At 43.0% G+C, this 58,368-nt stretch overlaps 1 protein-coding gene and 1 long non-coding RNA gene across 2 annotated transcripts; one reads left to right on the top strand and one right to left on the bottom strand.

Moving 5' to 3' along the window:
* Nucleotides 1-9,876: 9,876 nt before the first annotated feature.
* On the bottom strand, nucleotides 9,877-24,067 carry LOC115480844 (urease accessory protein UreE-like). Its single transcript, XM_030219780.1, has 4 exons — nucleotides 23,960-24,067; nucleotides 16,612-16,781; nucleotides 15,435-15,500; nucleotides 9,877-11,310 (listed from the first exon to the last, which is right to left on the bottom strand). Exons 1-4 carry the CDS (start codon nucleotides 23,979-23,981, stop codon nucleotides 11,212-11,214), a joined length of 357 nt encoding a protein of 118 aa, XP_030075640.1. The 5' UTR covers nucleotides 23,982-24,067; the 3' UTR covers nucleotides 9,877-11,211.
* Nucleotides 24,068-35,160: 11,093 nt separating this feature from the next.
* Nucleotides 35,161-55,112, top strand: LOC115479845. The gene is made up of 4 exons (XR_003943761.1): nucleotides 35,161-35,296; nucleotides 36,169-36,396; nucleotides 45,966-46,010; nucleotides 54,300-55,112. It is a non-coding gene; the product is annotated as an uncharacterized LOC115479845 (long non-coding RNA).
* Nucleotides 55,113-58,368: the final 3,256 nt, after the last annotated feature.

Below are 58,368 nucleotides of genomic sequence, written 5' to 3'. Positions count from 1 at the left end.
ATGCCCTTCTTTATAAATTTTTCATATACAAATCCATTTATCAGTAGTTTTTGTGGGGAATATGGTGCCGACACGTTTCACCTATGTTGTTTCAAGACAACCCCTACAAAACAAGAACTAAAATTACTTCCCAGAATAACTTTAATTTAAATTAACCATTAATTATCTATTTCAAACATACCTTCATTTGAAACGCGGTGAACTTGCCGTCCTGCTTAACTTAATCAAAATGGCTGCAGCGTGTTTCATGATCTTAAAGTAACACCCCCGGTCATCTGACAATTCTAATCCACCAATCCCAGACTCGAAATCAGACTAGTGTCATTCGCTCAGTTTCTCTATTTAATGTGGTCGGCTCTAGTGATCTTAATTTGTAAATCCACTGTTGCTCTTTATAATTCAATCTATATTCAGGATCGCCACCCTCCCACCCGCTATTTACCATGTCTATTATTCTCCATCTAATATAAGATATGACCATGATCCCACCAGTGTTGAACTAAAGGGGCATCTGCCAATTTAGTAACAATTTTAGATTTGTGTTCTGTCAATCTAGTTTTAATTTACCTTGAACTTCATCCAACGTATACCTTATCACATGGACATATTATGATATAAACTATATTCCTAGACGGACATGAAGTGTTTTCCCCAGAGTAATTATAATCTTTGGCCTAGAATCAGTCCATTGTTCACCTTCAAATGTACTTTCACACACCACTGGCATTCATTACATGGACCATGTTTTGCAATTTTGTATATGCATAGAAGCTGTGTCATTTTTTTTTCAACAGTTCTCCAATATTGTGACCACATTTGTATGCCACAATAAGATGTTCCTGAAAGCATGATTGTAACTGTAAAACATGCCAATGTTTATGAATCAATTGTGTAAATTGATACGATATTTGTGAGTATGGTCCACTATCAACTTTAAATTCTAAAAGTCACAGAAAAATTTGGAAATGTATGTTTTAATTGACTGATGATAATTAATTGGCCATTTGAGTACTTATGGATTTACAAAATACCATTTTCCTGATGAAAAACTTACATATAGCCAAAGCAGATGCAAATCCACTGTAAGTTAACTTTCCATAGTGTCCCTCTAGGCCAGGGGTTCTCAACTCAGGCCTTGGGACACACCTAGCCAGTTAGGTTTTCAGGATTCTCATAATATGCTTGAGAGAAATTTGCATACAATGAAGGCAGTGTATACAAATTTATCTGATGCATATTCATTGTGGGCTTCCTGGAAATCTGACTGGCTAGGTGTGAAATGATGACTAGGTTGAGAAACTCCCCTGCTGTATTCTGACGCACTACTACCAGCAGATGGAGACAGAGAACTACTGAGTTTTAAGTAAAGCCTATAAGTGCGTTGTGCAGTCCCCTGAAAGTCACTCTTCTCAGTCTAAGCAAATGGTAGTGGTAAACCTGTGCAGTCCTGGTTTGATTTTTCTCTGGGGGAATTTGCTATTTTTTTGTTCGGGGGGGGGGGGGGGGGGGGAGATCTTAAAAAAGGAGTGTTTACAACCTGTTAGGAGAAAAGAAAACCCTCTTTGTGATTTGTCTTGTTTCTGAACTGGGGTTGAGGCTTGTGGGGGGGTCTTTTACATCCTGGGGGTGTCACACCTGGGAAGCTAAGTCCCCCCTCCCCACTTTACCCTTTTTTTGGGGGGGGGGTTCCTTTGTGGCTGGTGCTTCGGCTAGCCTGTCTAGTGGCAGACAGGCAGCCTTGAGAGCCTGAGGGGTCTTCCAGAAGGATGAAAGGCTTTTTCTAGTCCACCCCCCCCCCCCCCCAAATATGGTTACCTTCAGCTTTAAGCTACCTACTTATCCTGGTGGTTTCTCTGATGCAGGGTTTCTTGGGTGGTTCTCCTTTGGTGTTTTGTAGGCTTTGCGGGCAGTGCAGGAGGTGTGATGAGTTCTTAGTGCTAGCACAGGAGTCTGGATTTGGTGGGGCACTGGTTCCTTCTGTGCCAGCCAGGAAGATGCTGGAACGGGGAGTTCTGTGCTGGGATCTGTGCCTAAGCCAGGCTCTTTGGTGGGGACCTGGTGGTGGTTGGGAGGCCTGAGTTAATGGCAGTGGCACCGGTTTTGTTGAGAACTGCTGTCGTCTTCCAAGCTGTATTGGACTCGGAGCAGATGCCATGATTATAGCTCATGCCTTCCTCTGGACCTCTGTAGAGTGCTCCAATGCTCCCTGACCCCACTGGTGTGGATTCCCTCCTCCTCCGACTTTTGTGCTGGTCATGTTTAGGTCCTAGATGCAGTAACAGCAGGAGATTTCGCAGGAGGTCCTTCCCCTACCCCTCCTTTCAAAAGGCAGTGTGGGGGAAGATGCTTGGATGGAGGAGTTGCCTCTGGGGCAAGGAATCTGTACTTTTGTATTTTTCATCAGGAGGAGCTGCAGGAGCTAATCTCTCAGGTATTGTCTGCTGAAGTTTGTCGATGCTCCTAAGGAGGCTTTGCAGATGGCAGATCCACTTTTGAAGGACATCAGGAAGTCCTCCAGGTACTTCCCTATGCATCAGAACATTCAGGATGTGATACAGACCCAAGGGAATTCTCCAGATGTTCCTTTCTGGATTGCCTGGTATGTGATCCGCTTTTACCCAATCCCAGACCAAAATAGAGATCTGTGATGGATGCCATAGTCTCTGCAGTGACCAACAATACCCTTCTGGTGGATGGCAGTAGAGCTCTGAAGGATCTTTGGGACTGTCACATGGAAGCTTTTCTGAAGCAGAGTTTTGACATGGCAGCCCTGGTGGTGCAAGCAGCTATTTGCGGGGGCTTGGTAGCCAGGGCCTGTTTTTGTTGGGCAGAGCGTATCTTGGCCAGGGAGTTGGATGATTGGTCCCTTGTGGATTAGAAGGCAGCCAAACTTGATATAGGGTCCTCCTTCCTATCATATGCCCTTTAAAATCTTCTCTGTACTTTAAGTCCATGGCACTCAGTGTGGCAGCTAGATGATTGCTGAAGCTAAGAACCTGGTCAGTGGGCGTGGCTTCTATAAGCTTAGCAAATTTCTTATTTGGGGAGGAGTTGGATAAGCTGGTTTAGGAGAGATGGTTGGTTGAAGGGAGTGGCCAAGATGGCAGCTGAACGTGTAGCAGTGTTGTAATGCTCTTACCTACTGATGGGATTTTCTTCAATTTACTATTCTTTTTTCCAACGCCTCATACAAAGAAGGGTTTGGTCTGGGCCGTTCTGCTACCAGTTGCGGTATCTTCCCTGATTTCAGCAAACCCTCCAGCAAATGTTAGTGTCATGCTGATTGCTGTCAGCAAGAAGACTGGGGTGAGGGCCCTACGTTGAGGCCAGGCGGAAGAGAACTGGTCTCTATGGGGCATGACGTTTCGTTGTGTACCCCCACGGATACCGAATGCCCACCTTGTCCAGCAGTTACCAGGGTTGAGTCCACAACAGCTGTTGCAGAAGGCATTTCTCAGCTGTGTGGGGACGGTGGAACTTGCTCCTTTGAAACTCCATCTGAGTTTGAATTCGCTGGGGCAGCTAATGGGTGGATTTCCCCTGAGGTGGTGATGCTGAGACAATCTGGAAGGCCATCAAGAAATTGGATGAGACAGTAGGAAAGACTGCATAGGATACAACAGCTCTTGTAAGTAAAGTGGATGTTTTGTCACAATCCTTACAGACAGTGTGACAAGAAAGCTCTGAACAAATACATCAGGTCAAATCAGAAGTGAAAGTTCTTAAAAAAAAAAAATGTTTTCCACAGTGATTTCATGAACAGGAAAATTGAGCAATAGGAATATTTTACTAGGAAACTGAACTAGAAAATTTTAAATTTTCCCAAAGTGTTGGGCATGGCCCCAGTAGATATGTTTTAAGAAGTTTCTTGTTGAAAATTTCTTCAGACACTATTCCCCCTTTGAATAAAATGTATTTGCCAATAATACCTAAGAAAATGGTGACAGGGGATCAGCCCTTGGAAGACTGCACTTTGGTAGATCCTCTTCTATCAGGAACTCCAGTTCAGCCTCAATTGGAAGTGAACGATTTAAATAATATTGCTGCTATTTTGGAAAATTCGCTCTCTGAAGTTCATGAAAGAGCAGTTTTGATAGTGAACTTTGTTTTTGAATAGGACTTAAATTCTATAATGCACTTATATGTTAGAAATTCCAGTTCTCAATTTTGTGGTCAACAGATCTGGTTATTTCCAGATGTAACCAAAGTTACTCAGGAGAGATGGACACTGTTTTTAGCTATGAGAGAAGAGAGAAAATTAGGCACTACATTCCTGCTTGCATATCCATGTAAATGTGTTAAGTATTTGGGTTTGAAATATATCTTCTATGTACCTGATCATCTAAGATCTTTTTTTGGATCTAAAGAAGTTATCCGGCTCTGATCTATTCAGATTTGGATTTTTGGATAATTTTGGTTGCTTGGTGTTAGCTTTAGTTAGGTCTTTCTTTAAATGTTGCTTTATTTTTTTATCTCCTTACACTCCTCCTCTTAATGATGATCTGAGGAAGTGGTTAACTTCTTTTTCTTATTATTTTCTTTAGTTTAAATAATTGAACAATTGACTTGTTTTATTACTTTTACTTGATATTGTTTCCTTAAGAAGCTTTCACTGTTCTTCTTGTGCAAGTGATCTTCTTGTAATGATTGTTTATATTTTTAATATTTATAAATTTTAAAGTGGCTAGGAAAGACCAAGGTTCTGTGTCTTCTCGAAGACAAATCTAGAGTGGCTGGTAGAAGTTCCTCTGGGAAAGATAGGTAGTGGTCCTCAACGTAATCGGCTCTTTCAAAGGGCACAGTCCTTTCAAGGGGGTCGCCAAGAAGGTTGGGATGCTGGTCTCAGCTTCCACCCCTAGTCAGGCTTCCCATTTAAGAGGTCAGGGTCTAGCCTCCGATCCTAGTGGGTGCAAGGTTGTGTGACGTCTATTGGAGGTGGATCCAGATTACCTCAGACCAGTGGATTCTCAAGGTTGCTTGTGACAGGTATGCCTTGGAGTTTGCCCGTCCCTTGTCAGACACCTTTTTGACCCCCCCCCCCCTTATTGAGCACAGTGGAAGGTACAAGCTGTCCGGGATGCTTTTCAAAGGCTAGTCGGTCCGGGGGCCATGGTTCTGGTCCTGAACGAGAAGAGGCATGGGCTGCTTAGTTTACTTTGTGATCCCTTAGAGAGTGGTCCTTGCGACCCATCCTGGATTTGAAAGGGTAAATTGTGTTCTTTGGGTGCCCTCGTCACATAGAGACCTTAATCGGTCATTGCGGTAGTCCAACCCGGAGCCTTTCTGACATCGCTGGATCTGATGGAGGCCTCTCTGTATGTCCCTATTTGCCAGGCTCACCAGAGAATCCTTCATGTTGCTGTTTTGGGACAGCAGTATCAGTGTAATCCCTTTTGGGCTAGTTACTGCTCCTCACAGGTTTTCTAAGGTAGGGGTGGGGGTGGAGGCAGCGACCCTTTGGAAGGAAGGCATCTTGGTTCACCCATATCTGGATGATTGGCTCATTTGGAGAGTATCTGTCACAGCCAGAGGTGTGCATGCACTGCAGTCGTTGGGCTTAGTAGTCAACCTGGCCAAGAGTCATCTGGGGTTATCACAGACCTTGGAATATCTGGGGGCATGTTCCAATACCCATATTGACAGGGTGTTCTGCTAGTGGCAAGAATTCAGAAACTGTAGGCCCAAGTTATATCTCTTCTATGTTCACAGACTCCTCTGACCAGGGATTATCTGCAAGTTCTGGGATCCATTGCAGTGTCTGGAGGTGTACATTAGGCCAGGGCTCACATGAGACCACTTTAAGCAACTCTGCTTTCCACGTGGCCCCTCAGATGTAGGATTTAGAGGCCAGTCTACCTCTTGGTGCCTAGCGAGGCAACTCTACATTGGTGGCTGGTGAGGCATCATTTGTTGGGGAAGCGAGGCTCAAACCCCCTCAGTGGACTGTGGTGATGAGATGCCAGTTTCTCGATCTGGGGGGGCCCATTGTCCAGGTCGTTTCAAAGCCTCTGGTCAGATGAGGCAGCCCACTGGTCAATCAGTGTGTTGGAAACCAGGGTGAATTGCCTGGTATTGCTCTTGGTCCAGGAAGGCTGAACAGGTTTTGTCAAACAATGCAATGCCAGTGGCCTATGTCGATTATCAGAGGGACATGAGGAGTTAGCTGGTGGCAGAAAAGGCAGCCCTCCATGTCCTGGGCTGAGCTTCAGCTGTCGGTTATGTCAGCCATGCATGTAGTGGGTGTGAACCAACATACAGATGGATTACCTAAGCCCCCTCCTGGATCTGGGAGAGTGGAGCTTGAGTCCGGTGAGGTCTTCCCATCATGGACAATGTGACCTCGCACAATGCCAAGGTTCCTCAGCTCTTCAGCAGAAGACAGCTTCGTAGAAGGGCAGGATGCTCTAGTGTAGTTTTGGCCCTTGTTAGATCTTGCCTGTTTCCCCTTTGGCCTCTGGTAGGGGGGAGTCATTCAGAGGATCAAGTGCCATGGAGGCCCAGTAGTTCTGGAGTCTCTGGATTGGCCTCAGAAGCTGTGGTACAATGATCTTGTTCATCTTGTAGTGGAGGAGCCACTCTGTCTGCCCCTCGCAGAGGCCTTGCTGTCTCGGGGTCTGGTGCCACTAGTGGATCCAGCTCAGTTCTCTTATGGCTTGGTTCTTGGTGAATTTAAGGAAGAAAGGGTATTCCTGTCAAGTCATTGCAACACTCTTGTGCTCAAGGAAGCAGTCTACCTCTTGTGTGTGTGGTGTATTTTTGAGGATTGGTGTGACAACTGTCAGATTGCTCCCTTCAAAGCTTCATTCCCCTAGCTCTTAGATTTTTTGCAGCCCAGTCTGGACAAATGTCTGGCCTTGTCATTGCTGAAGGTGCAGCTGGTGTGTTTTGGGGGCTTAGGGGTAAGTACCTGGTGGATCATCAGGATGGGTGGTTTTCTCTTTCGGGGTGTGCGGCTTTGGCTGCCGGTACACCTATCTGTCCTGCCTTGGGACCTTTAGTCAGTCTTTGGGTCCGAGCCCTTGTCCAGCTATATGCTAAAGGATCTGATGTTGGAGGCTGTAGTTCTGGTGGTCCTAACTTTGGCTTGCAGAATTGCCAAGTTGCAGGGCCTTTCAGAGGTCTTCTGGTGTTCTTTAAGCATAAAGTGGAGCTCAAGTTGATTCCCTCCTTCCTTCTCAAGGTGCTGTTGGCATTTCATGTTAATTAGTCAGTTTCCTTGTGGCTACTGGGAGAGTGTGCCTGGTTGGAGAATGATGTTTGCTTGGCTGTAGGGTCCTTTTTAGTATCTGCATGTTACTCAGGCGTTTTGGCAGTTGGATCATCTGTGCTAATAGGTAGTCATCAGAAGGGAGAGGCAGCATCCAAAGCCACGATTTCCAGGTGGATTAAGGAGGCTGTGCCATTTATTTACTCGAGGGGAAGATGGTTCTGTCATTCTTGAGAGCTCATTTGACTAAGGTTCAGGCAGCTTTGTGTGCAGAGCACTTCTGCTTTTGCCTCTTGATATCTGTGATGCAGGCATTTGCTCTCTGCTGCATTCTTTTGCCTGTCAAGATGCTGTGTTTGGGGTGAGAGTTTTGCAAGCAGGGCTTCTGGGGGTTCCCCCTTGATGATTTACTGCTTTGGTATTTACATCTGGTCCAGTCTCGAGGGATACTATGTAAGGATAAATTAGTTTTACCTACTAGTTTACTTTCCTTTAGAGTAGCACAGAACCTGCCCTGACCTCCTTGGCCTGCTGCATTTCATGTTCCATCTTCTTAGGGGGTAGTTGCAGATGGTTCACTTGCAGGTATATTCCGGGGACCATGAGGGCTTCGTTGTTCAGAATTGTTTTGGGTTTGTATCTCTCATAAAATAAGAGACAAGGGCATGAAAGATGTTTTTAGCCTTGGATAGGTTGACCATTGATAGTAGCAGTAGGCATTTTTGGCTATGGGTGTTTACCTCAACCCAACTTGATTGAATCTTATCTTACCGTGTTTCCCCGAAAGTAAGACACTGTCTTATATTAATTTTTGCCTCCAAAAATGCACTAGGTCTTATTTTCAGGGGCTGTCTTATTTTTCGGGGACACATCGAGGTTGGCCCACCCGCCCTCCATCGCTCCCGGAACTAACCTTAAATGCCTCCTTTCACCTTTGCAGCAAGCAGCAGCAGGGCAGGCCACTCCTTCCTTCCGTGTCCCGCCCTCGCCTGACGTAACGTCCGCGAGGGTGGGGCACGGAAGGAAGCAGAGGTCTGCCCTGCTGCTGCTTGCTGCGAAGGTGAAAGGAGGCGTTTAAGGTTAGTTCTGGGAGCGATGGAGGGGGGGCCCGGTGACCTCGGGTGGGGGGGGGGGGTGGCCTTGCTTTCAAACAAAAATTTGCTAGGTCTTACTTTCGGGGGAGGCCTTATATCTACCAATTCAGGAAAACCTCTACTAGGTCTTATTTTGGGGGGATGTCTTACTTTCGGGGAAACAGGGTACCTATCCCAATACAACATTTTGTACTAATCCCGTACCGGAATTGGCAAATGCCTTCACGGTATTATGTAAGCCTGCAAATATGTGGGAAACATGTAACAAATAAATAATGTGTTTTCCTTTCTCTCAGGCGATCTGCTCATTTAGTTGTGGAGTGACCTTTTAAGGGCCTGCACAACTCATTTATCAGCTTACATGAAGCTCAGCAGTTCTCAATCTAGTGACTGGCAGGAGTACTTAACTCATCTGTGCTGGTCTAGTGATGGCAAAAAACTCCTACAACGGTGGTTCCCAAACCTGATCCTTGAGGTACCCCCAACCAAGGAAGCAGTGCATGCAAATCTCTCATATGAATATTCATTGTGGATATCTTGAAAACTTGACTGGCTAGAGTACCTCCAGGACCAGGTGTGAGAACCACTGTCCTCGAGGTTGACTTTTATTTATAGTTGTAAAGTCTGTAGCTCAAACTTTAGCAGATGCCTTGGGTGAGGTATGTAACCTATGTCAGTGGAACCCTAGCTACACAGGTATGCAGCTATAAGCCTACCTTTATTCTATTCTACATGTGACGCTACTGTTGGCTTCTGCTGCTTGGGAAGCCCATAGGGTGGCATTGTAGCTGCTTAGTTACAGGGGTGAGGAGGAGAGAGGGAAGGCTGCTGTGTCAAGTAGAGTGGGGCTCTTACACCACAACCAATCGCAGCAGCTTACCTCTTATCTGAAAGGTACAGGGTCTGGTGGATAGCTTCATAGAGGGTACCACCAAGAAAAATGAACGAGGGAGAGAACCTGTTCAAATCTGGTACCCCTCTTCCCAATCAAACCTCCCTTAGGGACCTTTTTGTACAGGCTTTGTACTGCTGCTAGCCTTAATCCTAGCCCAGTGAATGAAGGCAGGTTTCAGCTTGGACCCCACTCTTAACTCTAGTTCTGAACAGGAACAAGAGACTACTGCTTGGCTTTAAATGTTCTCCTTAAAACAGATACAGCAGCTGTATTCCATCCTCTCCCCCCCCCCCCCCTCATTAAAAAAAAAAAAAGATTCTGTAGAGTAGGGACTGGCATCTGAAACTTTATTGCTCTGTTATCACAGTACAGGCCCACCAGTATAATTAAACATTTAAATCAGTGTTAGACATACATATCTAGAAATAGGTAATTGTTTGTTTACAGGGCTAGGGCTTGGTGAAAGGGCATTTGGAACTTATCACATGCGGAGGCAGCTCAGAGCTGTGTGAAAGGGCATTTGAAACATCATCCGATGAGGCAGCTCAGCTTTTTTTTTTCTAAGAGGAAAAAAAAGCATAAAGAAAGATGAAAGGTGACATCTTTGCATTTTGGCTGTTGTCGGTGACAGGGTGCTGGGCTCCATGGACCCATTGTCTGTCTCAGCATGGTGATGCTTATGTACATCCACAAAAAAACAAAACAGAGCAGCTGTAGTGGAGACTAAAGTAATCCTGAAACCATCCTACTTCCTCTTGCTCCAGTTCTGCATCCCTACCTCTCCTTCCATTGACATTTCTGGGGGTAGATAGCAATTTACACACACTTAATTGTCTGTATAATATAACTACTATACTTTGTACTCTGTAACACCTAGACTTTGAGTTACATTTAGCAGAGGAGCCCCTAGCGTGTTTAAGGCAGGAGTGTAATGTCCCGTCTATATGCTTTTTCCACAGAAAAGCTATCTGCACTAAAACCCAGATGTAAGTAAGAGTTTTAAAATGAAATGTATAAATGCTTTCTCTTTGAAATCTAAAGACCCTCTGTAAACAAAATTTAAAAATTCCCAAGGAGTCTTAAAAATTGCACCAGCAAGGGTGTCAGATATGACGTGGGGAGTAGTAACTTCCCAATCTAGATTGTCAGAAGCCATGTTTCAAAATTTCACATGGGGAAGTCTCAGGCATTATGCAGCCAGTGCTGCCTGGTGGCTTACAGTTGTATGGTTCCAGAAGGTATCTTGAACAGGTCCTCCCCTCCCCAAAGACCTGATTAAAGTAAAGTTGGAGGGGGGGAATATAAAATAAGAGAAAAATCCACAGGTAGGTACAAATGAAAGTTGTGGCAGATGAGCTCAGGCCTAGCTCTTACAAGAATGGAGAGATATAAATTAGCAAACCAGCATTTCACAACCCAATCTCCAGGGCACACCCAGCCAGTCAGGTTTTCAGGATCACAATGAATTGACATGAGCTAAATTTGCATACACTGGAGGCAGTGCATATAGATTTGTCTCATGCATATTCATTTTGAATATCTTAAAAGCAGTGTGGTTAGGTGTGTCCTGAAGACTGGATTGAGACCTGCTGCTTTAAGGTCAGCACAAGCAAAATCTTAAAGACGTACATTTTGAAAGACCAGCGAGGTAACCAGGTTAAGTGTGTAGGAGCAAAAATGCGATAGAGGCAATTGGGTAATTTACAGACTCCCTGATTTATTGAGGAATGAATGTTACCAGACCAGAGACCACTTTATCATAAAGTGGACTTGATCTCAAAAGTTTGTGTCCTAATAAGTTTGGGAGTTTATAAGGTGGCACCAGCCTCTATCTTGTTTTGTACAGTTTAAAAGGAATTTATTACAGACACCTTCAGCCAGAAAAGGGACTGGTGAAGAAACATACCAAGGGCACTCCTATTAACCCCTGGAATCTAAATTGCAGAAAGAGGAGGAGGTTGGCTCTGGGCAAGTATGCTCAGGGGAAAACCAGGTTGCTACCCAGCCTTTCCTCCCTAGTGCTTTTTGTCTTTCTTCTCCTTCTTGGGCTTTTTCTCTTTGTGCAGTTTCTTCTCTTTCTTCTTCTTGTGCTCATGGCCCTCTCCATGCTGGTGCTGCCACAGGAAAACAAGAACAGCCACAAAATAATTTTAGAATGAAGGAAGACTGAACGCAGTAGGCTCTGCAGGTTGCAGAGTAAATGTTAGAACAGGCGTATGCTGCAAGTATCAGCCCTCATGTAGCCCCTACCTTTTACTTATGGCAACTTTGTAACCAGGGGCTAGCAAAGCCATAAAAGACATGATCTTTATGCTACATTAGGTACTAGTTTTTTTTTTTTTTATTGTTACATTTGTACCCCGTGCTTTCCCACTCATGGCAGGCTCAATGCGGCTTACATGGGGCAATGGAGGGTTAAGTGACTTGCCAAGAGTCACAAGGAGCTGCCTGTGCCTGCAGTGGGAATCGTCCTCAGTTCCCCGGGACCAAAGTCCACCACCCTAACCACTAGGCCACTCCTCCTCTGTTGCTACTATTTGAGATTCTACATGGAATGTTGCTATTCCACTAGCAACATTCCATGTAGAAGCCTGCCCTTGCAGATCACCAATGTGGCCGCGCAGGCTTCTGCTTCTGTGAGTCTGACGTCCTGCACGTCAGACTCACAGAAACAGAAGCCTGCGCAGCCTCCTACATAGAATGTTGCTAGTGGAATAGCAACATTCCATGTAGAATCTCCAATAGTAGCAACATTCCATGTAGAATCTCAAATAGTAGCAACAGAACCTCAAATAGCAACATTCCATGTAGAATCTCCAATAGTAGCAACATTCCATGTAGAATCTCCAATAGCATCTATTTTATTTTTGTTACATTTGTACCCTGCGCTTTCCCACTCATGGCAGGCTCAATGCGGCTTACATGGGGCAATGGAGGGTTAAGTGACTTGCCCAGAGTCACAAGGAGCTGCCTGTGCCTGAAGTGGGAATCGAACTCAGTTCCCCAGGACCAAAGTCCACCACCCTAACCACTAGGCCACTCCTCCTCTGTTGCTACTATTTGAGATTCTACATGGAATGTTGCTATTCCACTAGCAACATTCCATGTAGAAGCCTGCCCTTGCAGATCACCAATGTGGCCGCGCAGGCTTCTGCTTCTGTGAGTCTGACGTCCTGCACGTCAAACTCACAGAAACAGAAGCCTGCGCAGCCTTCTACATGGAATGTTGCTAGTGGAATAGCAACATTCCATGTAGAATCTCCAATAGTAGCAGCATTCCATGTAGAATCTCCAATAGTATCTATTTTATTTTTGTTACATTTGTACCCTGCGCTTTCCCACTCATGGCAGGCTCAATGCAGCTTACATAGGGCAATGGAGGGTTAAGTGACTTGCCCAGAGTCACAAGGAGCTGTCTGTGCCTTAAGTGGGAATCGAACTCAGTTCCTCAGTTCCCCAGGACCAAAGTCCACCACCCTAACCACTAGGCCACTCCTCCACTGTCTCTCTTCTACCCCACCTCCATTCTAAACTTCTTGCTCATATTGTACAATAATTAAATACACAGAAAACTTGCACGCAAGGGCTATGCCAACAGTGGCCTAAGCATAGCATTTGTATCACTCCCTATAACCTTCATTTCTGGTGTACTAGTATTTGCCGACATGTCTAATGGGGGTGGAAACAGCTTGATGGTGGTTCTATAGAGATGGTAGGATCTAATCAAAATAGGGGATGATATCCCTTGAGGCTAGTACCACATTGCGGCTGGTTAATATACAACCTGCCCAAGACAATAGCAGCCCTTGAAGGGTTGCAAACTGGTTTGGTGGTTCAGGATAGCAGCTGGAGTTTATCTGTTTGGTCTGTGAAGCAGATCTGTTTGCATTTTCTGGGCATTGTGAAAACTGCCTGTTTTCTAACTTTGAAGGGCTAGCTTATCTATTCCCTCACCCTAGCTGGTCTATGTAAAATATAAACATCAACAAGTGAAGAATCCAGTGTAAATGTTTAATCAACACCATGTATTAAAATTCCAAATATTCCTTTATTCTCAAATATCTTCTTTTATATATAAAAAGTAGTTAGCATTTAGCTATGTCATGCATATTCATTGTGGATATCTTGAAAACCAGACTGGCTTAATGAGTACCGGGGACTGGGTTGAGAAACCCTGCTCTAACTTCATGTAGTAGAATCCCTAACTTGGGCCCTTATCTTGAAAGCTAGAAAAATATAGCTTAGATTAAAAGGCCTAGACTTAGAGTGATGTGTATCATTGGTGGCGGGTGTCCGAATACCCAATGTATTGGCCTTTTGACTTTTGGAAGACAGAGTGAGATTGGGGATGGAGGGGCAGTCAGGAGAGTTGTGCTGTGTGCACAAAGTGGGAAGCTGCTGACAGTTCTTACACATGTGCCTCAGGAGCTCTTTATGGGTTAGTGGACATGAATTGGAGCTGGAACCAGTTAATTTTCAACAAAACTAACAACCTACGTCAACTTTCTGGTAGGCAACATAGGCCACCAAGTTTAGAAGGAACTTAATACCTAGACTCCTTTTTTTGACTACTTCAAAGGAACAACACTGTGGCAGTATGACCTTCCTCTGCTCCTCTTCCTACTCTCCAACCTTTGGGAGATCTGCCATCCCCTCCCCCACACAATTTGCTGTCTGATTTTGCCTATGGGTACCAAAATCGTATGGCAATGCCTGGAATAATGGACATTTCTGGATAATTGCCCTTCATTTTATCTTAAGGAAATACCATCTGAAATCCTTTGTTGTCTTACTACTGTTGTTAATGTTATATCAAAGGAAGGATCTTATCCAACAGAAATAGCTAAAACTGCTTTAACTCCAGTTCCTGGTTACCTCCAATTTCGAAGAACATAGGAGAAGACTTTGACAATAGTTGATAATTAAAGGTAGAGAATGACACGGGGACGGCGAACCGCAGGAATGGGGACGGGAACAGATCCCACAGGGACGGGATGGGGACAAACTTTGTCCCCATGTCATTTTCTACTTTGAATCCTGTTAATGAACTGGACTCTTATTTATGTTTAAGTGATGCCTACAAAGATATTTTGATTTTTTTGGAAAAACAAGCAGACATACTGGTCACAACTAGCAACATTTGCATGGGGAATCCTATACATCCTGCTACCGGCACATCTTCTAAGAAGACAACTAGTCCAGGAAGGACTGTGGAAGACAGGAGAGCTAGATTGAATCCTGAGATTGTTGATGACTTCTTATTTATCCACAGATTTAAAAAAAAAAAAAAAAAAAAAACCATAACAGTGCTTCATAGGACATATTTTCCCCTCTAGGGCATATAGAATGGGTTGTATTTTATACCCCTGGACATTTTAACAGTGTGAATTAGGATTCCTTGGTGTAGTAGAAATCACCTATTGTTGGGGTTGGAAGGGTAGAGGGTGGTGGTGGAAGAAAGGGTTATTATAGCTGCTCATTGTTATTATTGTTCTCTATTTGTAATTTATATACAACAGTTGCACAGCATATTCCTTTTTATACTTTAATAAAAAGATTTAAATATAAAATCATAAGTGTTCAAGGCTTCTGCAGATGACAGAGCTGACGGGGACAGAACCTGCGGGGATGGAGACAGAACCCATGGGGGCAAGGACGGGGACAACTGTCATTCTCTAATTACAGGCCTGTAGCTGGCATCCCCTAGATTGCTAAGCTTTTGGAATGAATAGTAAAATTTACAATTTTCAGGATTATCTTCAGTCATCTGTCTGTCTATATAAATCTCAATATGGGTTTCATCCGTCCTGTAGTATGGAAACCTTATTACTCTAGTGACAGAGGTAAGGAAATCATTAGCTGCAGGAAGGAGTGTCGTTTTATTACAATTTGACATTCCAATGGTGTTTGATACCATGGACCATTCTGTGGTGCTATACTGGTTAAGTGGGTATTGCAGGCAAGGTTTTTAACTGGTTTGCTTTTTTTCGGATATAGAGGCAGGCAGAGGTCTTTTTTGAAGTCTTACAACTTATTAGCTAATTTGCATCTTTGGTTGTTGCCCTGACTGAACTAGGCTTTGTTCCACATTTTAAACTTTATCCAGAATAAAGCATGCACATGGGAAATTATGTTGGTGTGTTAAGTCTTTGAAGTGGTCCTAGAAAAGCATGGCTACATGTGTCTATGCAAACACATGGATGTACGTGTCCATATATAGGGTAGAGTTAGGGTTTACCTTTCCTTCACAGTCACTTCCACTGGAGCTGGAGCTGCTGGAGTCACTGGAATGTGCACATCCCTCCTGAAAAGAGAACACAGTGAGCCAGGGCAAGCAAAGGAATAGGCCGAGAACTGGGGAAGCCAAAGCTCAAACCCCACTAATGCTCCTTTTTAACCTTGGGCAAGACACTTAAACCTTCTGTTTCAAGTACAAATTATAAGCCCTCTGGGGATAGAATAATATCTATTATAGCTGAATATAGCTTGCCTTGACCTACTACTGAAAAGGTGTGAGCTAAATCCAACTAAACAATTTTATTCTTTTGCTGCTTCTGTACAGGGGGAAGTGGGAAGGGTCCAGCAAGAGGGCTGTCAGGTGCTGCAGCTTCCTGCTTGGGACAGAAAGTTGTATTCTACTACCCTCCAGTGGCGTAGCTATGGGGTGCCTGGGCCCCCCCCCCCAAATTGGCTCTGGAGCCCCTGGTTTGGCTGCTGGGGGGTCCCGAACCCCCGCCAGCTAAAGCGTTTGTCCTGCGCTGGTCTCACATTGCCTGGTGCCCTGTCCTGTTTTCAGTCACACATGCTCAGTTTCATTAAAACGAGGTGCACAGCAACTGAAAAAAGAACAGGGTGCCAGGCAATGTGAGACCAGCGCGGGACAAGCGCTTTAGCTGGCGGGGATTGGGGACCCCCACCAGCCAAGGTACCTTCGCAGTGGCGGGGGGCAGCGGGAAGGGAGTAGCGGCCACGGGAGGGTGGCGGTGGGAAGGAGGGCCAAAGTGCCCCCCCCCCACCCTCCTGTTGAGGTTTGGCTACACTTCTGCTACCCTCAACTCAAAACTGTATGATGGCACCTAGATTATGAGCTTTTAGGATGGGGAACCATGAGTAACTGCTCAATGTTGCTCAAGGCTGGGTATTCTGACAGTGCTGAAAGACAGCAAGCAGAAATGGCTCATGCGATGGAACAACTATCTTTAGCTGCCGACCCTTTCTGTGTTTTTAAATATTCCTATCAGGGCAAGAAGCACATGAGGTCTCCAAACGTAAAGATCATTAGCCCATAACAGCTTAAAGCTAGAAGAGCTATCATTCCCTCCCTGCTCTCTCTGAGTATATGTGGCATCTCTCTCCGTTTGCTAGGTTGAAGTTTTCATTAGCTAACCGCAGAAAACATTCATATCTCTGACTACCTTGTGGCCCTTGCAGTGCTCACTCCCCTGTCCGTGGTGTCCTTTCTTGTGTCCGTGGTGCCCTTTCCCGTGCCCATGGTGCTCAAGCTTCAGGTCATGCTTCGGATCTCCGCCCTTGTTCTCCACCTTCACGGCTTTCTGTCCTGCCACCTTCTGATCAGATCCCACTGCTAAAGAGACAAGAAATAGCAGTTTGAAGCTTTTTGTTTGTCCATTGAGCTCAACAGAAAAGTTGCTGGTGACACCTTAGTGCTGGATTTACTGGAGTCCCCTCTCCTGGAGGGGGACCTTAGTAAATCCGTCCCTTAATTCATTTATGACTAGCTTGAGGGAAAATTATATATATAAATATATATATATATATTGAACAGTTTGGATCCTAGTTTAAGGGGTTCCTATGGTTTTGTTGTGTTTTTTTTTTACTTAAATTTCAAAGCTATGTGGGGTAGAGCGGACAGATGTGAAGCGTTTGTTTACGCTTTCTAACAATAATAGAACTAGGGGACACAAGATGAAATTAGAATGTGGTAGGTTTAAAACAAATTGGAGAAAGTTTTTTTTTACTCAGCGTGTGGTTAGACTCTGGAACTCATTGCCGGAGAAGGTAGTGACGGCAGCTGGCCTTGCTGAGTTCAAAGGGGGTCTGGACAGATTCCTGAAGGAAAAGTCCATTGATTGTTATTAAATTTTCGTTTTTTTTGCCAGGTTCTTGGGGCCTGGATTGGCCGCTGTCGGAGACAGAGTGCTGGGCTTGATGGACCTTTGGTCTTTTCCCAGCGTGGCAGTGCTTATGTACTTATGTATTTGTTCATGACCTCCTTCCCCAGTGTCTCCCCTTTTCTACCATCCCTTCCTTTTCCCTCCTAGCATCTCTGGACTCCTCTTCTTCCCCTTAGCATATCCCTGTTTCACCATGGACAGTGTAATCGTCTAGCCACACAGCTGAAGTGAAGTCTTGGTGACATTACTGGCCTGGCCTTCCAACAGCACAGAACTTTAAACGCTGTGTGCTCACACCCAGCAGACACAGTTCCCTGTTCCTTCCTCCTCAGCAGCAACTCTGGCTTTCCTCCCCATCAGCAACATGCTTGCTTGATCCTGACCAAGCGTCTGTGCATTTGCACACGGCACTCATACATTTACTGCATGTTCCTTCCTCCTCAGCAGCAACTCTGGCTTTCCTCCCCATCAGCAACATGCTTGCTTGATCCTGACCAAGCGTCTGTGCATTTGCACACGGCACTCGTACATTTACTGCATGTACAGTTCAGAACCCAGATCACGTACATCTTGTCCCACACATTTCTGCCAGTCTGGACCCAGCTCCTGTACAGGCTGCTCCCATACGTTTTTGCCATAGGCATAGTGTGGGGTAGACACTGGGGAGGGGGGAGTGTTGCCCCCCCCCCAAAAAAAAATGTGCAGGTGCTAATGCAGAATTTGTCTTCATCTCCCAAATGTCCATATGACTTCTTGCCACCCAAGAGTAAGCAGGCAAACTATATCTATGATTTTTGCTATTTCTAGGGCTCAGGCCCAGCTCCTGTGTGCACGCATGCTGCTCCTACTCCACTACATTCCTGCCTGGATGATCTGTACCCACTTCCTGTGCATTCTGTTTCCCAGACCCAGCTCCCATGTGTGTCCCACTGTCATTCTGCTGAGGGGAAGAGATACTGGGAAGCACTATACACTTGCAGCTAGGCTTTCAAAATTATGGTGAACAAAAAATCATTTTAAATTGGTTTTACCTTTGCAAAAAATCCAGGAAGTTGTTTGTTTTTATAAAATTTATATACCACCTATAACTAGGTGGTTTCCATAAAAACATTCATATTCAACCTCAAACACAAAAACATTACTCAGCATCAAATAGCAAACTCATGTATACTTACCAAAACATAGAAACAAAACCATTTTGTTTTCAAAGTTTTTTAAACTGCTTAAGGTCAGAGCATTGCCGAAGCTGGACAGATTGTTTATTCCACAAGGAAATTCTAGCAGACACAAAAGCCGAAGCTCTTGTATCAGCATATTGCAATTGCATTACTGCATCAACAGAAATACGCATAGTCGATTCTGATCTTAACATATGCCTGGCATGGTACACCTGCAGTGCTTGCTTCAGGTAAGACAGGGCAAGCAATGCCTGATGAACTATTGTCGAATAGGAGAGAAACCACACGAAGGTGGAAGTGCACTCAGTCCCCACGAGGAAACAGTCCAATGTGAAGCAAAGAAGGAGTAGGGAGGGTAGGCTCTTTCCAATCTTTGAGGGAGACGTATGAATGGTAAAACAGTTTATTGGGTAAGCTCATTTTGTTTCCGAGTCTGACGTCCTGCACGTACAACGTGCAGCGACGTCAGACTCAGAAGAAACTTTCGGCGCCAGCTTTAGAAATGAAAGGACCTCGGCTTGGCTGGCGGGGGTTGGGGGTCCCCCACCAGCTGACGGAATTCCTTTACAGGCAGCCGGCAGCGGCAGGAGGACGCGGACCTCAGCTGGCGGGGGTTGGGGTCCCCCGCCAGCGAAGGTAGGCAACAGCAACGGCGGGGGGGGATCGGCAATGGCAGCGGCTGGGGAGAGGGGGATCGGCAATGGCGGCGGCAGGGGGGCTATAATGTGCCCCCTCACTCTGGCCCTGGCCCCCCCTACCGCCGCAGTTCAGATACGCCCCTGATATACACAAAGCTGAATATAGCACAGTGGGACTATGGCCCACAATCGGAGTAAAAACATTTCTGCAGACAGTCACTGAGACCGTTTTGACTGTCCGCAGAAGTTTATTTACTCCGATTGTGGGCCATAGTCCCACTGTGCTATATTCAGCTTTGTGTGTATATATATATATATATATATGTTTATTTATTTTATTTTAGTTACACTTGTACCCCGCGCTTTCCCACTCATGGCAGGCTCAATGCGGCTTACATATACAGGTACTTATTTGTACCTGGGGCAATGGAGGGTTAAGTGACTTGCCCATTTGGTACTAAACATCACTTCCTATCATAAGACTCCTGAGGAAGGCGCCGAAACACAGGTGTAGAGTCATTTTTGATGTTACCCAATAAACTGTATTACCATTCTTATGTCTCTCTCACTGATTGGAAAGAGCCTACCCTCCCTGATGAACTATTGTCAGCACCTTAAAATTAATCCTTTGTGCCACTGGAAGCCCGTGTAGTTGCTCAAGAGCAGGTGTCACATGTGAAAATCTAGATCAACCCACAATTGTTCTCATAGCAGCATTCTGGACTGCCTGCAATGCCTTGACATCTGAAACAGCCATACCAACACACAAGGCATTGCAGTAGTCCAGTCACATCAAAATCATGCTTTGAACCACACAATGGTAATCATACAAAGTAAACATAGATTTTAATCTAAAAATCATATATAATTGTCTAAAGGCTGTCTGAACAACATTAGCAACCTAGGATTTCATTATAAGCTTTTGATCCATCGTCACCCCCAACAATATCATTCTTAACCAAAACACTTATATCTCCCAAACAAACAGTCTCAGGCCACTATTTCAATTCTTTCCATCTCCCAATCATTACCTCTGGTTTAGTTTTAAATATGGTGAAAAAAACCACTCTCTTCCATCCACCGTTTCACTCCTACCACATATCTACTCAACTGCTAATTTAAACTTTCTCCCCACTTCAATATCGGAAAGAAAAATTGCACATCATCTGCATACATTCAATAGTTAACCCCCAGTGACTGAAACATTTTACATAAAGGTGCTAAGTATATATTGAATAACAGTGCTGACAGGGACAGGATGAATGTAGAATTCCACATTCAACCTGTACAGATGTTGAAACCTGCAATCCACTCCTCATATCATTGACCTTCCCATCAAATAAGAAGCAAACCAATGCAATACTCGTCCCGCAACTCCTAAACCTTGTAACTTGTCAAGCATCAATTTCAAATTAAGAGGATCGAACACACTAGAAACATCCAGGGATACTAGACAATAATACATATTATTATCTATGTTTTGCTTTAAGTCAGTGGCGTACCAAGGGGGGGCGGTGGGCCCCGGGTGCACTGGGGGGTGTGCCTCGTGCCTGTTGGCTGAGTCCGCTTGTTCCCTCCCTGCTGCTCCCTCTACGCAGAACAGGTTATTTCCTGTTCTGGGGCAGAGGGAGCAGCAGGGAACAAGTGGACTCGGAGCCGACAGGCGCGCGGCACCCCCCCCAGCAGGTAAAAATGCACCCTGGGGGGGGTTGTAATTTTGCCTGGGGGGGCCGCGCTGCACCCAGGGGGGGGCGCATCGGCGATCTGCCCCGGGTGTCAGCTAGCCTAGGAACGCCACTGCTTTAAGTAATCTACAGTGGAAATCAACAATGTCTATGAGCTCGCCTATATCCATATGGAAAAAGATCTAGTCCACCAACTCTCTCCACAAAATCATCCAATTGTTTGAAAACTATTTTCTCCAAAATTTTTCCCAGAAATGGAATAGTTGAAATTGGTCAATAATTAGATAATTCTGCAGAATCAAGCCCTGTTTGTTTCAAAAATGGCTTTATGGTAGCTTGCTTATAAAACTGTGGAAAAACACCATCAGATAATTTATTTACAATCTGGCAAATAGACGGTGCAACCTCCTGGGACTGCACACGCAGCACTCCAGTCTAACAAGGATCACGCACACAAGCACTGTGTTGGAGTAATCGAGTGAATTATTATTTCAATCTCCTTATAATACACCAATTCAAATTCATTCCATATATCAACCCCATCATCAACAAGGTGGCCACATTCACTTTTATGCTGTCTAACTTAGCAATGAGAAAATGTATAAATAAATCTGATTCTGGCCCCACAGCTGTTTCCTTGATCTTATAACCATGCATCAAGAAATGTACAGTTTGATATAGCTCTTTAGGTCTATGCAATGCTCCTACTATCTTCTGTAGAAAATACTGATTTTGTACATCCTCACACAAATGCATACATTCACAGAACCGAATATGATAACCATCATAATCGTCAACATCTTGAGCTTTCCACCACTTATGCTCTGCCTGCCGCAACTCATGCCTCGCCTGCAAAACCCCTGATGTTTTCCATGGACATGGATTATAATCGGATTATAATCAGTTCTCACTTGTACCTCTCTACTCGGGGCAACAGCATCTAATGCTTGCTCCAATGTATGCACCCAAGTCCCTACCATATCTTCCAAAGAATCAGAATCCAAAAATTGCAGACTTGAGGACCAAACTGCCCAAAGATCCGCCACCTCAAAATGGATGATAAAGGACTCTAAATATAATAAATTTGCGTTAACTCGATGAAGGCCTCAGTGTTTTCTCTAAAGTCAGTCACAAATGTACTTGACCAATAAAAGTAACACTTGTTGGTCAACCTTTATTTTTACACCTTTAAATGGACCGACAAACCACAGCACTTTGGACTCCTTTTACAAAGTGGGCATTACCGCTTAGTGGTGTGCTGAATGCAAAGAAGCTTATTCAATTCCCATGGGCTTGTTCGCATTCAGCGCATGCTAATCTGTACTGCTGCTTTGTAAAAGGAGCCCTATAAAACCACACCTTGATTAAAGTCATGACCTAGAGGTGCTGCGATGTCATGGTGAGTCAACAAATTGCTGAGCCCACCTCTATAGTTCCATTTATGGAACTGACACACAATTTACTTTAATAAATTAGGGTAAGGCAGAACTTTCCTCCTCACCTCACAGCCAGTTAGTTTTTCAGGATAGGCACAATATGCATGGATTAAATGGGTCTTCAACAAATGCAAATCTTTCTCAGACATAGCGACTGTTCACTCAGCATTAAGCTCCAGCTGATTAAGGGTCCTGTTTACTAAGCCGTGTTCACATTTTTAACGCACATTAACTGTGTATGCGCCTACAATATCCCTTTAGGCGCCTACACAGGTAGTGCATGCGCTAATTGCAAGCACGTTAAAAATGTTAATGCGCCTTAGTAAACAGGGCCCTAAGAGTCAAGCGGAAAGGACCAACCCTCTCCAACCTTAGGCTTTATCTACCAGGCAGTGAGGCTGTTATGGGTCAGAGAGTGACCCGCTACGGAGGAATATCAAGCTGGAGATATCATTTTTGCTCTACTCTTTCCTGGTATCAAAAAAGGCTAGTAGAAATAATTTCATCCTCGCCCACATTTTGAGGATCTGGTGTACCTTGGGAAAATTGTGTCCATGCCTTTGGATGAGCTTCTGCTCCTCAAGCCAACAACTGGATCCTATTCCCCTGACTTGCAACTCTAATGGGAAAGGGGTCTTTGATTTATATTGCAACTTGGGGAGAGAGCAAATTGTTTCCTTTCAAAGGTATCAAGAATGAGTGTTTCTTGCTGGACATCTCCTCACCTGCCCATACACTCAGTCTGGGTGTACTCATGTTGTACCAGGAGTCAAGCCCTCTAAACAGAGCTAAATGCAGTTGGTACTATACTTAACAGGTCTGTCTCTCATATAGAAAGGCCTTCTGGAAGTGGGGTGTGGAAATAGGATAGTAGCAGGTCCGATCAGAACCTGGAATGGCTTGGATGCACAGGACTGGCCTAAATTATGAAAATCTAATATTTAGAATACTCACTTGCTTGGGTCCATAAGATATCTACATGGAAAGCTCTGGAACAATACTTAGGAAACAGAGAATGAATATTCCATCATTGGGTTTCTGTCATCGTTATCATTTTATCCTTCACTGTTGTTTTTTTTCTTCTCCCCCCCCCCATTTGGTTATTATTCATGCTCACTGTTCATTACATATGTTATTATTGAAATTACACGGTTAATTGTTATTTCCAGGATGATAATTATTGTTATTGTTCTGATTGTAGTTGCTAATTCAGCCACTGTTCTTTTTATTTGAAAAATCAATAATCATTTAAACAAATAAATACGGAGGATTCCGTTCAGAGGCGGGAAACGTTGGACTGAGAGCTGCAAGTCTGGTTGTCAAATTTCCCCAATGAATATGTACAGATCTAGTTGCGTGCAACCCCCTTCCTTTCCTTCCCTCCCCTCCCCTCTCCAACGATCACGATCAGCCGGATCGTCTAGGCATCGAATTCGATTTGAATTAGTCCGATGAGATTCTGCCTCAGATACTGCCCCCAACCTCCCCTCGTGCCCCTTCACTTCATTCTAACCCAAATCAGCATTATCCCAATCTAAAAACAGAAAGCTATAACACAAGGAGCCGCCGATTCCTTTTCTGAAATTGCGGGTGGTCTAATAACACTGTACTGGGAAGACCTCTCGATTAATGTTAATTCTGCTTAATAAGTAGAACTGAGAAAATCAGGCTGGAATTAAAAAAAATCTTACCTGCCGATAAATCGAAATCCATGGTGTAGTACTGCGTGCGAGACAGATCTGGGTACAGGAAGAGAGAAACCACCTCCCTTGTGGTGTGGGTGTGGACCAAGGAGGTCTATTAAACCTCCTTGGTGTGGACGGTACCTTCGCCCTTAAAGCACCAGCACCTCTAATGCTAGGCTCCGCTCGATATACGCATGTTCCAATCCAATTTTCCTAATGCGATGCAAGGAACGTTTAAAAGGAGGCAACTATGTAACCAATAAGAAGAAGTCTGCTGGAAATTGTTTGAGAGCTTGTTCAGAATACAAACTTACAGTAATTTTGTAGATATCGAGCTAAGGACCTGCTTAAGGGTTTTACTACTGTACTGTTCCATCACAGGTTAGAAAAATGATTCATAACAGTCCAGATTTACTTATGCCTTTATACAACTCTTGTTTTCAATTATTCTTTCAAATTATCAGTTAAAAAATCCAAAACTGACAAGGAGAAGAATTGAAGACAAGAGTTGTGTGACGAGGACTATCTTCACAACTTTCTCAGCCCCGGCGGGGGGGGGGGGGGGGGGGGGGGGGGGCAGAATTCTGACCACGGAACCCAGGTCAGCTCTTCTAAAGGGCAGACCTTATCACCCAACCGCTAGGTGGGCCTCAAAATTAATTTTTACTCCCCACCCCACCCCTTTTTTAAAAAGATGTGACAAAGACAAACGAAATTTCCTTTCCAGCAGTCACTAAATATGGTCTTCATACAAGCTCTCCTCCATATCTGTGAGACAAAATTCCAGTGCATGGTACAAGAACAGGGGGAAAAGATAGTAGAAAAGATGTTTCCATGGAAGGACAAAGCTGTCAAGGTGAGTGTTTTGTCTAGTCAAACCACAGTCTAATTGGGCTCACATGACCTGCAATGAGAGCCATACTATCCCATGTAGATGTGGCATGGGATAACCCCGGGACCAATGCAGTAAAGTGTGTTAGGCAAGGTTGGCTCCACTTTGCACATCATTTTTTTGGACAGTCTATGTAGAAAAAATTATATGGGAAAAATTTTTGGATTTAGCTCACATTTGTTTTTAGCTGTAGCTCAAGGTGAGTTACTATATTTAGGTACAATAGGTGTTTTCCTGCCTCCAATCTGTTTGTACCTGAGGCAATGGAGAGTTAAATGATGCTCAAGATCACAAGGGTCTGGAGGTGGACTGGGTGGGCACAGGCCTCGCATTTCCTCTCCACCCGCTACCCCCTCCCCCCCCCCCCCCCCCCCCCCGCGACAGCCCCCTGCACATGGTCAGTTCTGGCCATTTTTACTGACCTGAAGCGCCGTTCTCCCTCCAGCACCGGCGAGTCCCATAGCCAGTCTTCTGCCAGCTCGCATCATCGGGGCCTCTTCTCAGGGGCATCCCGCCTACTCTGCAACTTCCTGTTTTCTGCAAAGGTGGGACACAGGAAGTTGCAGAGTAGGTGGGACGTGCCTGAGAAGAGGCCCCGACAACGCGCGCTGGCAGAAGTCTGGCTATGGGAATCACCGGTGCTGGAGGGAGAACGGCGCTTCAGGGCAGTAAAAGTGAGCAGACCACATGGACGGGGAGAGCAGGCAGAAGAGGCTGGGCGGGCCTGGAGCAAAAGTGGCTGGGCTTGTCCAGGCCCACCCATGGCTATGCCCCTGGAGAGTGAAATATAAAAACCTAGCTTGACTGAGTCCACTGCTGCTCTATGAGGATACTCCTCCACTCTTTAGCCAACTCATTCAAATCCCATCTATTCAGCGCAGAAGCAGAGAAGCACAGAGGGGACTAGATAGCTTAGTACAGGGTTTTCCTGTGCTGAGATTTTAATCAGTCTGAGGAGGAGTAAAAGGTTAGCTTGTTTTTCTGCAGTCAGTACTAGTGAGGATTTTATGCCTATTTCTTCTCTTTAGCATATGAGATCTGCAACCTCAAATCACTTCACTGGCTCCCGATCAGATACCGTATACAGTTCAAGCTTCTCCTACTAACCTACAAATGCACTCAATCTGCAGCCCCTCATTACCTCTCTACCCTCATCTCCCCGTACGTCCCTCCCCTCAACCTCCGCTCACAGGACAAATCCCTCCTATCAGTACCCTTCTCCACCACCACCAACTCCAGACTCCGCCCCTTCTGCCTCGCCTCACCCTATGCTTGGAATAAACTTCCCGAGCCCATACGCCATGCGCCCTCCCTGCCCATCTTCAAATCCTTACTCAAAGCCCACCTCTTCACTGTAGCTTTCGGCACATAACCACTTACCTCTATTCAGGAAACCTACACTGCCCCATTTGATTGACTGCATACGTGTCCTTTAGATTGTAAGCTCTTTTGAGCAGGGACTGTCCTTCCTCGTTTAAAATTGTACAGTGCTGCGTAACCCTGGTAGCGCTTTAGAAATGTTAAGTAGTAGTAGTCTCATTGAAAAAGAGAGCTGGGGAAGGGGGCTGGAACAAAAAAAAAAACATCATGGGACTATGGTATTTGGAAAAATGATGTATTGGCACCTGGAGCTGCATACACTCATGACAGAATGCCACTCAGTGCATGAACAGTAGTATTGCAAAAACAGTATGTGCAGAATACCATTCCAGCACATGCATCGATGCACACATATACATCTCAGTTGGAGTTGTATTAGTTTGCAGTGATCGCCAGTTACTACTATCTCTATCTCTGATTTTGACTTTGTGTTATTTTCAGTGCTCCAGTAGTATCATATGCTCAATAGAACATCAGCCTGATGAAGGCTTTATAGCCAAAACACGGACCGTGTAGGGTCCTAATAAAGTGGAGTGGAGGAGTGGCCTAGTGGTTAGGGTGGTGGACCTTGGTTCTGAGGAACTGAGTTCAATTCCCACTTCAGGCACAGGCAGCTCCTTGTGACTCTGGGCAAGTCACTTAACCCTCCATTGCCCCATGTAAGCTGCATTGAGCCTGCCATGAGTGGGAAAGCGCAGGGTACAAATGTAATTAAAAAAAAAAAGTCTATTTGGAGTTCTCATTCTGTGAGTTCTGACTGGTTTCTTGGATTGGATTTTCTTCCACTCTGCATTTGTTTTCCAGGTTAGGAAAACCCTGCACTCAGCTTTAGCACATTGTCTTAACCCATGGCTTTCTTTATTGGCCTCTCTGACTACAGGAAGTGAGGACTTTTTAAAGACTGGAGGGAATTATGGGGAGAGAAGATAGACCTTATAGGCCTGCACTTCCCAAACCTGCCCTGCGGACTCCTTAGCCAGTTGGGTTTTCAGAATATCCATAATGAATATGCATGAGATAAATGTGCATATACTACCTGTACTGTATGCATATCTATCTCATGTGTGTTCATTGTGGATATCCTGAAAACTAGCTTGGCTGTTTATCCCAAGATCTGGGTTGAGAATCTATTGGAATGGTCAGCTCCAGTGCTTAAGGACCTCAGACAATTCTGAATTTCAGAATAACCATGACATGTTATTTAATGCATAGGAGAAAGAGATGAGAGCAGGGGTGTAGCCAGATAGCCAATTTTGGGTGGGCCTGAGCCCAAGGTGGGTGGGCAGGCATGAAATCCCCCCCCCCCCCAGCCCCTCCAGTTTGCTCTTCTCTCCACCCCTCCCTGCCCACAAATATTAAATACTTGAGCTGGTGGGGTCCCTAAACTCTGCCAGCTGAAGATTTCCTCCTACTAATCGAGCAGCCAGCACTCTTCCAAATGGCAGCCGGCAGCACTTGCCTCAAACTGTTGCTGCTGCTGGCAGGCTATGCATGCTCAGTGCTTTTGCATGTGTGAAAACTGAGCATGTGTAGAAGGGCCGGTCTTAGTGACAGCTCAAGGCAAGTGCTGCTGGCTGGCATTTGGAAGAGCGCTAGCTGCCCAAGGACAGAAAATCTTCAGCTGGCAAGGTTTGGGAATACCCACCAGCCATAGCAAGAGTGTCACAATTTTGGGTGGGCCTGAGTCCAAAGTGCACCCAGGCCCACCTGTGGCTACGCCACTGGATGAGAGAAATGAGTGGTTTAGGGGCGAGTGTTGTGCATTGTTATGTGCAGAGATCCTGGATTAGTTCCTGGACTGAGATTCTGCATCCTGAGTCACCTGAGGCTGGAAACGAATGCTATGGAAGTAGTATTCAGTTTCTTGTAGGGTGGTGGGGGGAGGGGAAGGAGGTTGCCTTTGTCACAAGTGGAACCACCTACTGACTGTATCCTGTAATTACAGGGTTCCAGGAGAAATTTGCTTGTGGACTAGAGAACTGCACGGGAATGGGGTTAGCAGGAATCCTGTAGTTCCTCCAGGTCCATGGGACTCCTGTGCGGTTTCTACAGGGATGGACACATGTCCTGCAGGGTTTCTGTGGAAGTGTAGTGCCAGGCCAGCCTACCTATCCTTTCCTTGTGCTTCTAAGCTAGCTTAGCAATTATAATAGCACTAAAAAAATTAATTGATATGGTTGATAGAATTGAAATCCTCATAAGCACTGGGAGAGGAAGTTATCAACATGGGCTACTTTTAAGTTGGCTTATTTTACCACAAGATGTGTTGAGATTACTTGTATAAACAGGCGGGGGGGGGGGGGGGGGGATGGGGGACGAAGGAGATTCCAGTGGGGACGGGTGAAATTTCTGTCCTCGTGCAAGTCTCTTTTGGACCACCACTAAATGATCATATGTTGGAGGGGGAGATGGTGGAGATAAAATAGAGGAAAGTTCCTTGGTAGTCGTGAATGAAGACTTATAGTGCCAGGATCTAAGCACTGGTTCCAGCTAAGCTGAAAGTTCAAGCAAGCTGAAGGAAACTGCTGAATTTCCCAATCTTATTATATTGGCTTTCTCATTATTAGTCACTTTGGACCATAAGGGTTTTGATTGGAATATACGTGAGAACAGAATGAAAAATAAAATGAACACCAGAACTAGACATCACCCTGGATGATAAACAGGTTTAATAATTCATCAGATTGCCTGTATGTACTCCTACTCTGGGTCATAAAATGCCTATCAGCAGCACTGGGTGGGGAGAGTTAGGTTGTCAAACATTAACTGAATAATGCTTTAGGGACTGAAGTTCAGCACACAGTATGAAAAGAAGACAATAAACACTGGGATTGGTCCTTTTAGGGCAGATCTGCCTAAGCATTAGGAATATCCTGAAAATTAAAATAAGGGATTGAAAATGAATACCATTAAAATACAGAATGGATCTCGACCATCTGTAGGCAGGGGAGAATGATGTTACAATATCAGGCCCTGTGGCTAGAGTGAGTTTCTGGGTTAGTATCGGGACAAATGCAGTGACTATATGTGTGATCCTGGAGCCCTGCTATGACATCCTAGTTTGGGGGTGTGTAAAGGAGGGATGGTATCCTGTGTTCTGGGTATGCATATGAAGGATTCTGTGAGAACCTGGGTTCCCGGGGTGTATATGGTTCTGACCATATGGGATCCTAGATTCTGTACCTGTATAGGGAGGTGTATAGGGCTCTATGGAATCCTAATAATTAAGGTATATATGAATTAAGGTGTATAAGAACAAGGCACAGGGATCCCAGGACTCCATGGGAACCAAGCAGGATCGGTCGGATCCTGTGCAATCCACCTTAAAACGCGATCTGTTTTGTTTTCACTCTCTCGGCAAACGTAAGTAGGAAGATTCTACGTTCCAAATCAAGGAGGTTTAATAGACAGGAGATGAAGTGACGTCAAAATGCTGAAACTAATTAGATTTGTCTGAGTTTTCCCTTACCCGCGGTGCTGTCATCTCTGTATACTCAAAACAAAGCAAGCAAACATATGAGCTGCTGCATCTATGTTGTTGTTCTTTATTGTTGGCAGTATTTTTATTTAATCTCACTTATATTTTCAAACATGCCAGCTTGTGCAGCATATAGATGTACACAGAGGAAGCAAAAAAAAAAAACGGGATAACTTTTCATAGGTAGAGTAGTAATTTGTTATAAATCTTAATCAGTAGTCAGTTGAAGGGCTGGTCACAGGGACACCCTAGCATGTGTTATATTTGTGCAGAGATGTTTTTCTCCTGGTAATGGGCCACTAAAACAGACATCATGTTATGAGAATCAGGTGCTTAACATTCAGAGTTTCTATCTATTTATTTATTTATGACAATCATATCCCACATTTAACATGTATTAGGTTGAAAGCTTGTTTTTACCTGTGCCTAGATGGTTTGTGGGAACTTGCTCCTTCTATTTTGAAGAATGCAGTAGTATATTATAAAAATGCACTTAATATTGTTTATTACTATTATTTACTAAAGGTTGATATACAGCAGAAGTTAACCAAGTCAACTTCATGCTTTGTTATATAATTTTTAATAGTATTTTTCTTGGTCATTACCCAAATACAAATAAAATTATACTGTTAATTATATGACCATGTCTGCCTCTTATGGTAGCTTTTGTTAATTAAAGCCGTGTCAGAAAAATATTTGCAAGTGCGATTTTATTATGCAGGCAAACAAAACACCGCCAAAATACAAAATAGCAAGCAGCACAGTATTAGTCGCCAAGTTTATACAAAAATGATTATTTTCAGTGGGAAATAAATCTGTTGGCTGCCTGCTATGTGAACATTCTATCACTGTTTAATTATTGCTACCAAGTATTACATATTTAGGGGCATATGCCTTAAACATAGATTTTTTACATTTGTTTATCTAGACCTTACATGCACATGGTATTGCTTTTTAAACCTGAAGGCAAAACCAAAGTGTGGTTAAACAATTTGGTATAAACTGTGTTGTTTATGGCTTTACTTGTTATGAAATGCTTTGAGTCCTACTGATCTGTACACTTGTGTTATTTTGGCGGATGGAAACAGTCAGGTGGGCTTATAGGGAGGGAGGGGAAGGGTTCTTGGGGTAAAAGTAAAAGTTTTTATTGTGCCATGTTGAATGGTTTACTGTTTTTTTCTTGATCTGTATGAAGCTTATCAACAACATGTTTTGCTTTTAATAAAGATGATTATCAATAGAAATTAAACAAAATAAAACATGGAAAAGAAAATAAGATGATACCTTTTTTATTGGACATAACTTAATACATTTCTTGATTAGCTTTCCAAGGTTGCCCTTCTTCGTCAGATCGGAAATAAGCAAATGTGCTAGCTGACAGTGTATATAAGTGAAAACATTCAAGCATTACTATGACAGTCTGACAGGGTGGGAGGATGGGGGTGGGTAGGAGGTATGCATGGGGACATCAAAGCATATCATTGATATTCTAACAGGATAGGTGTGGATAGGTGAGGGAAGGGTGATCAACAGAGAAATACAGCTTTATGGTTTATAATGGGCTAGGAACCCCAGATCCTTGTTAAGTCCTTTCTGTTGGGTGTTAAAATATTCAATCATTCTGACTTCAAAGGTCTTACGTTCTTGTATGGTTTTAAAGTTACCTTTCAGGATTCTCACTGTGGTCACTGGTACAGTGTCCTGGTCCTTTAAAATGCTGACCAACAGGTGTGGGAACCCTACTGGCACCAGTATTGTTCATGTGATGTCTATGTAAATTGAATCTTGTCTTAAGCATCTGGCCTGTTTCTCCAATATAGCATCCTTCGTTACATTTTTTACACTGAATGATATATACCACATTGGAAGATGAGCAAGTGAAAGATCCCTTTATGTTGAATATCTTTCCTTTGTGGATGACTTTGGGGTCCTGTGAAATATTTTGGCATAGTTTGCAACTGGATAAATTACAGGGAAGTGTGCCCTTCTGTTCCTTTTCAGTCTGTGATGGAAGTTTACTTCTGATTAGCTTGTGTTTTAAGTTGGGTGGCTGTCGGAAGGCCAGTACTGGTGGGGATGGGAATATCTCTTTCAGTAATTCATCCTCCTGGAGTATAGGTTGTAGATCTCTTATGATTTTCCTCAGTTTTTCCAGCTCTGGATTGTATGTCACTACAAGCGGGATTCTGTCTGTGGATTTTTTCTCCTTGTACTGTAGCAGATTCTCCCTGGGTGTTTTGAGGGAGGAGGCAATATTCTTGGAGATTATTTTGGGGTTGTAGCCTTTCTGTTTGAAGGATGCAGTCAGGCTTTTAAGGTGTCTGTCTCTGTCCCCTGGGTCAGAGCAGATACGGTGGTATCTTGTGGCTTGGCTGTAAATGATGGATCTTTTTCTATGTGAAGGATGGAAGCTGGAGTTGTGGAGGTAGCTGCATCTGTCTGTGGGTTTCTTGTATATAGATGTTTGTATACAGCCATCACTGATTGAGACCGTGGTGTCCAAAAAATTGACTTTTCCTGGGGAGTAGTCAATTTTGAATCTGATTGTAGGATGGTATGTATTGAAGGCAGAATAAAATTGTTTCAGAGTTTCTTCACCCTCCGTCCAAATCATAAAAATGTCATCGATGTACCGGTAGTATTTTAGAGGTTTGGTCTGGTGTGTATTCAGAAATGTCTCTTCCAGCTCAGCCATAAAAAGGTTGGCATATTGGGGTGCTGTCCTGGTGCCCATCGCAGTGCCCATTATTTGTAGATAGGTATCATTGTTAAAGCGGAAGTAGTTGTGAGTTAAAATGAATTTGATTAATTTTGTAATAGTTTCTGGTGAGTATTGATGGTCCAGTGTGGATTTTTTTAGGAGTCTTCCACATGCAGCTATGCCATCCGCATGTGGAATGTTGCTGTATAGTGATTCTACATCCATCGTGGGTGTTAGGTGGTAGTTGCTTGATATTTTTCAATTTATTCAGAAAGTCTGTGGTGTCTTGTATGAAGCTGTTAGTTTTGTGTACGAGAGGTTTCAGAATTCCCTCTATGAATCCAGATATTTCTTCCGTGAGTGTGCCAATACCTGATATGATTGGTCTGCCAGGGTTTCCCGGTTTGTGGATCTTGGGTAGCATGTAGAATGTGCCCACAGCAGACTGGTTTGGTATGAGTTTCTTCAGGTGAGGTTGCGCTTGTGTAGGAAATGTTTTGATAAGGTCTTTCAGCTGTTTTGTGTAATCCTGTGTGGGGTCCTCAGTTAGTTTCCTGTAGTATTTATTGTCTGAGAGCTGTCTGTATTTTTGTATGTCCATAATTACCACTGCGCCTCCTTTGTCTGCGGGTTTGATGATAATGCGTTCGTTAATTTGTAGGGTTCTTATGGCCGCTCTTTCTGGTGGGGTAAGATTGTACAGGATTCTCTTTTGTTTGTTGGAAAGTTGGGATTTCACCCTATGTCTGAAACTTTCTATGTAATTATCCAGCTTGTAGTTTTGTCCCTCCTGTGGGGTGAAATAAGTGTTCTTTTGTTTAAGACTGTATTCCGGTCTGTTTGGTGTCCCTTTATTATACTTAATAAAGATGATTAAAACATAAAAAATACGTTTTTGATGTTACTGAATTCTATTATTCTGTCTCACTGTATTTCCAGTATTGGCATAGTATGAGCCACCACAAGAACAAAATATAAGAAAACCAATGGGCTGCATTAGGGGCTTATAGCCCATTTAGTTATGTTTCAACAAATGAGAGAGATGTTTGACAGAAAATATTTTTATTATTTTGACTTATAAACCACTTGTCCATGAAACACGCTCAAACAACAGAATAATCCATTTGTGTATCTAAGGTTCAACAAAACAGATGAAGATGTGATTACATGTGCCCCAATGAAAGGAGAGTTTAATTCTACTGCCATTTAATTTCAATATATTCCATCATCTTTATAACACCAGGCTTCCCAAGGCAGATTACAACATTTAAGATGAACCCATCAGGAAACAGGATATCTTCACTGAAATTTGGCCATCTGTATTGTATAGTGTATTTATTTAGTTTTTTTTTTTTTTTAGCAAATATTTTATTGATAATATAGCAAATTACAGACATAACGAAATAACATCAGATATCATCAACCAATATCTATTTTATGGTCCCACTCCCCCCTCCCTCCCTCAGTCAGTGGCGTTGATTCCGGCTCTTGAGATTGTTCATATGCTGACCAGATGTTCGTGAAAGTTCTCATGGTGCCTTTCCTCTTGGCAGTCAATTTCGACATCTGGTATAGAAAGTCTACTTTGTGAGTTATCAGTTGCAATGCTGGTGTTTCTGCTTGTTTCCAGGCTCGGGCTAAGGCTATCTTGGCCGCTACAAAATATTGAGTAGCCAATCTATGTTGTCCACTGGGAAATGAGCGGGGCCGGAAATGGAGGAGGCTTTGGATATGGTTGAGGCAACACTGTATTTACCAACTTCACTACTGCCTCCCAGAACTATTTATTTAGTTTTTAGTGTATAAAAATGAGTACAAAATACAGAGTTTAAAATTGGTTTCTAGCAGCTATAATAAATTTTAAGCTGTTTTAGTGATATTAAATTGTTATTTCATGATATTTATATCTACATATGGGAAGCTTTCAAATAAATTAAAAAGCTGTCCAATAAGTAAAAAAACAACTTTTGTCCAACAACTTTTAAGGACTGCCTATCCAATTGAAACTGTTACAGATGATGAACCAAGAATAAAGCAGCAGCTCATAGATTTGATTGCTTTGTTTTGGGTAAACGGGGATGACAGCAGCACTGGGAAGGGGAAAGTCAGACTGTCCTAATTGGCTTCATTGCTTACAGGTACAATGGACTGGATAGGCTCTTACTTCCACTTCTTTTTATTAAACTTCCTTGTTCCAAATCAATTAAGAAACTCAGCCAGTGAAAACGAGGCAGTCAAAACAAGGTCGCTACCAAATGAAGGAGCTGTAGCTGTGCAATGAAAACAAGATAGTTGGAAACCAAGGCAGTCAAAACTTAAAGCAGTTACAGGCCCCACCAAATGTCAGTTTAAGGGGGTCTGTAGGAGCCGGTTTTACCTATTTAATAGAGGGTTACCATATGGCTCCAGTAAAAAGAGGATAGATTGAGACAGTCTGCATTTTATTTCTCTCTCCCAAAATCCAAGCGTTCTGCCGGTTTATATGGAAGTCTGAGGCTCTGTGTCATAGATACGGAGGATGTTGGCTTCTTGTAAGATGCTTGGACTCTGTCTGGATGAATATGTGTGGAGGGCATTGGAACCCCCGGGGTTTACCGAGGGGCGCTGGGAATCTGGGATCACTAGAAAGCATAGGTTTAACAAGACAAATCTTGGGCTTTAGTTGTGTTCCCCACACGCGGGGCTTATACGGTGGGTGTGGGTGGGTGGGCGCTGGGACCTCACGGGCGCCGCGTGATGACGTCACGACGTAGGCCTCGGCTTTGGGCTGGTTGGCGTCTGGCTGGCTGGAGTTGTTGAAGTCTAGTTCCTGCAGAGAGAGCAGCTGATCTCCGAGTCCTCCGAGGGATGGAGTGAGGTCGCTGCTCGCAGCGCTCAGGCCGCTGGAGGAGGGTTAGTATACGGTTGGGTCGCTTAGGCGCGTGGGTACTTCTTTTGAGGGAGTTGGGGAGACCCGCACTTGTCTTTACCTGGAGACTCCCTGGTCAGGGACAGAGTCAAACATGCACATTCAGATTCTGATAACTTTATTGGCATGACAAGTTTTACATGTTTCCTTATACACACAAATGCTACCCTGGGGGTTGGGGCATTTGGGACTCAGGGGTAAGATTTATACATATAGCAGCTGGGCGGTGGATTTGGGGCAAGGTTTACACACATAGGTGGTACCCCATTTGAGGGTCTCTCCAGTAAGGTGATAGACAGAGGCTGCTATTTCCTTGCCTTAGAAGTCCATGAATGGTCAGTGTCTGAAGGCTTTGGTCTGTACTCCCAGTCTTTGAGGGCCACCAGTTGGTCATGTTTTCTGGTTATTTTGATTATTATTTATTAATGTGGATTTCGCTTACATCTTTTTCAGTAGTAGCTCGAAGTGAATTACAGTCAGGTGTGCTACATATTTACTAGGTATTAATATGCATAAAGGAGGTTTGCTCTTTATCTCCATTGAATGCAAATATATCATGCATATTCATAAGGATATCCTGAAAACTTGACCCATTGGTAGCCCTCAACTACAGGGAGTGAAAATCAGGGTTTTAAAGGTATTGGACCTTTGTCATTCAAGTTTTATTACTAAACTCCTTACTACCATAATTACTAGTCCTAGTCCTAAGCATCAAGCCTACTGAGGCCCTGTTTATAATGTTTGGAATAGGGATGGAACCATGGGTTGTTGATGCAAACAAGGAGCTTGGAGGCAAAGTTTCTGTTTGTGCAGTTCTGTTGTCTTTCAGATCATTTCTCCCTCTCTCTCCTTACAGCTCTTGGGTGATTTCCCTGCAGGGACGGAGCTGGACCAGTCTGTAACCTGAAGTTCTCCAGCAACAGCCCTTCTTTTTGTGCTTCTGTCCTGGGACCATGGTGTGTGAACTCTTCCTCCTCTCTTCCGTCTGGTTTCTTTTTGTTATTTTCTGGATGGAGACCATCAGTGTTTGGCTTTTCCTCTGTAATTTCTACCAGGACAGAGTGTTTTATCACTGGGGAGACAGGTTGGTGCTTTTCATTGTTTACTAATTATGAACTTAGTTCCTGAGAAAATTTTCAATTGTAAAATGACATCACAGATGAAGCTAGAGAGGGCTCTGACTTCAGAAGCTTAGTGTGGATTAGAAAGGTTAGAAAGAATTCAAAGGGAGAAGATGAGACAAGGAGTATGTGCCGTTTGTTTGTGATCGAAGTGAGTGGCAGAGACTGGATTTTGGAATTGGTGTGTGTTGTTTTTTTACTGCTAGGGTCAGTACCTAGGGCTGGTTATTTATGCTGATGGGGACAAGTGATATTAAGCACTTGCCAGCTGGCACTGCTTTACCCTCTGATTTTGATGTAGGTCCTAGGACATGTAAGATAAACTGTGATGTGTGTTATTGGAGCATGAGACAGTAATTATACATAGGTGCTGTTCTCTGTTGACTTTCCAAACCACAAATATGAACAACAAGGAATGGATCTACCAGATATTTTCTAGTAGCTTAAAACGGTCATTGGTAGAACAAGAATATTGGGCCCTTTGTTTCTGATCTCTTCTTTGAATGTACAGAGACTGGTCATCTTCCTCCTTATCAATGTACCATATTCTCTCTCTGGTTTCAGCTTGCTGGAACAGCCTTCTGTTAGAAATTCAGTCAGTACCAGTGCCTTGAGTTTAGCCACCCATCTATTTATCCCAACCGACTCTGTACCACCCATCTTGTCTCCATCTATATATCTGCACTTGGCCCCTCGGCTACATGGTAAGCTGTATTGTAGAAAAGCAATAGCATCATTTTTATGTTACTTTAATGTTCTAATGCGTGCTTGTCAGCATAATACTACTGAATCATCTAATATCGCATTATATCTCTGTTATTTGAAATTCAGTTAAGTGTGTATATTTTTGATACTGTATCATGGTAGTCCTATTATTAGGTTTTAATTTGTTGTTATCAAGTTTACCTCATTTATTGTATTTATGTTTATATTTGGTCATTCTTACTATTGTTATGCTGTTAACAAAATTGTAAGTTTTATGTTGAACTGTACCTGCTGTACACTGCCTTGGTTGAAGCTCTTTATAAAGGCGGTTAATAAATCTCAATAAATAAATAAATGAACAAACTGCTATCCTGGCTCAGACCAAAGATCCACTATCCTGTATCAGCAGAGGCCAGCCCAGGTCACAAGTATCTGGCAGGATTCGAAAGAGTAGATAAATGCTATTTATGCCCAGAGATAAGCAATGGTTTTCCCCACTGTCTACTGTGTATTAATATTTTGTGGATTTCTTTTCTCCAGACACTTATCCAAACCTTTTTTTTTTTTTTTAAACCCAACTATGCTAAACTACTTTGACATCCTCTGGCAACGAGTACCAGAGCTTAGACTAAAAAATATTTTACAATTTGCATTAAATGTGCTACTTAGTAACTTTATAGTGTGTCCCCTAGTCTCTACTATTTCAAAACCTACAAACAACTGGATCATTTATCCATCCACACTGCTCACTTTATGGATGTCTCTCATGTATCCCCTTGGCCATTTCTTCTCCAAGCTAAAGAACGCTAAGCTCTTTAGCTTTCTTTGTAGGGGAGTTGTACAATCCTGGTTGTAATGTCTCATGTAAACAATCTCGTACCTAGCTGACCTGTACTATTTAATCATAAGTATTACCATACTGAAGGCCAGTCAAGGTGACAAGTACCTGGCAAGATTCCAAAACAGTACAATACGTTTTATGCTGCTTATTCCCTCCGTCTCTTTTCCAAGCTGAAGAGCCCTAACCTCTTTAGCCTTTCCTCATACAAGAGGAGTTCTATCTCCTCTATCATTTTGGTCAGTCTTCTTTGAACCTTTTCTAATTCCGCAATATCTTTTTTTGAGATACGGCGACCAAGGTGTGGTCGCACCATGGAGCGATACAGAGGCATTATAATATTTTCGGTCTTATTCACCATCCCTTGCCTAATCATTCCTAGCGTCCTGTTTGCATTTTTGGCCACCGCAACACACAGAGCAGAAGATTTAAGTATATTATCAACAACGACACCTAAATCTTTTTCTTGAGCGCTGACCCCCAAGGTGGACCCTAGCATCAGGTAACTATTATTCGGATTATTCTTTCCAATGTGCATCACCTTGCATGTGTCCACATTAAACTTCATCTGTCATTTGGATGCCCAGTCTTCCAATTTCCTAAGTTCTTCCTGTAATATTTCAGAGTCTGCACGTGTTTTAAGGCATGTTTGTTACTTTTTTTTTTAATAAAGTAAGAACTACAAAAAAAGATGTCAGGATTTCATCTTTGCCTGAAGTGTGGCAGAAAGCTCTAGAATTTTGACATTAATTCCACGTGTGTATTCTGTCTGAGTCCAGACCTTACTAGAGAAGAATGCAAGCATTGCGTTTGAATGTCTCCTAGAGCAAGAAGGGATCATCTGAATTGACTTCATGACCATTTGGCTGCAGAGACGCATCTCCTGTAAGAAACATTGGACGAGAGTTAGCTCTGTGCAGTTGTTGGGTAACTCCTGCATATACAACCTGAATTTCTCCTGGATCAGACTTCATCTTCTGGCATGAGGACCTCCACAGTCTAGCTGCCTAGGGGGATTGTAAACTGTTTCTGAACTGAGACGAGCTGACTCCTTAGTTCACCAGGCCTGTAGTATAGCTGCCATGCATCTGCCAACAGAGCACCTACCAAAGCCAGAAGGAATTTGCAGCTGTGTCTGCCTCTTCATTGTGCTTACAGGAGCACGAGCTCCTCAGTGCAGTCTTGTGTAATGTCAAGAAGCAGTACTTGGATTCCTTGACAAGAACAGCATTTCCAGATGTGACAATCCACTCACAGTTTGAGTGTCTGAGACATTAGATAAGAAATACAAAATCTGACCAGCTCTAGGATTCATTAAAGTCCAGCTTTCTCATGAGTGTGTGGTGGTTGAAGCGGCGATGAACAAAACGCCAAATCAAGGCCTTTTTCAACATTTCACCCAGGGAAGATCCAAAAATACTAGATCACTGGTTTTTCATAGAGCGATGTCAGCTCACATAGCTCTATATGGTCCAATACATGCATACAATCTTCCAGAAAGTCCAAGTGTTTTTTCACTGAGCTTGTCTTTGCAACGCAGTCCTAAGCATACCAGCTATACCAGCAGAGGCAGATGAGTTAGTATGCAACTGCTATACACTTTCTCTGTATCAGATAAACATTTATTAGCAAGTTTTATAATCCCAATAGTTGATTCAGCTAAAATCTTGGGGGTAATAAACTTGGGGGCCCTTTTACTAAAGCATAGCATGTACTAAATTCTGAGAAGCCCATAAGTAGACAGTGGGCTTTTTAGCATGTGCTAAACTTTTTATAAAAAGACCCCTTAATTTCAAAGCACATATATCCAATTTAAGTACCAAAAAAAAAAATTCCCTCTCTTTATATGACTAGTTCACTACATCTTCTGATTACTAAGAAAGCAACTGCTATACTCATTTATTTTCAATAAACTGGACTATTGTGTATGTACTGTTGACATCAAGCATCTCCAAATCATCCAAAATGTTGCTCTAAAGTTCCTTTCTGGGTTTCACATGTTTGGCCATGTGGCTCTTTCTAGAGCATTGGACCTTCACATAAAGCTTTAGTGATAATTCCCTCATTCCAGTATATTAGTTGTAATTCTATAAGACAATAGATTTTCACGGCACAGCTCCAACATTATGGAACACTGTGCCACAAAATTTGTGTCATGAAACATCCCTAATAAAATATAAACAGGATGTAAAAACATCCACTTTTGATTAATTAGATTGGTTATAGCATTCAGTATCGAGGATACTGCTGGCTCTGAGGTTGTATACTGTATTAAGAGCATTGTTTTTACTGTCTTATTCTGCTGTTCACTGATGTAACTTTTTAAATATCCTTTCTTGTGATGTTACATTTTGTCTTTTTGTAAACTGCTTAGATGGCTCTGATGGGCGGTATATCAGATCTGAATAGACTGTAAACTATAGCTCACACTATCCAGTGTTCTAGGTAGGGTACAAGAAAACATAATGGGGGTGATTCTATATATAGCACCTAAAAAAAAAAAAAAATCCACGCAGAAAAGATTTCCGCCAAAGCGTATTCTGTAAGCAGCTCCTAAATTTAGGCGTGGTATATAGAATACGTTTAGTTGATATCCCAGTGCCTAAAACTATGCAAGTCCATTTACACCAACTAAAACGTCATAAATCCCAGCGCATAGATTTAGGCACAGAGGGCCATATTCTGTAACTATGCGTGTAAATTTCAGAATGCCCACGAAACGCCCATTTCCCCACCCATAACCATACCCCTTTTTGTCTGCACGTGTTAGAAGTTAGGTGCAGTGTGTTACAGAAAACGCTTACCAAGTTGTGCACATACATTCTAATTATCGTCAGTTAGTGCTCATTATTGCTTAAGTGCTGTTATCAATGCTAATTAGCTTGTTAAGTCAATTAGGTTACTCACATTGTTATAGAATCTGCCTGGATTTTGGTGCGGATCTCAAGGTGCGCTATATAGAATCCGGGGAAATATTTTTTTTAGTCCAGTGGAGTTTTCAGGATATCTGCAATGAATGTGGATGTGATAGATTTACATGCAGTGGAGGCAATGCATATAAATCTGTCTAATGTACATTCATTGTGGATATCCTTTAAAACCTGACTGGCCGCTGGCTGCGTCTTGAAGACTGGTTTGAGAATCCTCCTTTAGATACATATGGTTAAGTTTCACTTACCCCTTGTTATTAATTATTGTATGTACCCCAGATGATTATTGCTGCCAAAACATGGTGCATAGTGTGGGAGTTTTTTAAATAGTGATTTATAATTTTATATTCATGATAAATATGTTTTGTTATGCTTTTATATTTTTGGCTCTGTGCATCCACTTTTGTCATTTTTATAGTCCAAGTCTCTTACAGTTCTGTTTTTACACTGCTGCTTGTTTTTATCTTGCAGTTGAAGATGGTAGGTTCTCTTGATTTTGATGTTTCATCTTGAAGCTCAGAATTCATCATCCAGTCTGATAAAAACTTTAGGTTCCTACTACTACTTATCATTTCTATAGCGCTACAAGAAGTACGCAGTGCTGAACACTTGAACATGAAGAGACAGTCCCTGCTCGACAGAGCTTACAATCTAATTAGGACAGACAAACAGGACAAATAAGAGATAAGGGAATAACTAAGCTGGGAATGATAAAATACGGGTACTGAACAGGTGAAAAAGGTTAGGAGTTCAAAGCAGCATCAAAAAGGTGGGCCTTTAGCCTAGATTTGAAGACTGCCAGAGATGGAGCTTGACGTACCGGCTAAGGGAGTCTATTCCAGGCATATGGTGCAGCAAGATAAAAGGAACGGAGTCTGGAGTTAGCGGTGGAGGAGAAGGGTGCAGATAAGAGAGATTCACCCAGTGAACGGAGTTCCCGGGGAGGAGTGTAGGGAGAGATAAGAGTGGAGAGGTACTGAGGAGCTGCAGAGTGAATGTATTTGTAAGTCAATAAGAGGAGTTTGAACTGTATGCGGAAATGGATAGGGAGCCAGTGAAGTGACTTGAGGAGAGGGCTAATATGAGCATAACGACACTGGCGGAATATAAGTCGTACAGCAGAATTTTGAGCAGATTGAAGAGGAGAGAGTTGGCTAAGTGGGAGACCTGTGAGAAGTAAGTGCAATAGTCAAAGCGAGAGGTGATAAGAGTGTGGATAAGGGTTCTGGTAGTGTGCTCAGAATCTCAACCTGCGACAACTGGTTCCAGATAGATATGGAGCTTGTTCACTTCAGGAAGATGTTCATGCTGCTGGGAACAATATAGCAGAGCTGTCCTGCCCCATTGCAGCCTGGCAAGTGAGAACAAGGACACATTTACATCAGTAACTGCTCTTCTGTCACTGGGGGTAAAAATAGTAATGCTGAGCGCCTTTGAGATAAATTATTGTACAACCAATGGACAATAAGCTACTTTGCACAGTGAGAAATCTACTTCAACATTTCATCCTGGGGTCTCTGGACATTTCATAAAAGTCTGGATATATTTTCTTGCCACCTGAGGCTGCTTTGGCTTCCAGGGTACATGTCAGCATGGAGGCCTTAATTTTGTACTCGCAGATAATTCTAAGAGAAGTGGCATTGGCTTTTTAATGATCCTTAGACATACACATCTGGATTCTTGGCATGTCCTCCCAGAACAGATACCAGGTAATCCATGGGTGGAAGGCACAGAGAAAGAGAACTAGACACTGTAGAAACCACACATAACAAAACAGAGCTGGCCAAAGGAAGAAAATCTTCAATCAGAAATAGAATAAGGAACTTTATTGCAAAAGATCCAAAACACTATGTTTTTGGCAACTCTCTTATGTCAGGGGTCGTTGTTTGTGTCCAGCAATTTGTATGACTCCAGTATTCCTCAGGGTTAAAATGGAGCTTTATTGCTTGGAAGAATAATTTCTAGTATGTTTGCTAGTTGATGGCTGTCATAGCCCCTCAACTTTGCATGTATATTCTATCTTAGTACAATTTTCCATCAGTTTCTTGACTTCATGGTAACTAGTTCCTTGGGTTTTCCCTTTGGCTTCCAAGAGGGTGCAAAGAGATTTATTATAAAATATGTGACATTTATAGAACTTGGACCTGTTTGGTAACTGTGCCTGAATATAACTTGCCATGAGCTCAGGTAGTAGGTGCCCTTGGCAAACTTTGAATCCTCCCCTCCTCCAAAAAATTCAGGTCCCTAGCCTGCAGCCTCTCCAATCATGATCATCGCAAAAACATTCTGTAAAAGGTAGGTTAAAGTAGGTGCTGAGTGTGGTTGTTAGGATCTATTGTTTTGCTTTGATTGCAGCCACTCTTTGTTGCCCCCAAGAAGCTGCTGCACTTGCACCTGAGGTCAGAAAGGTGCCTGAATATTATCTCATCTAGGGTAGGTGTGATAAACATGTCTGCTACAGTGTGTACAGCCGGTGTCTCTCCTTGTGTGTATGATTAGCAAGTTAGTTCTTCCATTAAAGGCCTGCTTCCTGAAGTAGAGATAGTTGTGTTAGATGAAGCCTTTCAGGGAGTATGGGGCTGCTCCGGAGAAGCTTTCACATCACATGATGTCCTTTTGGAGATGGTATAGTTAAGCATATTCCTTGGGAGGACCTTAGTGACCCTGGAGGTGTGTAGTGGGAGCTCCTGTTCTTCAAATACTCGGGACCTTGAAAATCGGACATATTTTGTTCTGTTGGGTTTCTGTGTTGCCTGGTAGTTTTAAAGCCCATATTTGCCACTGACCTGGAGCAAATCTCTCTTTCTCTCTCTCTATACTAAAGCAACTTTTTGCCTGGGAAGTATAAGTGATTTTTGGTAAGTTGTTATTCCATAATTTTTCCGCTTACAATGTTCCTCGGAGATTGAGGAAGGGAACTAAGAAAAGAAGAGGAGGACCCACCCCCCCCCCCCCAATAGATGGTTATCGATCAGTGGAAGGGAAAGATTCAGTGAATAAATGTGTTTTGATTGCTTTCTTGAAAGCTGTGAGAGAGGGTTGATTCCTAATATGGCAGGGAAGGTCATTCCAGGTCATTCCATAGTTCAGGGCCTAGGTAGCAGAAAGTGAATTCACGAGAGATGTTATGATGTAAGGAGAGATGGTGAGGTTGTTATCAGCAGAGCGGAGACAGCGAAGGGGTGTGTGGGGGATAAGCAGATTGTTGAGGTAAGTGAGAGCAGAGGGCAAATGTGATTTGTAGACCGGTAGCAGAATCTTGTACTTGACCTGGGAAATGACAGGGAGCCAGTATTTGGCAAGGAGGAAAGGGGTGACACGGTCAAAATGATGAGCATTGTGGAGTAATTTAATTGCATTGTTTATTTTATATATCGCTTTTACTTTATCAGAAGCAGTTTACAATATAGATAAAAATTATACAAATTTAAAAAATAAAAGTTAGAAAGGAACTCCATAATTAAAATAGGGCAAACCTAGACATGCGTACAAGAAACACACATCCATCATTAAAAATTAAAATGCAGTAATTAGAAGCAGTCAAGTGCTGGTGTCTGTTAAGCAATGGATAATATATTGAATTGTACAAAGTGACCCTTGTAAGTCCCTTTAACTTTTTTTGTTTTTCATATGACTACTCCATTTTATTGAGCATCATATAAAAAAACACTTTTAAGGTAACATACATAGAGGGGCATAATCGAACACGAACGCCCATCTCCATGGGCGTCTATGTCCGAGAATGGGTATGTGAAGGGGCGGGACAGACCGTTTTTTCGGAAAAAAATGGGCGTCCATCTTTTTTTTTTCGATAATACGGTTTGTGCCAGGGAAATGCATCAGATTTGAGCTGGGCGGTTTCGTTTTCCAGCGATAATGGAAATCGAAGACGCCCAGCTCAAAAACGAGCAAATCCAAGGCATTGGGTCATGGGAGGGGCCAGGATTCATAGTGCACTGGTTCCCCTCACATGCCAGGACACCAACCGGGCACCCTAGGGGGCACTTGTAAAAAGTTAAAAAAAAAAAAAAAAAACCTCCCAAGTCCATAGCTTCCATCTCTTGGGTGCTGAGCCCCTTAAATCCCCCCCAAAACCCACTGCCCACAACTCTACACCATTACCATAGCCCTTATGGCTGAAGGGGGGCACCTACATGTGGGTACAGTGGGTTTTGGGGGCGGTCTAGAGCGCTCCCATTTACCACCACAAGTGTAACAGGTGGGGGGTGGGCCTGGGTCCACCTGGCTGAAGTCCACTGCACCCACTAACAGCTGTTCAAGGGACTGTATACTGCTGTGATGGAGCTGGGTATGGCATTTGAGTCTGGCATACAGGCTGGAAAAAAGGTTCTTAGTTGGTTTTTTAATGGTGGTAGGGGGTTAGTGACCACTGGGGGAGTCAGAGGTGATCATCCCCGATTCCCTCCGGTGGTCATTTAGGGCACTTTTTTGGGACTTGTTCGTGAAAAAAAAGGGTAAAAAAAATGACCCAAATTTGCGTTAAAAACGCCTTTCTTTTTTCGATTATCGGCCGAAGGCGCTCATCTCTCGGCCGATAACCACGCCCCAGTCCCGCCTTCACCACGCCTCCAACACGCCCCCATCAACTTTGCCCGTTTCTGCGACAGATTGCAGTTGAAGACGCCCAAAATCAGCTTTCGATTATACTGATTTGGGCGCCCATGGGAGAAAGGCGCCCATCTCCCGATTTGGATCGAAATATGGGCGTCTTTCTCTTTCGAAAATAAGGCTGATAGTAACATAGTAGGTGACGGCAGAGAAAGACCTGTATGATCCATCCAGTCTGCCCAACAAGGTAAACTCATATGCTGACCATCTTAAGAGTCACATTTTATTTTCTTGCTAGAAACTAAATATTTAATGGAAGATATGTTATATCTGTGTGCAAGGTAGAAGCATTAGGATTAGATATTGTTCAGATATTCCAGGAATACAGTTCCTTTATTGAAGGTTCGGATTGGACTGTATAGCAAGCAGAGATGACCTGTTTGTCTAATTCTTCAGTCTTACACATTTTTTTTTCTCTTTTCCTCTGTAGACTTTTCATAAATGACCCAGGGCATATGCTTTACATATTTGTGAGGTGAGTAAGAGTTTTGGCTAGATGTAAGGCTTGATAATGAGAGTTGACCTGTACTGTTTGGTATATATTTGCCTGTTTGTGGGTAACAGCCTATTAGAAGGTTAGTTTATATCTATATAGACTGTTTAATTCTGCTTTGTGTAGGCCAACATGAAATCATGCAGATGTGATACTTCTAATCTCAAACCACAATAAATCTTTTGCCTCCACTGCATGCAAATCTCTTTCATGAATATTCATTGTGGATATCCCGAAAACCTGACTGGCTGGGGTGCCTCCAGGATCAGGTTTGGGAACCACTATCCTAGTGTGTTTTGATTTAATAAATAGTAAGCTTGTCAACAACTCTTGACACTAATCCTTGAGTACTTATACCACAACCAAAGGGATTTTGTTTGGTGATAAATTTGATATAGCTGGTTTGGTTGGTCTGTCATGCCTAAATACTGATCAGATATTTCCACATGGTTTATATGCCAAGTGCACGTCCGTGTGGCTAAATTTAGTCACGGGCAGTTACGCCAATGCCTAAATTAAAACATAAGTAATGCCACACTGGGAAAAGACAAAGGGTCCATCGAGCCCAGCATCCTGTCCACGACAACGGCCAATCCAGGCCAAGGGCACCTGGCAAGCTTCCCAAACGAACAAACATTCTATACATGTTATTCCCGGAATTTTGGATTATGTGCGGACTGGGTGTATTCTATAACAAAGTGCATAGATTTTAGAAACTTCCATGATCCGCCCATTCCACGCCCTCTTTTCAACTGCACAACTTAGAATTTACACACATCGCATTACAGAATACGCTTGGATAGTTGTGTGTGTAAATTCTAGTTAATGTAAATGAATGTCAATAATTGTTCTTTGGCAATTATCGGCACCGATTGGCTTGTTAACTGATTAGGTTAGGCGCACAAATCCAGAATATGAGCAGACTTGCTTAAGCAACTTAAGTCACGCTATATAGAATCTGGGGGAAAATGGCTTTTATAAAATTATGTAACTGCATATGTGCATGGAAATTATGCAGAGTCAGTGAAAATGTACCAACTCCGACTCCAGCTTCAAAATAAAAAAACAACATTATTATATATGGTAAATATATCATTTTATACTTTGACCTGAATCTAAAATTACATTTACCAGTACTTTAGATCCAGAACAAAATATTTAAAGCCTAATATTAGCAAGAGTCAGAGTTGAAGGTTTGGTGGACTGACTCCACAGCCCTTTCCAGCCTTAATTCGATCAAGGGAAGATTTCATTCTTAGATGTTTAGGCAGCATGTTCCAGAGTTTAGAACACAAGAGTGTTCTCATAGACTATTTCTCTGAAGGTAGGAACAACTAAACAATTTTGTTGGTATGACAAGTGTCTTAGGTGGGAAGTTGTGCAAGAGAGCCTGGCTCACCAGAGTTAGACTTTAAAGACTAGTAGCAGTATTTTGTAGGTTATATGAGAGAGGTAGCCAATGCGTGTCCTTTATGTGGAGTTACATGATCACATTTTTAGCTTTCTTAACGATCTTGATGGCGGTGTTTTGAACTAGCTGTGGACGATAAAAGATACTCTACTCTGAGTTCCTTATATAAGGAATTACAGTAGTCCAGTTGACTAATCACCATAATTCTCTGACCTGGATTCCTTACATTTTGCACGTTGTGTATTTCTTTTAAAATATTCCATTATATATTATATATTTATATGATTTTATTATTGTTTGAGTACTATAACCCCGAAGCAGCCCAAATGTGGGCGAAATGGGGACCTCGGTGGGTGACTTTTTAATAAAGAAATTTATTTTGAACAACTTTTGGACCTGCTCTGTTTTTGTAGCTATTCCTTTGGGTATGCCAAAAAAGCAGTACAAATTCAGAACCCGGAGACCTCCAAATCGCATACAAATTGAGGCCATTTATATACTGGGCAGAATTTGAATGTGAATAAACTCAGCACATGTCTCTTTTTTTTTTTTTTGTAACTTTAAATTTTTATTGAAAATTTTTTTAGTGATGATAAATTGCATCAAGAGGGAGACATTTCACCACATTGCTTCATATTATCTAAACAATAACTACCTCCTGATATCAATGTAAACTTTCCACATCTTGTGCCAATCAAGAATCTCAATTTTATAACCCCTCAAAATCCCCCCCCCCGTACCCTCCCACCCCCTTACCACCCTCCAATCAAACTCGTAACCCCCCCCCTTACCCACAACCCATTAAAGAACTTTTAATAATTGGTCCAAATGCATCCATTCCTCTGCAGTGGGATCATAATGTCCTAATCTGCGATCTGTCAACTTCTCCAATTCAGCTACCAGTTTTATTTTCACCAACCAACTTTGTACTGTAGGTCCTCTGCTCTGTTTCCATCGCAAAGCAATGCTTGTGTTTGCAGCAGCTAGACCGAGCCGTTTAATACAATGCTGCCATTTTAATCCTCTGTGATTGCCCTATCCAAGAAGACACCACTTTGGGTCACAAGGAAACAAAATATCCAAAGTGTTCAACAAATTTTTAGTCACCTCTTGCCAAAAATTCTGTATCGATGGGCAAGTCCACCAAATATGAAAAAAGGTCCCTGTATCAAAACCTCATCTCCAACATTGGTCCATGGATCCAGGAAACATTGCCTTATCCTGTCAGGTGTATAGTACCACCTGCCTGGCACCTTTATAAGCAATTTCTTTAATTAAAACACATATAGATGCTTTGTTCACCTCCAGACATACTCACTTCCATTCGGCCACATTCAGTTCACCTCCTAAATCCTTCTCCCAAGTAGACATATAGGGTAGTTCAGTGGTGTGCTGGTAAATGTTTAACAACAGTCCACCTCTGCCCCCCACAAAAAAAATTGCAGAGCTGGCTATAACTGAGGAGAGAGCCTGGGGGGGGGGGGGGGGGGGCGGTGGCAATGCATTACTCTCTCCAGGAAAAAAAAATTAAATGCTCCCAGGTTCCAATCTAATTCTTGTTTAATGTGGGATAAAATGCCATAAATAAGTAAATAAATATAAACTTTTAACGTTGATAACCTGATTCTCATAACATGATGTCTGTTTTAGAATCCCTTTACCAGGAAAAAAAAAATCTCTGCAGTATACCCAAAATTGCACAAACTAAATTAGCATACAGACCAGGAATTAGGAGAACAGACAGTCTTGCCAACTCTGAAAAACAATGTGTGATCAAAATCTCAGAACCTAACAAACAGATGCCTATTCAGACACTTGGCCTTGCAGTCATACATGCAGAACAGAGATAGCCCCTATTCAAATTCTTCAAAATTAACCTGAAATCCTAAGAAGTTAGACTCTGCATGCAGCACAATACCAGAAAAACAGAAAGAAACACGTTGCTATACATTGCAAAATATGATAGCAGATGTAAATTCTCAAAGTGGACATATTCCAAACACTAAAATGAAAATAAAATTATTTTTCTACCTTTGTTGTCTGGTGACTTTGTTTTTCTGATCATGCTGGCCCAGTATCTGATTCTGCTGCTCTCTATCTATTCCCTTGACTCCGTTTCCACTACTACTACTACTTAACATTTCTAGAGCGCTACTAGGGTTACGCAGCGCTGTACAGTTTAACAAAGAAGGACAGTCCCTGCTCGAAAGAGCTTACAATGGGCTTCCTTTCCATTTATTTATTTTCTTTCCTCCTTTGTTCTTAATTTCTTGCCCTTCATAAGTAAAAGGTGGGTCCTCTGCAGACTTGACTGTCCAGTGGATCCAGCTTTTGCCGATTTTCTCCATCCATGTGCAGTTTTTCTCCTCTCTTCCTTTTCCCTCATCTCATCTCCTTCCTCTCTCTTCCCTCCATGTCCAGCATTTCTTCTCTCCCTTCCCTCTCCTCCATCCATGTCCAGCATTTCTCCTTTCTCCCCTCCATTCATGTTAATCTCACTTCTTCTCTTCCCTCCCCTCCATCCATGTCCAGCATTTCTACTGCCCTCCCCTCCATCCATGTCCTGAAACTCTCCTCTCTCTCCCCTGCCCTCCCCAGCAATTTCTCCTCTCTCCGTGGGCCCTGCCCTCCCATCTATGTCCATTGATGGTTTCGATGCTCTTCTTCTCCCCCCAACATCCCTCTTTTTGCTCCTGCCACACTGCTTGATTTAAATCTTTTATGTACCTCCGTCGCAGCGGCTGCATCAGTGAAAGCCCTGCCCATCTCTAGCCTTCCCTTCATTTCCTGTCAGTGTCCCGCCCTCGCAGAAAGAGGAAATGGCATTAGAAGAAGGCGGGACACAAGATCTTTAAAAATTTAACAACCGGCTCCAGCACACCACTGGGGTAGTTTTACAAAATCATAAGTACATAAGTATAAGTAATGCCATACTGGGAAAAGACCAAAGGTCCATCGAGCCCAGCATCCTGTCCCCGACAGCGGCCAATCCAGGTCAAGGGCACCTGGCAAACTACCCAATTCATGGCCCCTGATAAACCGATATATATGTGTAATCATCCTTCCCAGTTTACCCAAGGAAGCCCACAAATTCTCGAAATGCTCAGTATCATCTGGATCCTGATGCAGCCACCCCTGGCTAATGAAGTAATGCTTAACCTGTAAATACGCATAGAAATCTGATATTGGCAATCCGTGGAACTCCCGTAATCCCTCAGAAGACCGTAACTCCCCCACATCTAAAAACTCCCGGAACCGGACAAGACCACGTTGAGCCCACGCTGCAAAAACAACCCCTCATAAACCAGAAGGGAAACCAGGCTCTTGGGTGTGCCGGGCAAATGAAGAGGGAGCGCGAGACCCCGAAGCCTATACTTCGGTATACTCCATAGTGACAGCAAATGTGATATAAATGGATTACATGACATCCTCTTGTAATGTCTAGTAGGAGCTAAGGCCCACAGGGCCCCATCTAGAGAATAATCTTGCACAAATGATTGTTCCAGCACAGTTATGGGTGATCATACTCCCCTACTCCATTCTGAAATCATTTTTAATTGGGCAGCCCAGTAGTAACAGGCTAAATTGGGCATTCCCCTGCCCCCCCCTCCCCCCCCCATATAAAGTTTGAAATTTCTGACTGCCAATGCATTAGCTCAGTCCTCGGGACCAAAAGTGGAAGAGACTGGAACACAAATAATAATCTGGGTAGTAAGTTCATTTTAACCACCCATATTCGGCCCCACAATGAAAGCAATCCAGCCTTCCACTTGGTTAAATCTCTCTGCAACTCCTGGAGCAGGAGAGTATAATTCAACATATAAAGTTGAGACAAGTCCCGAGGTATTCATATGCATAAATACCGAAAACTAAATCGAGCCTTTCGGAAAGCAAAAGATTCTAGCAACTTGTCTATCTCCTTATCAGGAATAGTGATTCCTAGGAACTCAGATTTATTATAATTAACTTTGAATCCCGATAACTGCCCAAAATAATTAAGTTCTCGAATGATAATGGGTAATGTTATCCTGGGAGCTCTCACATAAAATAATACATCATCCGCGAAGAGCGCTATTTTGTGTTCAACTTCTCCAACTTGAATCCCTTTAATATCTTTTAAGGAGCGAACTCGCTGTGCCAAGGGTTCAATGGACAGAGCAAATAAAAGAGGAGAGAGGGGGCAACCCTGCTTGGTACCACGCTGAATAGCAAACAGGGAGGAGAAGCCCCCATTCACCTTAGTACGAGCCGCAGGTGCCTTATAGAGACACTGCAGCCATCCTAAAAATTTGGACCCTAAACCCATGTGACTCAATACTTCCCACAAATAAGACCAATCTACCCTGTCAGAGGCTTTTTCAGCATCCGTGGTTAGCAAGGCAAAGGAATCCCCTGCGCTTCCCAAATAATATTTAAGGTACGTCGTATATTATCAGCCACCTGATGTCTAGGTATGAAGCCAGAGTGATCAACATGGATCAGATGGGGAAGCACCCTGCTTAGACGGTCTGCCATGATAGTAACATAGTAAATGACGGCATATAAAGACCTGTATGGTCCATCCAGTCTGCCCAACAAGGTAAACTCATTTTACGTGGTATATGATACTTTATATGTATACCCGAGTTTGATTTGTTCTTGCCTTTCTCAGGGCACAGACCGTAGAAGTCTGCCCAGTACTGTTCTTGTACTAAGTTCTGAAGCTAACATCGAAGCCCCTTAAAATTTACACTCCAGCCCATCCCTATCTATTTAGTCATGATCAGGGCGTAGATCGTAGAAGTCTGCCCAGCTCCCGTTTTGTTTCCAATTACCAGTGTCGCCACCCAATCTCCGCTGATTCCATGGAACCATTCCTTCTAAACAGGATTCCTTTGTGTTTATCCCACGCATGTTTGAATTCCATTACCATTTTCATCTCCACCTCCTCCCACGAGAGGGTATTCCACATATCCACCACCCTCTCTGTAGAAAAAATACTTCCTGACATTAGTCCTGAGTCTGCCCCCCTTCAGCCTCAATTCACGTCCTCTAGTTCTACCGCCTTCCCATCTCCAGAAAAGGTTTGTTTGTGGATTAATACCTTTCAAATATTTGAATGTCTGTATCATATCACCCCTGTTTCTCCTTTCCTCCAAGGTATACATGTTCAGGACAGCAAGTCTCTCCTCGTACTGTTTGCAACGCAAATCCCATACCATTTCTGTAGCTTTTCTTTGCACCGCTTTCAGTGTTTTTACATCTTTAGCATGATACGGCCTCCAAAACTGAACACAGTACTCCAAGTGGGGCCTCACCAATGACTTCTAGAGGGGCATCAACACCTCCTTTCTTCTGCTGGTTATGCCCCTCTCTACGCAGCCTAGCATCCTTCTGGCCACAGCCGTCGCCTTGTCGCATTGTTTCTTCACCTTCAGATCCTCCGACACCAACACCCCAAGGTCTCTCTCCTGAGTCGAGCTTACTAATCTCTCCCCTCCTATCTGGTATATCTCTTTTGGGTTTCCGCACCCCAAGTGCATCACTCTACACTTCTTGGCATTAAATTTTAACTATAATATCAACAATTCCACCAGTGTGTTTTTCTATATCGTATGTTCATATATATGTTTTTTAAATATATTTTTTAATATGCAGTGCTCAGAACTTGCTCATGTGTCATATGTTATGGAATCGGCCTGCAGCATCCAACCATCATTGCACTGGTCCTACCTGCCTCCTAATTTGAAACCACTACAGTCAATCATAAGTATTTGACCACTATTCACTTATCTGTAGACGGTCAATTGGTGCCAGTAATAGGGCTGGTATCGTTGCTGTTGGACCTTCACCCTTGTGCTGTAGTGGTTAAAATTCTAGTTTCATCGTTAACCTTCAAGCCATCTTGGTTAAGATGCCTTTTTAAATGGAAAATGTTTTCAGTCTGGTATTTCCATAATGGCCTACCCCTTTCATTGTACCCCTAAATATCATACTGCAATACCTTTTTACTCCTGGGGAGTTCTGCAGAAAATGTTTGAAAATTTGTGCATAATATGGGGGGAATTCTACACTCACACACACGCGGGCAGTTAAAGAAATGTCACTCCACAGTTGTCAAACCATTGCCTGAGTAGCTGAGGTGAGATGAAGCGAGCTTGCAGTCAGAATTATGTAACTTGACTGGCTGAAGTTGGCTCCACTTTTGCTGCAGGATCTGATTCTGCTAAGCAGTAAATTTATGAGTGCATGTCCTACAGATAAAATTAGTTGCATTTGAAAGAGGCGTAAACACTGAAACACATAATGTGTGATGTTCTACCATAATATCTACAGTTATATGAAAACTTGTTGCATATTGAAACTTCAAACTATTAAGAGTTGCTTTTTTCATACTTTGCACACTACTGTACCTCTCCTGCATTACATTTTTCAGCTGTGGAACTAATTGAAAATAGTGAGATTACTGTATCTTTAGTAGTTTTGAACTCAAGGAGAGTTGTCTGTTTTGGTGCCATGCAATGATGATACCAGCTTGTGTCACTGATTAGTCCCATTGTCTACAGAAAACACCTGTTACAGGTAAGCGACTTAAACCTAATTAGGAAACTTTATGCAAATTTATGTATCACTGGCTCAAATATAGGATTATAGGAAATGGTTGTTCACACCAAAGGTGCACTTCACCGGTTTCAGTGAAGCCTGTTCTTAATGTGCCTTACCTGCTGTTATGGATCGCCTCTGCCATAGCATGCAGTCACTGCTCAGAAATGGAGTATAGTATCACCCTGTTTATCAAACTAAAACCGTTCTACATAAATTAATGTCAATGTGCCTAGAAGCCTTTATACAAACATCTTATTATTGTCAATTTCTCGTAGGGTTGATGGGCCTGGGCAGTCCTAGATCTGAGGCTTGTCCCTGCACAGATCAACAGAAGAACTAGATGGAAGAAGAGAAGAAAATGTGCAAGAGTGCATTACATCAACATCTTCCAAACACCTTTTTTTTTCTTAGTACAGTCACAAAAATGTTTTTAAAATGAGTGTTAAGTTACAAATTGTGCAACCATTAACCAGATGGTCTGAGGTGGTGAACTGGCCCTGATCAGTACAGGCGTTTCTCCTTTATTTGATTAAGCTGTGCACTTTATCTGTTTCAGTGAGGCCTGTCAGGTCATTAATACTTTAACTCAGGAGACTCGGATGTCTGTGAGTACTGTCACAATCTGTGTCGGGGGTCAAATCTTTGGCTGTTTGTTCAGACTTTAAATTCCATTAGTAACAGTGCTGTTGAACAAATCATGGTTAAATACGTTTTGATTCTTATGGTGATAGAAACTTGAATTATGTAGCACAGAACTGCATTCCAGCAAAGTGTCTTGAATGTGGTGCTTTAAGAAGTATCATGTTGTAAGAAGGGACCTTTGGGTAAAGCAAGTTGGGTTTAGGCCTGGGGAAGGAAGCTACTGCCGTGAAACTATGGCTAGTTCTGCTCAGCTGCTGCCTGTTTTATGCCTTTCTGACTTATACAGGGTAGCTTTATCTGATGGCAGTTAGTCTTATTATGGTGTGAAACCCATTGCCATTAAGTTAAAAAGTGTACATTGTTTCATTGTGTAGGTTAAACTGCTCTAACAGTGCCTACTTACCATGCTCATATGTTCGAATAAAGCATTTTGAGATTGTATGCCAGTGGGCTGCTATTCGCTGAATTCATGTTGGTGGGGTTGCAGTAGCACATTATCTCCCAAACGTTACCATTCCTTTACCAAAAAAGTATTTCTATATGGGGTGGGGGGGGGGGGGGGGGGGGGGAGGAGATGGGGGACAGCCACAGATTATAACTCCTAATCTTTGGTAGGTGAAAGGGAAAACAGAGGTCAGTGGTATTGCGGTAAAAGGATAAAGCAAGTTGTATTTATCTGTAATATCAGTTTCCAAGAACAGCTGGATAATCTAGTGTAAAGGTGGGTGACATGTTACCTGATGGTGCTGACATATATGGATCTTCCAAAATTTCTTGGAAAGGCTTTAATGAGCAGGGCCTTCTCTGTTTTATATAACTGCTAAATATAGCTTCAAAAGGGAAAGTATTGTGTCTGAGGGAAAACATATATATATTTTTTAATTATATTTTTATAAAGGTTTTGTCATACAGAGAATACAAAAGTAAACACAAAATCAAACAACCCCCCCCCCCCCCGAAAATTAACCCCCCCCCCCCCAAAAAAAAAAAAAAAAAAAATCAGTATAGCATAATCAAACATATTTTTAAATGATCATCTGGGACAAACCCATTCCAACTGATAAAAAAAACAATTGAGTGCCAGGAAACCAGACAGAGTGGTGAAACAGAAAAACACCAGAATGACCTTGGTTCTAGAGGTGTCAGTTCCAAGGGATTAACTCAGTGTAGAGAGAGAGAGAGAAAAAAAGATCTAGTATCAAGAAATGCAGTCAAACCAAGAATATGTGTTAGGAGGATATAAAAATATTTCCCATTGTTTTGGGTGCTACAGGCCTCATTAAAATGAATTTCCAAGCACAACTGGATAAATTGCCTATACATGTAACATCATATGAATTCCAGAAGGAAACTCCTTCTGGCACAATGCAAGTGCTTTAGCGAGCATTAGCAATAAATTTGAGAGACTGAGATCATACTCCACATACCCTGGCTTAGGAGTGAGGTTCATAAGCAGCATGCTATGTGCAAAAATAACCCATTTAGAGATTTTGCTTCAAGAACACCTTCTGCAGATAAACTTTTTCCGTAGACTAGCAAAATCATTGTCACAAACGGGAGATGTCCCAGTTGAGGATTCATTCCTAATATAAAGAAGGGGAAATAACCACAACAATGTCTTCCAGGAGCAGACAAACCTTTTTATTAGAAACAACTCTGGAGGCTACCCTGAGTCCCAGCAGAACAGTATGTTCATTTCATGCAGTAAGGAGAAGTAAACATATGGCCTGAAGTTCAAATTTGGAGGCCAGGCTTTGATGGTCCATCATCACGGCTCTAACGTTATGGACCAGGTGTATGAAAGGAGATGTAATCTATTATCCACTTGACCGAGAGGGAAATCTGAGCATCATGGCACCTGGGGTGGAGCACCCCCCTCCCTCATCCTCTCCTTTTTCTCCACTGTCAGGAGAAGGTGCCAGCAGGGTTTGAACCTCTAGGATAGTGGTTCTCAACCCAGTCCTTGGGGCACACCTAACCAGTCAGGTTTTCAAGATCTCCACAATGAAGATGCATGAGAGAAGATTTGTATGCACTGTCTCTCTTGTAAGAAAACCTTGTGGATAAACTGAAAACCCAACTGGCTGGGTATGTTCCAAGGACGGGGTTGAGAATCACTGCTCTAGGAGACAAAAGGACCAAGCCTTAACAGAAGTAATGAGGATGCTGGAAGCAAGTAGGGCAAGGACTATATAAAACCAAGAAGGGAGATGATAGTAATTCCCTTGGTGACCCAGATTGACCAAAGCCAGGCTACAAGAGAGGGTGGCCGAGTACAGGAAGTCATTCATATCAAACAGGTGGCTATCCAAGCTTTTTGTTCCGGATCCTGCTTCAAATCTAATTCCAGCTACTGCTTCTGGTCAGTTCCAGCTCAAAGTTTTGGTTCTAACTATAAGCTTTTGTTTTATTTCCCTCCCATTTTCAGCATATAGTGTGATTCTGCTTCCTGGCTCAATGCCCAAACTCCTACTTGTGAGTACTGGCATGGCTAGGAAGCCCAACACCCTCTTGAGAAATATTTTCTTTGCTTTGTCTTACTCCAGGGATCAATGCATGTCTGCCACTAAATATGTGGCTCTCAAGGTTCCCTGTGAAAAATGACCCACACCTGTTCCTTCCAAGCTTTTTCAGAGAGATCATGAGTACATACTTGGCAATCTGTATCAGGTCAATTCTGTTGTTTTCTGAACTTAGAACACAGTGCTTCACAGGTCATAGTTCTAGGAAATTGTTCTGGCAGCTTTGTTTATGAGATCCCCACTCGAGGTAGGCATCATCTGTTCTCAGCCACCAAGCGAGGGAATATCTGAACTGCTGCATGATAGATGCATTCCTCCAGTCTTTAAGTGACTTGGTTGGTTCCTCTACAAAGACACACCATATGGCCAAACATCCTTAACAGGTCCACCATGGCTGATGTCTACCAACTTTTAAAACACAAACAATAAAAGCAAAGAGACTCCACCTTTCTATATGGTAGACACCAAGTTTCTGATTCTTATGTTAGTGATTTTGTTCCAATCTTATCTAGCAGAGCTCTACAGGAGGATCAATCATGCACACAAGTGGGTGACATCTGATGTGTCAGAGCTCAGAAATTAATATACAAAAATTTGAGCATGTGCATCCTTTCCCATGCAGTGTACCCTTGTGAAGATACTTCAGTGTATAACTTAGCATTAACTCTCTGGGAGGCAGAGTGCATTTAATTTATCCTGCTGTTTGTAGAGCATACCTGTTACAGGTAAGTAACTTTTCTTTCTCCATCACCAAGCAGGATGAATGAACCACATAAGTGGGTTCTTCCAAGCTGAGGGTTGCAGTAGGGCATGTTGTTCCAAGGAAAAAAGGCCTTTGCAGAATAGACAGTGCCCTTATCTTAGGGGCCCTTTTACTAAGATGCGGTAAGCACTAGTCTATGTTACTGCAGCTTAAAATGGCTTTCCATAGGATGTGTTCAGGAGTCCTGCAGTAAGTTCCAAATCCGTGCACGTTAAAAAAAATATATTAAATTTTTTGTTGGAGGGGGCATGTCTGGGGCAAAGAGTGGGTATTCCTGTGCCAATCAGCACAGCTACATTACCGTGTGCTAATTGGTTAGTGGAGGATTACCACATGAGCCCTAACTGCCTACATAATAAGTGTTGGTAGGTGCTCACATGGTAACTTCCTTTAATGGCCTTGTGTTAATGGCAACAT

The sequence above is a fragment of the Microcaecilia unicolor genome, chromosome 11 (genome assembly GCF_901765095.1).
Source record: "Microcaecilia unicolor chromosome 11, aMicUni1.1, whole genome shotgun sequence".
NCBI classification, from domain to species: Eukaryota; Metazoa; Chordata; class Amphibia; order Gymnophiona; family Siphonopidae; genus Microcaecilia; species Microcaecilia unicolor.
Note: the sequence above shows the minus strand (reverse complement) of the source record. Positions and strands in the feature narration are given on the sequence as shown.

What these genes read in the sequence shown, in the direction of transcription:
- LOC115480844 (XM_030219780.1), bottom strand. Translation starts at nt 23,981, where the DNA reads ATGGATTTCGATTTATCGGCAG. An exon ending in GGATTTCGATTTATCGGCAG is followed by an intron (nt 16,782 to 23,959) that starts GTAAGATTTTTT and finishes TTGTCTCTTTAG; the next exon opens with CAGTGGGATCTGATCAGAAG. An exon ending in GAAGTGACTGTGAAGGAAAG is followed by an intron (nt 11,311 to 15,434) that starts GTAAACCCTAAC and finishes TTCCTGTGGCAG; the next exon opens with CACCAGCATGGAGAGGGCCA.